The sequence below is a fragment of the Oncorhynchus tshawytscha genome, linkage group LG10 (assembly GCF_018296145.1).
Source record: "Oncorhynchus tshawytscha isolate Ot180627B linkage group LG10, Otsh_v2.0, whole genome shotgun sequence".
NCBI lineage: Eukaryota > Metazoa > Chordata > Actinopteri > Salmoniformes > Salmonidae > Oncorhynchus > Oncorhynchus tshawytscha.
The window spans coordinates 44,777,505-44,849,593 of NC_056438.1; the positions used below are offsets into that span (position 1 = coordinate 44,777,505).

The 72,089-nt window shown below is 43.6% G+C and overlaps 2 protein-coding genes across 4 annotated transcripts in view; one reads left to right on the plus strand and one right to left on the minus strand.

Moving 5' to 3' along the window:
• Nucleotides 1–2,976: 2,976 nt before the first annotated feature.
• LOC112260183 (unconventional myosin-VIIb) lies at nt 2,977–31,994 on the plus strand. The gene is made up of 48 exons (XM_024435092.2): nt 2,977–3,097; nt 3,490–3,527; nt 4,211–4,312; nt 4,695–4,847; nt 8,376–8,560; nt 8,779–8,900; nt 8,992–9,134; nt 9,500–9,613; nt 12,251–12,404; nt 12,654–12,730; nt 13,227–13,346; nt 13,633–13,775; nt 13,919–14,129; nt 14,219–14,354; nt 14,490–14,659; nt 14,815–14,958; nt 15,479–15,637; nt 15,796–15,888; nt 16,072–16,166; nt 16,403–16,487; nt 16,726–16,944; nt 17,036–17,245; nt 17,439–17,753; nt 18,014–18,169; nt 18,345–18,413; nt 18,513–18,637; nt 18,845–18,971; nt 19,127–19,246; nt 19,850–20,023; nt 20,782–21,009; nt 21,792–21,959; nt 22,203–22,320; nt 22,477–22,603; nt 23,481–23,653; nt 23,979–24,160; nt 25,048–25,160; nt 25,406–25,560; nt 26,829–26,982; nt 27,249–27,404; nt 27,628–27,733; nt 27,830–27,943; nt 28,069–28,180; nt 28,395–28,501; nt 28,802–28,987; nt 30,361–30,477; nt 30,866–30,949; nt 31,227–31,346; nt 31,572–31,994. Exons 2-48 carry the CDS (start codon nt 3,510–3,512, stop codon nt 31,668–31,670), a joined length of 6,558 nt encoding a protein of 2,185 aa, XP_024290860.1. The 5' UTR covers nt 2,977–3,097; nt 3,490–3,509; the 3' UTR covers nt 31,671–31,994.
• A 22,877-nt stretch (nt 31,995–54,871) lies between these two features.
• Nucleotides 54,872–72,089, minus strand: part of LOC112260182 (angiomotin-like 2a) — a 21,000-nt gene continuing 3,782 nt past the window's right edge. Inside the window, exons 1-10 of one of the 3 annotated variants that reach the window (XM_024435089.2) lie at nt 64,215–64,297; nt 62,259–63,062; nt 60,877–61,045; nt 58,989–59,133; nt 58,734–58,823; nt 57,533–58,004; nt 57,263–57,364; nt 56,932–57,092; nt 56,530–56,664; nt 54,872–56,153 (exon numbers count right to left, since the gene is read on the minus strand). In XM_024435089.2, the coding sequence (XP_024290857.1) occupies nt 56,062–56,153; nt 56,530–56,664; nt 56,932–57,092; nt 57,263–57,364; nt 57,533–58,004; nt 58,734–58,823; nt 58,989–59,133; nt 60,877–61,045; nt 62,259–62,998 (2,106 nt within the window). In that variant the 5' untranslated portion in view covers nt 62,999–63,062; nt 64,215–64,297 and the 3' untranslated portion in view covers nt 54,872–56,061. Of the gene's footprint in view, nt 56,154–56,529; nt 56,665–56,931; nt 57,093–57,262; nt 57,365–57,532; nt 58,005–58,733; nt 58,824–58,988; nt 59,134–60,876; nt 61,046–62,258; nt 63,063–63,760; nt 63,914–64,214; nt 64,298–72,089 lie in introns of those variants that run through there. The other 2 variants (XM_024435087.2, XM_024435088.2) reach the window with 2 other exon arrangements.

The following is a 72,089-nucleotide window of genomic DNA, read 5'->3' on the forward strand; positions in this document are numbered from 1 at the left end:
CTCAGGAATCATGAACCGACAGGGTTCCATGACATCATGGAGGAGGAGACTATAAATTTTAAGTTAATAAATGAAAGAGTGTATGTAGCAACTCCCATGTATACACCCAGGCCTATCTGTATCTTTCCTCCGCCCCATTGCTCACACGCACTCATTTACTGACCATATCCACTGTGTACCGCTCCTAGAAACTCCATGCAAAGATGACTATATAAACTGGAGAATCCTCCCTGGAGATAAGCACAATATGAGCCTGATAAGATTATTTGGATTGTAGCCACTGACTGTATATCAAGGTGAAGGTCAATGGCAACAGTGCACTGGATGAACCCATAGCCAAAATGAAAGTGGACTCGGATCTTAACGTTGCGGCTTAATATATTGGCGTCTTGCATTTCACAATTTCTTCTCAAATAAGTTGAAATATGAGAATTTAGGGGGGTTCTTCACACCTTGTTATTGGATTTGGAACATTGCCGAGCACATTTTTGTTGTTGTTGGGGGGTGACTTAAAGGGGAAATCAGCAGTCATCCATTTTTGGACTGATACATGAATAATATGTACCCATTGATTCTTGAAGAATATAACGTACAAATGCTCAGTTCGACCATCGTACACTGTATCTCCAAACATGGTTAAAACTATAATTTTGATATCATTGATTATCAGTTCTTGCATCCATAACTCTGTTTATGAATTTGAGAGTGGTTACATTTCTCCAGCCACAACACTCCGCTTTTTTTATTTAGAAAGTGAAAACAAATGGCATTGACAAAATGATTGGCACCGAGGAGCTAGTGCTTGGTCGCACAGCCTTTGGCTAAGATAACTGCCTACAAACATTTCTTGTAGCCAAAGAGCTTTCTCCATCTTTCTTTACCGGCAATTTGGCCCACTCTTTAGTGGCAAACTGCTCCATATCTTTTCAGACCTCTCCATCGTTTTTGATGGGATTCAAATCTGGACTCATCGCTGACAAATTTCTTCAATTTCAACTTATTTATTTTATTATTATTATATATTTTTTATTTTACCCCCCTTTTCTCCCAAATTTCGTAGTATCCAATTATTAGTAGTTACTATCTTGTCTCATCGCTACAACTCCCGTACGGGCTCGGGAGAGACGAAGGTCGAAAGTCATGCGTCCTCCGAAACACAACCCAACCAAGCCGTACTGCTTCTTAACACAGCGCGCATCCAACCCTGAAGCCAGCCGCACCAATGTGTCGGAGGAAACACCGTGCACCTGGCGACCTTGGTTAGCATGCACTGCGTCCGGCCCGCCACAGGAGTCGCTGGTGCGCGATGAGACAAGGATATCCCTACCGGCCAAACCCTCCCTAACCCGGACTACGCTAGGCCAATTGTGCATCGCCTCACGGACCTCCCAGTCGCGGCCGGCTGCGACAGAGCCTGGGCGCGAACCCAGAGTCTCTGGTGTCACAGCTAGCGCTGCGATGCAGTGCCCTAAGACCACTGCGCCACCTGGGAGGCCAATTTCAACTTATTTGACCATTTTTTTTAAATTATTTAAGAAATGTGCGATTGTGCCATATTAGAACGCAACTGTATACTTACATAGGTGAAAACACTGCATCAATTTGTGTATCAGGATTTCAGCGGTAAAAAGAAAAACAGCTGATCATAGTTTACTTACAGTAAACACATTAGCTTACCCTGACCCTTCTTCGGAGGTGGAAGAAGGAGAGGACCAAAGCGCAGCGTGGTTAGTGTTCATCTTTTTAATAAGAAACTGAACACTTCAAAAATACAAAACAACAAAGTGACAACCGAAACAGTTCTATCTGGTGCAGACACACAAAGACTGAAAATAACCACCCACAAAACACAAAGGAAAACAGGCTACCTAAATATGGTTCTCAATCAGGGACCACGATAGACAGCTACCTCTGATTGAGAACCATATCAGGCCAAACACAGACATAGAAAATATATAAAAGCTAACATAGACTGCCCACCCCAACTCACGCCCTGACCATACTAAATAAAGACAAAACAAAGGAATAAAGGGCAGAACGTGACATACAAAGCTATTTAAGGTCAGGGCAGTGACTAGAGGCACAGGGAGTTGTTCATTTCGTTTCCTAATTGAATTTCCTTCCAATAAGCAATCCAGGAAATTGACATACCTTTATGATCTCCTTATCAGAACTGGTTACATAAACTTGACTCATTTGTATGTAATATAACTCGTGTGGCGCCTCATCAGGTGTATATCACCTGTTTTGGTTTTTCTAATTCCACAAGGAAATCTGCCCTGCAATCTGGACCCCACTTGTTTCATATAATTTGTGTTCAGTGAAGAAACAATTATAATTTTACAATCATGGACAAAGGGTACCACAGATTGAGGGCACCACAGAGTTTAGATATCATTCTGGAGTAGTTTGCTGTTGCTCGGTGAGATGTGCTCTTTGAACGGGACACAGCGCTTATTGTAGGAAATAAATGTCTTATTGTTGTACAGCCAATGACTGTCCGTGTGTGTGTGGTGACGCACAAGCCTTATTATCTAGAGGGAATTCCTCAACTAATCGTTATCAGAGTGACACAGGCAGGTGTGGGGACCGATCTCCCTCCTAGTACTGTATTAGATGGCTAACTATCTCAGTGATTTACTGTGGCATTCGTGTTGTAATACCAGCGTCATCTGTCTTCAACCCATAGGTCCAAAGGGCACTCCCATAAGTGGCCCTAACTCACAAACTCTATCTAACATGTTCTGTAGTTGAAGTTGTCGCTTTTTAAATATATTATTATGGTGTTTCCACTATTAATGGTTAGAAGCAGGCCCAGAATTGAAGGGTGAATTGAACCAAACGCATTAGGAGAATGAGTGGGTAGGAGGTGACTTTGCTCCGGTCTTCTTGAGCTGTGAGTCTGCAGCATGACAGATCAAAGTCAAAGTGCCATAAAGGATATGTGTCAAGGGTGCCACCCACTTCCTTGTTCCTTGTGGTATCCAGGTGGGTTGGAGTGAACGTCAGCAAACAATCATTTGAGCTCCACAACAACTGCACAGGACTTACTAAAGGACTGGGATTTCAATGAGGACCATCACTTGAGTTGCTATAAGTAAGATGGCTGATATGTTTTTTTGTGTGTGGTGGTAACGATGTGCAGTCATTTCAGTCACCCTTATATAATCGTTTGGCTGAATGGTGTAGAGTAACGATGTGCAGTCATTTCAGTCATGCTTATTTATAGAGAAAGGTAGCAGAATTATTGACTTAAGTTCTGTATTGTTTGCCATGTATAGTATGTTGTTTGTATGGATGATTGTAGTCATTGCGCACCATTGTCACCATATAATCACCATTGGATCTTAAAAATGGAGTGACAGCGAAGTCTTTCATACAACATTGAGAAGACACACACTGAGATCACACCTTGTCCAGACTTATGTCGTCCACAGATATGTTTTAGAAAATGCATGACTTTTTGTCTTTCTTGTTTCTTGAATTTAGGGAAAAGGGGGGTTGTAATTATGGTGATGTTGAGAAAGGTAAGATCCTCAACATAATCTTTGTTGACTATTTGATCAATGTATCCCGGATGCCATCCTTTGATGCTAAAGGTTTTTGAAATGTAATGTAATCAACACTTCCATTGCCAATTGTGTCAGGATGTGATCATCTAGGGTTTGGAGTCAATGCCATTGCCATTCATTTCTGGAAATGGCTTGAAATGGGAAATCCTTAGTCTTTTCCCATATCTGTTTGCGCTGTACATATAACCAACTCCTATGGCTAATAGGAGTTGGCGAGACAGCACAAACAGTGATATTTAGCACACATAAAATCTTGATGCTCCACAAATGATTTATTGGCTCTCATACTCGTTTACATTTGAGTCATTTAGCAGACACTCTTACCCAGTGCAACTTACTGTTAGTTCACTCATCTTAAGATACAGTGGCTAGATGGGACAACAACCACCTATCTCAGTCAAAGTAAGTACATTTATCCTCAGTAAAGTAGCTATCAGCAGTCAGACCTAGCAAGAGGTGAACAAAGTCAAGTTCTCGCGTTAGTTCACGAAAGGCTCTTTTATTTATCTTTACTTTCACCAGTTTTGGTGGAGTTACAAAAGCGCACTACTTTCGTCAATTGAATTAAATGAAGGGTAAAAGCTGCATTCTTTCGATGTATGACCCTGACCGTGACCCACTGTGCTCCTTGCTTTCAGGGTGAGTGGGTATGGGTGGACCCTGGTATCGGGGTGCCCATCGGAGCCCGGGTCAAATTGACCGATACTGGACACCAGCTACTGGTGGATGATGAAGGAAAGGTGACCATGGCATTTCTTTATTACATGTGTTGTATTGAATTGTGTGTCTACTGTATTTGAATATACTGTTGGTCCCAAATGTAAATGCATGTAACCTTTATTTAACTAGGCAAGTCAGTTAAGAACAAAATTCTTATTTACAATGACGGCCTACCCCGGACGACGCTGGGCAAATGCAACAATATAATGCCAAATCCCCAGACTTAAATGGATGGTATAGAACCAAATCCTTAAGTTTTCAGACCCTCAGACCTCCAAAAAAGTTACGTTATATGTAACCAAAGATTTCGAACAAATCCTACATTGATGTCAATGGAAGATTTGTGCAAAGGTTCACATCGCACCGCCATATAACTTCCTGAATTGTCCTATGTCATTCCAGGAACACAAGCTCTCCCAGAAGGAGGAGGGCTCCATCAGAGTGATGCACCCCACCTCAGTGGAGGGGGTGGACGACATGATCCGCCTGGGGGACCTCAACGAGGCCGGGCTCCTCAGGAACCTGCTGGTCCGACACAGGCAGGGCATCATCTATGTGAGTCCCCTAATGGATTATGATGTACTACACCCACATGAAAAAAATACTATAGTGCATTACGGTATGAATATTATTGTATTCACTGACAGCAAAAACACCAAATCAAATCAAATGTTATTTGTAGCGAAATGCTTGTGCTTCTAGTTCCGACAATGCAGTAATAACCAACAAGTAATCTAACTAACAATTCCAAAACTACTGTCTTATACACACAAGTGTAGGGGGATGAAGAATATGTACATAAAGATATATGAATGAGTGATGGTACAGAGGCATAGGCAAGATACAGTAGATGGTATCGAGTACAGTATATACATATGAGATGAGTATGTAAACAAAGTGGCATAGTTAAAGTGGCTAGTGATACATGTATTACATAAAGATGCAGTAGATGATAGAGTACAGTATATACGTATACATATGAGATGAATAATGTAGGGTATGTAAACATTATATTAGGTAGCATTGTTTAAAGTGGCTAGTGATATATTTTACATTTCCCATCAGTTCCCCTTATTAAAGTGGCTGGAGTTGAGTCAGTGTGTTGGCAGCAGCCACTCAATGTTAGTGGTGGCTGTTTAACAGTCTGATGGCCTTGAGATAGAAGCTGTTTTTCAGTCTCTCGGTCCTAGCTTTGATGCACCTGTACTGACCTCGCCTTCTGGATGATAGCGGGGTGAACAGGCAGTGGCTCGGGTGGTTGTTGTCCTTGATGATCTTTATGGCCTTCCTGTAACATCGGGTGGTGTAGGTGTCCTGGAGGGCAGGTAGTTTGCCCCCGGTGATGCGTTGTGCAGACCTCACTACCCTCTGGAGAGCCTTACGGTTGAGGGCGGTGCAGTTGCCATACCAGGCGGTGATACAGCCCGCCAGGATGCTCTCGATTGTGCATCTGTAGAAGTTTGTGAGTGCTTTTGGTGACAAGCCGAATTTCTTCAGCCTCCTGAGGTTGAAGAGGCGCTGCTGCGCCTTCTTCACGATGCTGTCTGTGTGGGTGGACCAATTCAGTTTGTCTGTGATGTGTATGCTGAGGAACTTAAAACTTGCTACCCTCTCCACTACTGTTCCATCGATGTAGATAGGGGGTGTTCCCTCTGCTGTTTCCTGAAGTCCACAATCATCTCCTTAGTTTTGTTGACGTTGAGTGTGAGGTTATTTTCCTGACACCACACTCCGAGGGCCCTCACCTCCTCCCTGTAGGCCGTCTCGTCGTTGTTGGTAATCAAGCCTACCACTGTTGTGTCGTCCGAAAACTTGATGATTGAGTTGGAGGCGTGCATGGCCACGCAGTCGTGGGTGAACAGGGAGTACAGGAGAGGGCTCAGAACGCACCCTTGTGGGGCCCCAGTGTTGAGGATCAGCGGGGTGGAGATGTTGTTGCCTACCCTCACCACCTGGGGGCGGCCCGTCAGGAAGTCCAGTACCCAGTTGCACAGGCGGGGTCGAGACCCAGGGTCTCGAGCTTGATGACGAGCTTGGAGGGTACTATGGTGTTAAATGCCAAGCTGTAGTCGATGAACAGCATTCTCACATAGGTATTCCTCTTGTCCAGATCGGTTAGGGCAGTGTGCAGTGTGGTTGAGATTGCATCGTCTGTGGACCTATTTGGGCGGTAAGCAAATTGGAGTGGGTCTAGGGTGTCAGGTAGGGTGGAGGTGATATGGTCCTTGACTAGTCTCTCAAAGCACTTCATGATGACGGAAGTGAGTGCTACGGGGCGGTAGTCGTTTAGCTCAGTTACCTTAGCTTTCTTGGGAACAGGAACAATGGTGGCCCTCTTGAAGCATGTGGGAACAGCAGACTGGGATAGGGATTGATTGAATATGTCCGTAAACACACCAGCCAGCTGGTCTGCGCATGCTCTGAGGGTGCGGCTGGGGATGCCGTCTGGGCCTGCAGCCTTGCGAGGGTTAACACGTTTAAATGTTTTACTCACCTCGGCTGCAGTGAAGGAGAGGCCGCATGTTTTGGTTGCAGGCCGTGTCAGTGGCACTGTATTGACCTCAAAGCGGGCAAAAAAGTTATTTAGTCTGCCTGGGAGCAAGACATCCTGGTCCGTGACGGGGCTGGTTTTCTTTTTGTAGTCCGTGATTGACTGTAGACCCTGCCACATACCTCTTGTGTCTGAGCCGTTGAATTGAGATTCTACTTTGTCTCTATACTGACGCTTAGCTTGTTTGATTGCCTTGCGGAGGGAATAGCTACACTGTTTGTATTCGGTCATGTTTCCGGTCACCTTGCCTTGATTAAAAGCAGTGGTTCGGGCTTTCAGTTTCACGCGAATGCTGCCATCAATCCACGGTTTCTGGTTTGGGAATGTTTTAATCGTTGCTATGGGAATGACATCTTCAACGCACGGTCTAATGAACTCGCACACCGAATCAGCGTATTCGTCAATGTTGTTGTCTGACGCAATACGAAACATATCGCAGTCCACGTGATGGAAGCAGTCTTGGAGTGTGGAATCAGATTGGTCGGACCAGCGTTGGGCAGACCTCAGCGTGGGAGCTTCTTGTTTTAGTTTCTGTCTGTAGGCAGGGATCAACAAAATGGAGTCGTGGTCAGCTTTTCTGAAAGGAGGGCGGGGCGCAGGGCCTTATATGCGTCGCGGAAGTTAGAATAGCAATGATCCAAGGTTTTGCCAGCCCTGGTTGCGCAATTGATATGCTGATACAATTTACGGAGTCTTGTTTTCAGATTAGCCTTGTTAAAATCCCCAGCTACAATGAATGCAGCCTCAGGATGCGTGGATTCCAGTTTGCAAAGAGTCAAATAAAGTTTGTTCAGAGCCATCGATGTGTCTGCTTGGGGGGGAATATATACAGCTGTGATTATAATCGAAGAATATTGTTGAATATTGTAGTATACTGTAGTATTAACAGTTACCTATAGTATAATACTGTAGTAAAATAAAACCGTAGTATATACTATAGTAATTCATGTCGTATTTTTGTGGATTGTAGCATACTGTGAAAACGTGATCACATGTGAAGTGTTCCAAAAACACTATGTTTCACATGGTTTCATGTGAAATTTTGTGTGAAATCATGTGTTTTTTTATGTAAGGGTGTACAATTCAATGTGTGCTTGTGAGTGTCTCTATGTATGAGCATTCATGTATGATGTGCATGAGTTTGTTTGTGTTGTAATTGGTAGTAGGTGGTGACATGTGCATCAAATTGAGGGAAGTACTACATAAAAACTATTACATGACTGGTTGAAGTTATTACACTACTCATCAAAAACAAAAAAGTTGTTACTCACCAGTTAATGTAATAACCACCAGTTAATGTAATAACGTTACATTTAGCTGGTAAAGTTATTACGTTAACCAATCAACATTTTATTACGTTACCCAGCAAGTTATTACATTAACTGGTTTTACTACATAATTTAAAAAAAATGTATTACAAATAGAAAAGTTATTACATTAACTAGTGTTATAACATTAGCCGCTGTTACAGGGTGCTCCAAAACAAATGTGGGCGGCACAAGCTTAAATCGCTGTTATTGTGCTGTATCCAGACCTACACAGGCTCTGTGCTGGTGGCAGTCAACCCCTACCAAGAGCTTCCTCTCTACACAGCCGACCAAGTGAGGCTGTACCACGGGCGTAGGCTGGGTGAGCTGCCCCCACACGTCTTTGCCATCGCAGATACCTGCTACTTCAACATGCGCCGCCACAACCGAGACCAGTGCTGCATCATTAGGTGAGGCCAAAAGTACATCCATCCCAGATGGGCAACGTTCCGCCTTTGACACCCAAGGCATTCGGTTGGACAAAAGGAAACCAAGGCAGAAGCGTCACATTCCAATGTTGTGGAAGATGCTCTTTGGAGTGGTTCAGTTATACTTTTTATATTGACATTTACACTGGAATTAAACTGAAATCCAAGAATATGACACACTATCTCTTTCTTCCTGTTAGTGGAGAGTCAGGTGCAGGGAAGACAGAGAGCACCAAGCTGGTCCTTCAGTTCCTTGCTGCAGTAAGTGGACAGCACTCCTGGATAGAGCAGCAGATACTGGAGGCTAACCCTATACTGGAAGGTAGGATTTCTTTACTATTAAAATATCTCTCTCCCACATTATCACAACTGTTGCTACCCATGACCCACTTCATATTTCTGTGTTCCCCCAGCATTTGGGAATGCCAAAACAATTCGCAACGATAACTCCAGCCGCTTTGGGAAATACGTGGAAATCTTCTTCAACAAAGATGGCGCCATCGAAGGGGCTCGCATGGAACAGTACTTACTGGAGAAGTCTCGTGTCTGCCATCAGGTGTGGAAGCGCAGGCTGTAAAATCAGAACAATTGGTTAACCAGGATGTTTTGCTGTTGTCCTTATATTTGAATGAAATGTAGAAATATCATAGCTAATTGCCTCAAAGTGAATTGCCTTCAAAACTATCTCTCATAAACAACAGGTTTATCTTAATTTAAGTCTCATTGACATGCTTTGTTCGTACTTGGAAGAGGGCCAAATCCATTGCTGGATTGTCCAGTCACCAGGCAAAATGGTGTAATGTCAAGAGATGTTGTCTCTCATACTCGTTTACATTTTAGTCATTTAAGCAGACACTCTTCTCCAGAGCGAGTTACAGTTAGTTGTAACACTACTTGTTCCTTTGAACTAATTAACCCTAGGCCATGGAGGAGCGGAACTACCACATATTCTACTGCATGTTAGCGGGGATGACGGCAGAACAGAAGAAAACACTGTGTTTGGGAAATGCCGCCGAATTCAGCTACCTCAAGAGGGTAATAGCAACGCACTACTAAAACATCATCCCTTACAGGTTTTACCACTTACGTCTTCCTCATTAAGGACATTTTTACTGAGTACAACTAAGTTTTACTGACGTCCTCTTTACTGACGTCCTCTTTACAATGCTCCTAGGAAACTGTCCCAGAGCTGGAAAAACAAACTCCTGTATGATTTATGATTTGCTTTAGGATCACCATTTGAAGAGAGATTGGGTGATAGTAGCTATAACTTTGTAGAACGCTGTAGCCCCTAACAAATATGATTTACTTTAGGATCACCATTGAAGAGAGAGACGGGTCGATAGTAGGGCTGTTGTGGTGACCGTATTACCGCCACACCTGCAGTCACAGTCATGAAGGCAGTCAAATTCCACATTACCATTTAGTCACAGTAATTAGGCTTCTCCAAGCTCTGATGCTGCTGATGGTCATTAGTAGCCTACCAAACTTGCCAACTGCCTCGTACTCGGCACTCTATTGTCCCTCGAATCACTCTGGCATCAATTGAAATGTAATCGAAAATCTAATCAAACACTTCATGAGAGCCCATGAGCTAATGTTGCGCAACATTTCTATAGGCTATGCAATTGCATGAGAAAACAGAGTGATGGCCTCTATTAAAAAGAGGAGGATCCCATCAGTTCTCTATAGGCTAGGCCTACTATATTTATTTCTCAACTTTCCTAATATTAAGCACATTGCTTCTCTTTACAACAGGAGTTTGGCCTACCGTGAAAATGAAAATGAACCACATGAAAAGCATCCTCCATTCGCTATTTAAGTGCAGAGATGACATGTATTTTTCCCCCTGCCCCTGTTTCGAGACAGGTGCATGATAATGGTCCATTCTAAATCAAAACGAATTTCACACATATATTATTTAGTACATGTAAAGACAAGATTAGATCAAGATTAGTCTGATGGGGGACAATATTAGCCTATCACTTGTGAATGATATATTATCACTTGTGAATGATGCCCAGCTTAAGGCAAGAAACAATTACTTTAAAAAAAATGTTTTTCGAATCATGTAGCCTAGCCGGTAGACCTATACGTTTTGATAAGGTTTGTATCACAACTAAAGTGGTCAAAGAACATAACAAAATTAAGCACATTCATCCGCTTTTACAAGGGGTGTAGAGTCTAACTGTCATTCATAAGCAGCGTGTGAGTTTCAAGTTTGGGGAAGATCATTTTCACCATAAAAATGCAACTTTATAATATAAGCATTACATGCATAATTGCATGTGTGATCACTTTTGATAATGGTGTTTTCCAGCTGATGGAACATTCGCACTTATAACCTACGGCCGTGTGCACATTGCTGCACTTATCATGTGAAGAAATAGCCTAATAGTTTATGAACATTTTAAGCTAAACGTTCCGATCTGTGGCGTCTGCCTCATTGCATAAAAAAAGTTTTTTTTGATGCTAGCGGTTGTATTCATTTGGGATTTATCGCATCCCACAACTTTCTCAGACTATGTTTGGAATATTTATTTATTGCACAGAATAGAATAGGTCAATATTGTACTATGGGGGATAGTAGACATAGTGCTTTTGCTGTTCGTTAGGCCTACTAATCTTGTTGGCTGACAAAAAGTAAATGTGGACAGTTCTTCCAAAATCTTCAATATGCACCTTGGAATTGGATAAGGATGCGCGCAGTTGCGTCCCCATTGTGTCTGTCTTCGCTTGTAGTGAGCGTATGAGTGAGAGGTGCTTCGGAGCGGGCAGCATTCAGGTTGAAGGGCTTCAAAAGGCATGGATTTTTTTAGGGTGCATTAAGGCCACACAAAGGGGATGCCGCCAGACAATTCACGGCATTATCAAGTGCTTCTCAAGTTTTGAATGAGAGACTGACAAAGTGTGTACAGCCTGCACAAAAACAAAACAAAGCAGAGCTCATGCCTTTTCAAGCAACTTTTTTCTAATGGTCGTTAGAGTCGCATCATGCAGCCTTACAATGTATTATTAATCAAAACATATAGCCCTAAGTTTGTAGAACAACTAAAGTTACATTAATAACTGTAAATTAAGCACATAGGGGTACCTATTTCTTTGTTAACCGCTCAACACAGAGTGCATGTGCGCACTCCCTCAAATCGCTTGGAGAAAATATCCTTTCTATTTTATTCAGCTTTGTTCAATTGTATTCTTCATACTATCAAATAATATAAAATAATGCCACGGAATTCTATGCAAATCTTGTTCTCTAATTGAACTAGTGTAGCCCACAGCCATATGGCATAGCCAGATCAAGGCCTAACATAAGGACAACTCAGAGGATGCTATTCTGTTCTTCTGAAATAGACTACATTTTCTTCATATTATGTTTCTTTAGACCTGTCTAAATTGATTTATTGTGAAGGTGTAGGCTACATGGATTTATTAGACTCTTTAAAATGTAGATGTTTCAAAGTTCCGCATCAGTGGCTCGTGTGGAAGCCAGGAGACGCTAAATGTGTTTATGTTAATTGACGGTAATTACCGTGAGACCGATAGTTATTTGCTTGACAATCACCGGCTGCCGTGACCGCCACAGCCCTTGTCGATAGTAGCTGTAATTAAGTAGAGAGATGGGGCAATAGCTACAACCGACAGTATAACCTCTGACCCTGTGTTCTATAGGGTGACTGCATTGTCTGCGATGGACGTGACGATGCTAAGGACTACACCCGTATCCGCACGGCCCTGAAGATCCTCGCTTTCACTGAGACCCACTGCTGGGAGATCCTCAAGCTGCTTGCTGCACTCCTCCACCTGGGCAATGTCAGCTTCGAAGGTGGGGTCCTCTCTGGGTGTATGACTCAGTTAATGTCTGAGTGTATGATCTATGACTGGAGTTCTTAGGGAATATGACCTGCGCCTTGTAACCCCCCCCAATGTATTGAGACCTTGAAATACTCGATTGTTGAAAGGAAAGGGGGATGGATACCTAGTCAGTTGAACAACTGAAATGTTTATGTTGTAGATTATTTTTCTACGTGAAAGCTGTGATTGACCAAGTTTTCTATTGTTATTTACCTTGCAGCCACCATCTTGAATAACATGGAGAGCTCTGATGTCAGTTTGTCAGATCACTTCACCTTTGCTGCCAAATTGCTGGAGGTATGTATGTTTATTGGCATTTTCATTCTTTGCTGGTATGTTCTGTAATAACTGGGAAGTTCGAGCCCTGAATGCTGATTGGCTGAAAGCCAATGTAATTAGAGCAGTAAAAATACAAGTTTTGTCATACCCATGGTATATGGTCTGATATACCATCAGACCATATACCATGGGTGTGACAAAACTTGTATTTTTACTGCTCTAATTACATTGGTAACCAGTTTATAATAGCAATAAGGCACCTCGGGGGTTTGTGACATATGGCCAATATACCACGGCTAAGGGCTGTGTCCTAACACTCCACGTTGCGTCATGTATAAGAACAGCCCTTAGCCATGGTATATTGGCCATGTACCATACCCCCTCGTGCCTTATTGCTTAAATATACAGTAGTTTATTTACAGTAGCTTTATTTAACTAGGCAAGTCAGTTAAGAACAAATTCTTATTTACAATGACGGCCTACTATATACATAGTCTTTGTCTGTTTCCTACAGGTGCAGCCTGCGGCTCTGGCTGTGAGCCTGACCTACCGCTCCTTCATGACCAACAGAGAGCGAGTGTCCAAACCCCTCAACTCTGAACAGGCAGCCGACTCCAGGGACGCCTTCGTCAAGGTAATGAGGCCGCTCCTGTTTGAAGGTACCGAGGCAAGATAGACAATAGGCTGTAACAAGAGAGGAGGCATAAACATAAATATTCACAAAGGCACATAGGCCCGAATCCTAACTTGAGATCTGTGGGCGAATGGACGTAACTCAAGTTTTCGCACAAGTCTTCCATTGACATCAATGCATGATTTATTTGATTGTTGAGTTAAACATGCACATTTCAAGTTAGGGGTTGGCCCATATTCTACTCAAGTGTACAGAATGTGTGTCGTTTGTGTCATGATTTCGTCAGGCGATATATGGCAAACTCTTCATCTGGATCGTTGGGAGAATCAACAGTGCCATCCATAAGACTCCCACCAACGGTCCCAAATACGTCCGTAACTCCATCGGATTGCTGGACATCTTTGGTTTTGAGAACTTCGACTCAAACAGGTATGCCAGCCAATGTCAAATACTAATTCCCCTTGTCGTTTGTGTGGGGCAATATACTCCTTGTATGTCCTTCATCCTCTCTCCCTGATGGCATATAACCAACCAGACAATAACACAAACCTTTTCCCCATGCTTTTTCGCAGCTTTGAACAGCTATGCATCAACTTTGCCAATGAGCAGCTGCAGCAGTTTTTTGTGCGCCATGTGTTCAAGCTGGAGCAGGAGGAGTACACTAAGGAGGACATTGTTTGGAAGAACATCACCTTTAGCGACAACACGGACACCCTTGATCTCCTCGCTGTGAAGCCCCTCAACGTGTTGGCCCTGATCGATGAGGAGAGCCACTTTCCCAAGGTAAACAATCTCACGTTCCTCTAGTCAACCATGTTGCGGTGGCAGTTTGAATTGGCGAGGTTTGTGACAACCTTGAATGTTTCTTCCAGGGCACAGATGTCACCATGCTGAACAAGATGAACCGGGCTCATGCGAAGTGCAACAAGTACATTCCATCCAAGAACACCCACGACATGGAGTTTGGGATCCGCCATTTTGCTGGGGTTGTTCACTACGACTCAAACGGTAAACAGAAAAAAAAGGGATCACACCTATACAACATTAGTTGATTCTCTCAAACATAGGAGGATCATCAATTGGATATTGTCACGTTTTTTTGGGAGGGGGGGCACCATTTGATCCTGTCTGCTTTTCCTTCAGGATTCCTGGAGAAGAACAGAGATGCTCTTAACTCAGGCATCCTCAAGTTGATTGAAGCATCCACCAACACGCTGCTGCAACAGCTCTTTGAAAAGGAGCTCTCTGCAAATGTGGTGAAGAACCTTGCAAGCAACAACAGGATTGTTATGACACCCAAGAGCTCTCTACGGGTTTGTAGCTGTTGTTACTATTACGATTCTGACTCTCACGCCAACTCCCATTTAGCTATATCCACCAGTTTATTCACATAGCTTTCCTGCAGAGATAGTCACTGACAACGGTCCAAAAATCCATGCAGTTCATATTGTGATTTTTCTCCCCGCAGGTGGCCCAGACGGACGGCAGGAGGCAGGTGTCCACGCTGAGCGGTCAGTTCCGCCAGTCCCTGGACTCCCTCATGAATGCCCTGTCCAAATGCCAACCCCATTTCATCCTCTGCTTCAAACCCAACGACGATAAGAAGTCCATGGTGAATAAGGCAGCCATTTTGTAGCACTGGGCCAGATACAGGAAGACATGATTCATTGTTTTGTAGCACTGGGCCAGATACAGGAAGACATGATTCATTGTTTTGTAGCACTGGGACAGATACAGGAAGACATGATTCATTGTTTTGTAGCACTGGGACAGATACAGGATGAAATGATTCATTGTTTTGTAGCACTTGGCCAGATACAGAAAGAAATTATTCATTGTTTTGAAGCACTTGGCCAGATACAAGAAGACATGATTCATTGTTTTGTAGCACTTGGCCAGATACAGGAAGAGATGATTAATTGTTTTGTAGCACTGGGCCAGATACAGGAAGACATGATTCATTGTTTTAACGGTGCAATGTCACAATCGGTAGAGGTCAAACTCACACAAAACAGAAACAATATAGGCTGTTATACAGAATGAAAATGGCACAATTCCACGAAAGTCCAATTTGTCCATACTACAGTGCACTCCACTCTACTAGTCAAGCTAAGGAATGTCTCTGTCTTCAGGTTTTTGACAGAAACCTGTGCATACGTCAGCTGCGGTATTCTGGAATGATTGATACCATCAAAATCCGGAAACTGGGATTTCCGATCCGTCACACGTTCAAGCAGTTTCTGCAGCGGTACAGAGTGCTTCTGAATACAACCGTTTGTGACCCCAAAACTGTGAGACACATACCTTCATTATTTTGAATATGATGATGATGATGATGAAGATGACAACAATGATGATGATATTTGTTAGCACAAAAAGCTCCACGGTTACAATTGCTTTTAGTGGGGTGGTTATGGTTCCCAATATCCTCCTCCTTGTCCTAACTCAGGAGTCAGCCGTAGCCTGCTGCAATGCCATCTGCAAGGCCGTGATCACAGGGCAGGGTGGCTGGAAGATCGGCACGACTAAGATTTTTCTAAAGGTACAGTTATATCTACCACACTAGACAACCACAAACATTGGCACCTTGTAAGAGTAGTGATGGAATCCCAAATGTCAGTCACAAGAAGCAATTCAAAGATGCTGGAATGATGTCGGTAAACCCTCACCCCAAAAAGGTCATATTCACCCTCTATAACCGGTTTCTCACTTTCATCCCACTCAGGATGCCCATGACTCCCTACTAGAGCGGGAGCGAGAGCGAGAGCTCAATAGGAAAGCCCTCATCATCCAGAGGGTCGTGCTTGGCCAAAGAGACAGGTAAGGGATTAACACTGAGACACACCGCTTGGGCAGAACCCAGGATAGAGAATGACTGGCGACGTGTCATACCTGACACAGGTTTGGGATGTTGTGGGATGGCGTTATCTGTTATCCTCTAACACCCCAATCTAAAGCTTTACCCCAGAGTTACTTCAGTTGTTCCTATTGTAATACAGTAGTTGTTAACAGTCAGTAAATATTCCAGTTTGGTTTAAATGTATTCCTCTTTGTAGGAAGAGCTTTGTGAAGAAAAGGAGAGCTGCTGTGGTTATACAGAAGCGGTGGAGAGGTTATAGAGAGAAAAAGGAATACAGAAAAGTAAGTCACTGGCAGTCAAGGTCTACTAATATCATGTCAACATGAGCAGGGTAAGGAGTCAACTCAGATACACTTCTGAAGACAAACGGAGGTGATATTGATTCATTGCCGTAGCTTAGGAGTGCACAGTATTGTGCTGTGGAGATTTGCTCATATTAACTTTTTTTTTATAGACTTAGATCACATGTACCTGCTGCTTCTGGGATCATTTCTACTCCTCTCTGTCTCGTTCAATCAGCTCCAGCTTGGCTTTGAGCGTCTGCAGTCTACGATCCGTGGCCGTCTGGCCCGAGGGCGTTACCTGAAGGAGCTGGCGGCGGCCGTCACAATGCAGTCCCAGGTGCGCGGGTACCTAGCCAGGAAGAGTTATAAGAGCAAGAGAGAAGCTGTGACAGTCCTGCAGGCCCACACCAGAGGCATGCTGGCTAGGAAGACCACCAACAAGATGAAGACAGATGTGAGTGCTGTCATTTGAGAAAAGTGGGTTTGTGCACCTGTGTGTGCAATTGTGTGAGTTCAATATATATGTGTGTTTGTGTGTGTGTTAGGTCTTCCTATCTGCCCAGGAGCGGATGGCGAGGGAGCGGTCAGCTGCGGAGCTCCAGCAGAGGCTAGAGGACGTCCTCAGCCAATCACAGGAGGCTGCTGCCAAGCCGGAGCCAGTCAGTGAGCAGGAAATGGTGGAAACTATGTTTGGCTTCCTGCCCAACACAGTGGCAGTAGGAGGACGGGAGGGACCAGCTCCCGAGGGCTTTGAGGTTAGGCTCACAACCAATGGTGGATCTCCACAGTAAATCAACATAGGCTTCTTGCTAAATGATTAGAATAGAATGACCGAATCGTTTCTTCTCATTGAAGAAGCATTATACTATTTTACTATTCCATAATACTTAAAGAAAAGCAAAAAAAATGAACTGAGTATCCAACTGCACTCTCCCTACCCGTCCTCAGGACTTGGAGAGAACGCTGACCGTCCCAGAGGTGATTGAGGAGAGCCGAGAGGAGAGTCCAGCTCGAGAGGAAAGCCCAGCTCCAGTAGTAATACAAGTACCAGCACCAGCACTAGCTCGGACTGTACCAGCTCCAGAACCCGTACCAATCGCAGTACCAGAGGAGCAACCAGTGGTGGACTACAATGATGAGAATGAGGAGTTCTCCTTCACCAAGTTCAGTGCTCTGCACTTCCAGGGCTCTGCTACCTACAGTCACATCAAGCAGAGGCTGCGGCAGCCCTTGCTCTACCACGAGGACGAGGGAGACGCACTGGTGAGTACTCAATATCAGGCTTCAGTGTGCTAATCTCAGAGGAATCCAAAGCAAGTATGACATTTTTCTTCCTCAATGACATATTCCATATTTTAATCTCCTCTTTTCTCTTTGTGTACCCTACTTACTCCTCTCCTTATTCCCTTTCCTCTGCTTTTCTTCCTATTTTTTTATTTTATTTTTTGTTCCTCACCCCTTTTTTTCTCCCTTTCTTTTTTTCTTCCCTTCCCCACTTTCTCCTCTGCTCCTCTCCTCCCCAGGCCTGTCTGACAGTGTGGTGGATCATCCTGAGGTTCATGGGGGACATAGCTGAGCCAAAACTGATCAACCAGGAGCCCTCCGCCCCCACTCCCAGCCAGAATAACCTGGGCCAGAGGCAGAACAGGAGGCTCAGCAACCTGGTGGGCCTGGATCAGGTACTGTACATTAGGACTCAACCTCAAATTCAGTTCAATTTCGTTCAGTACGACTTTATTCATCCCTGATTGTCATTTTACATGCTTCCAAAGGTTGTTGTTACTGAGTTTGACACACTATAACAGTTTGCCAGACGTCTAAATATAATAGATGTCATATCCATTATTCCATCAGAAAATACTAAGGAAAAATAGAAAGAAACAAGGAACGGGGAATAGAAAAGCTTCGACCATTATAGAGGAGGTATGCTACATAAATATTATTTTGTACTAAGAACTCAAATTAAGAGGAATATCCATGATGCAACAACATAGGATAATAGGCTCTTCTCACCTCCTCCAGTCAGAGACTATGACGGAGGAGAAAGACATTCTGATTGGAGAGGGGCGCACATTGGATCGGCCAATATCCGACCTGGAAAAACTGCATATTATTGTTGGATACGCCCTATCCAGACGAGATATAAGGTACCAAACCGAATAACAACATGTGAACAATGTTACCCAGAAATGTTCCAGTTATCAATGTCTAGAAAGGTGATTTGCTTTAATACCAAGATTGTTCAATTCCGAACTGATAGTAGATTACAGTTGCAATGCAAATTAATTGGATCCATCTAAACTGGATCCATCTAAACTACTTGAGGCCTTGTCTGTCCTTGTTTGTCCGTGTAGGGATGAGATCTATTGTCAGATCATTAAACAGCTGGTGAACAATAAGAACCAGAATAGTTCTCTCAGAGGCTGGGTCCTCCTCTCTATCTGTTTGGGTATCTTCCCCCCAACAGAACTCCTTATGCAGGTCAGTCTAAAGTTGTCCTTTTTTATATTCTCTATGTCTTAAGGCGCTGTTTTATGCATAATCATCCATAATCATAATTTTATGCACAGTCAATCAATTACATACACTGTATTTATATTGTGTTCTATTCTATTCTGTTTGACTCTATTCCACAGTACCTGGAGAGCTTCCTGGGCAGAGGACCAAGTAGCTACGGTCCGTACTGTGCTGAGCGTCTGCGTCGCATCGTGGCCAATGGGGAGCGAGGTGAACCACCCTGTTGGATAGAGCTCCAGGTAAGACACAACATCCGAGACACGGAGATACTCATCTGGGTGCCATCTCCCTTCTGACACAATGCAACAGAATGGGGGGGTAGGCCTGTCAGGACTCAAATCCCGGGTCCTTTCGATTGTCAGTCCAACACTGTAGCCAAAGAAGCTTACCTCTCTTGACAATGTTGCTAGGTGTGGACTACTGCTGCTGTCAAGCAGTGTCAGCATTACAAGTCATGGACAGTATTGTTCTTGACTCGGGTTTGGTCCGACGACAAAGAAACAGAAACACACCAGCACACACCCACCCACACTACCATGAGAGGTAGCATCAGAGTTATCTGGGAGAAAGTTGCTGAACTACAGCTACATTAACCATTGTTAATGTCTGACCTGTAAAATCGATCCATTCTCTGTTTTTGCTCTGCCGACATACCTTTATGTAGGCGGATTCAGCATTGTGTGCAATTGGCAAATAAAGCAATCTTAGTCTTAATCTTATGACAGTGACTGTGTTGGTAAGGAGACATATACAGTATATATACAGAGCATTTATGGGTGCTGTTGTAGTACATCATGCTACAAGGACGACTTCTTACCACGACTCCATCTTCTCATGTGTAGGCCGTCAAGACCAAGAAGACCACACAAGTGTCTGTGGCCTTGATGGACGGCCTTAGTGTCAGCCTGCCGGTAGACTCAGCCTGTACCTCCGCCGAGGTGTGCCAAGCTCTGGCCAAGAAAGTCAACCTCAAGGACATCTACGGATTCTCTCTCTACATCGGCTTCTGTGAGAAGGTGCGAATCAAATCGTATTTGTCACATGCACATGCGCCGTATTATACAACCTTACAGTGGAATGCTTACTTAACAAGCCCTTAACCAACAATGCATTAAGAAGTTAATAATAATAATAATTAAACAGCAGCAGTAATTTAACAAGCGAGGCTATATACAGGGGGTACCGGTACAGAGTTAATGTGCGGGGGCACCGGTTAGTCAAGGTAATATGTACATGTAGGTAGAGTTAAAGTGACTATGCATAGATTATAAACCATTTTTAGGGGAGGAAACCCCCACGGGTTTTGGGAACACCTAGCCATGCAACTAAAAGAAGTACACATTAACGAAGAAGAGGCATAATGAATACAGCAGTGTCAATAGGTTCTCTTCTTCGTCACATGGCTAGGGGATACATTACTGTGGTATCCTGGTTCTGGGCATCGTGCCTTCTGAATTGAGACGTTTATTGTGTCAGTTGAATATTAAGAAGGAACATTTAAAAAGGATTTGGAAATTAGTCTTGACATTTATTAGCATATTCGCTAGCTTTCAGAACTTGCATTGACTAGCCCCGTAACATGTTTTGACTAGCCCTGTGACATGTTTTGACTAGCCCTGTGAAATGTTTTGACTAGCCCTGTGACATGTTTTGACTAGCCCTGTGACATATTTTGACTAGCCCTGTGACATGTTTTGACTAGCCCTGTGATATGTTTTGACTAGCCCTGTGACATGTTTTGACTAGCCCTGTCTTGTCACTGTGCTTTTTCCAGGTGTGGTCCCTGGGCAGTGGCGGGAGGCACGTGATGGACGCCATCTCGCAGTGCGAGCAGGAAGTGAGGCGGAAGGGCGAGGAGGAGCAGCACGCCCCCTGGAGACTCTACTTCCGCAAGGAGCTGTTCACGCCCTGGCACGATTCCTCGATCGATGCCGTCAGCACGGATCTCATCTACAGACAGGTCATCAGAGGCCTCAAGTCTGGGGAGTACCATTCTGAGAAGGTGAGCTGTTTTTTTGACAGTGCACACGTCTAAGAACCCACCCACCCAGACGATGTGGATATCATATCACAGATACGGCAATGGTGTAATTGTGAATGTGGCCTCCACGTCTCTCTCTCTCGAGGTAGATTGACTATGAACCAAGCATGGATCTTAGGAGTCACATTGTCACACTGGACTCTATGTGAAAAGTCATGAAAGAAAAACAATGACCTCTATTGTTGAAAAAAAATAAGGTATAAAGACCGTTTGAAGTGGATTATTTATTGTTTTACCCCCTTTTCGTGATATCCAATTGGTAGTTCCAGTCTTGTCCCATCGCTGCGACTCGGGAGAGTTGAAGGGCAAGTGCCATGCATCCTCGAAACACAACCCTGCCAAGCCGCACTGCTTGCTTAACCCGGGAAGCCAGCCGCAGCAATGTGTCGGAGGAAACACCGTCAAGCTGGCGACTGTTGTCAGCATGCAGGCGCCCGGCTCGCCACAAGGAGTCGCTAGAGCGCAATGGGTCAAAGAAATCCCTGGCCGGCCAAACCATCCCATATTCCAGACGACGCTGGGCCAATTGTGCACCGCCTCATGGGTCTCCTGGTCACGACCGGCTGTGACACAGCCTGGAATCGAACCCGGAACTGTAGTGACGCCTCAAGCACTGCGATGCGGTGCCTTAGACCGCTGCCCCACTAGGGACGCCTGAAGTGGAAATTCTATTAACTAAACAAGACTGTCTTTCTTTGTAATTGGACCTAAACAGATGTTTTGTTTTATTTTTTGTCATCCAGGAGGATGACTTTGTGCAGCTCGCAGCAATGTACTACTATGTGACGTTTGGGTCTGCCATCAGTGGAGAGAATGCCAAGAAGGTGGTGGAGGAATGCATCACCACTGAACTTATTGAGACCAAGTCACAAGGAAAATTGATTCAGCTGGTCAACGCAGCACACACACAGGTAAACTGCTAACTCACTGGTAAAATAAGTAATGGCCAGACAGTTTGTATTTTATAAAAAAATGTCCTGCAATGAAATTTTAATTAGTGTATGTTATCCCAATCAACCATGGTAAAGTTAAGTAATGTAAAGGGAAGTAAAATAAAAAGTTATGTTAAGTTACTGTTAAGTTATGTGGAGTAGAATAACGTTGATGCCAGACAAAAATGTATCAACAAATAATCATCCCAATCATTCTTACAGGGTCCTTACATAAACAGCAGAAGGAGCACAGATAGCGTGAAGGGGGACGTGGTTGACTACGCTCGTCAGAAATGGCCCATGTACTTCTCCAAGTTCTACGAGGTTACGCAAATGTCCGGTAAGTCTAACAGGAATACGTCTGCAACAATGGACCAGGTGAGGCTGGTTTCATTTCACACGATGAACCTTTTACAGTAGCTGGTTCACATCAGGCAAAATAGAAATGTTCTTTGTCAAAGAGGATTTTATTACTAAGCTATTTACACATCCACAGGACCTCCTCTACCCAAAAGCAATTTTATTGTGGCCATCAACTGGAATGGGATCTCCTTCCAGGATGAGAAAGAGAAGAAGCTCATTGAGCTGTCCTACCCGGAGGTGACTGGGGTGAACAAGTCAAGGTATGGACAAGGCCCTGTTCAAATATTTCAGAAATGCGTCCTTGTTTCTTTCCTTCCTTCCTTCTGTTAGGTTCAATTTTTTTGAGTAAACACTCTACGGACACTATGAAACCAAGTTTAATTCTTCCCAGAGGATCAATACAGCTGCATTAGACAATGACATATTCACACAAGCACTGATATTTAACTAGGCTGAGTGTCCTCCTACACATCTGAACAGCCAATGCATCTCTGTTGCTAGACAGAACCTTAGTGATATCTGTTCTTCCGCACTTCATCTGACCTGACCTCTGCCCCAAACTGCTCACTTCTTCCCCAACTCACGCCTGTTATGGTGACTGGTACCAGACTGTGTCGCTTCTCCTCCCAGAGGATCCCTCCCATAGGATCCCTGATGGCTAACAATAGCATATCCTGACATAATCTAAACGTTATACATGAATAAGTATATTTCATATTCTCCGAACCCAACACTCTCTTCTTTCAAGTGATCACTGATCTGAGTTGGTTGGATTTGTGGAAGCAATAGAGGGATAAACGTACTTTCACCTATACAATCACTTATAGATCTGTACTTACCTCAAGGAAACAAGAAAGGATGCATTTGTTAAGTTTTCAAACAGGGCCCAGAATACACAATCCAAACTAGTTTTCTACAGTGGCAGTTTATTGTTCAGTTGTCAAGTAGTGGTGGTCGTCACCGTTCACATACTCCCTCATACCGACACCCGAACCACCATGAAGTTATCACATATATTTCACATATGTTTCACATACACTTCACACATGTTTCACATACACTTCACATGTTTCACATACACTTCACATGTTTCACATACACTTCACATGTTTCATGTACGTTTCATATGTTCCTCAGTGATGATGGCAGGATCGACAGCGGTCAGTCAGTGAGCCTGGCCACACTGAGAGGGCAGTTCCTACTGCAGTCTGTGGATGCAGGAGAGATGGCTGACCTGATCCAGTGGTACCTGGAGGGCCTGAAGGAGCGCTCCGTCTACGCAGTGGCCCTGCAGGACGTCAACAAACAGGGTAGGAGTATGACGATGAATCACTTGATCACTCACCTCACAGCCTAGTGCTGTAAATTGTACTGTAAAACAATTTGTTTTATCCCTATCAGACAAAACAGTTAGTAGGTAGTCAGTGTTTAATAAAAAACAAGTATATCCAAAAAAGGACCAGTCATAGACAATAGGTGTTTTTTGGGCTGGGGATCGTGCATGACCATTATGGTTCGTCTTATGGACGTGGGTGAGTTACTGATGTCTACTTCTCTCTCTCTCTCTCTCTCTCTCTCTCTCTCTCTCTCTCTCTCTCTCACACGCGCTTTCTCTCTTGCTTTCTCACACGGCAGACGACCCCACGTTGCTGAGCTACAAGAGAGGGGACGTGCTGGTCATCGTGAAGGATGGAGAGTACTCCCCCGCCCGGGGATGGATCAAAGGCACTAACGAGCGCACCGGGAACACCGGCGCCATCTCCACGGACACTGTCCTGGTTCTGCCAACCCTTGAAAAGCCCAGCGATACCACACTGGTAAGAAGGTTCTAGACTCAAACAGAAGGTTCTAGACATAGTTCAAACACTTATTCCTATGGTTAGAAGAATAGGCCGTGGAACAGTCAACTGGTCCCAGATCTATTTGTGCGGTCTTTACAACACACATAGGAGTTGGCAAGACGACACAAACAGATCTGGGACCAGGATAAAATAAACAGTGCAAAGACAGTTGTACAAACACAGAAGAGGGTGATAAAAAAGAAAATGGGATGGGATGGGACTATATTGAGATACGAACATAGTGCCAACGGGGATGTGCAAGGGTGAATGATAAGATTCTCATATGTAAGGTAATAATGGCACATGGCTGCATTCCATTCCAGATAGTTGTCCTTTGAACTGCTGTCTGTCTGTAGAGATGAGATAGGGGAAGACAATATAATGGAACCTTGGTGAAGTACACCTACATGTATGTTTTTGTATATTTATTATATTGATTGTTGATCCCATGTTCCGTATCAGCATCTCCTGCACTGATGAAAGGCTACTCCAAACTCTGTGCTGTGTACAAGCCTGTGAATAGAACATGTCTGACCATTTGGTGGAAAGACTACTGTATTTGTTTCATTTCTACTTTTGCGTTTTACTAAGAAAAGGCTGGATGTTTTATTTAAGTAGTCTGTGTTCAGCAAGTGGAAATGTGTCCAATAAGCTATAAGAAGTTTGTGAAGGGATATTTTTTATTTTGTGTTTTAAGTTGTCATTTCAGTTTTACTTGGTGTTTTCAGTGTTACAAACAATACGCTTATGGTGAGGCAAGTCCACATCATGTCCAGTCCCCATTCTTAGGAGGACTGCGGCAGGGGAAGACTACCCTCTGCTGGTCGTACTAAAGTTGTGTTTTTGTTTGTTTGAACCATCAGAGTCTGCTGAATCTGAGCCCAGACCAGAAGAAGACAGTGACTCAGAACGCCCACAAAAGGGAAGAAGCAATCTCCCCCGTCTCACTGAAAGAGTTTGCCCTTGAGTACTTTAGGTAGAGAAAACCCTTCAATAAATCCACTCGAAATCCACTCTCACTTTTATTTCAATTACAGATGCAACCACTGACTCACCATTTCAAATGTAATAATTACCATGATGTTTTGTTTTTATGATTCCAATGTCACAGTAACCTGACCAATTATCTCACTACCACATTTTGCGTGGTTTGCAGTCTATTTTACAGTTACACTTTATTCTCAAGGCAGCAACTTAACTTTGTTTTCTTTGTTCCCCCAGGCAGCCTGGTAAAGAGGGTGGCCGTGGGGCGCAAGCCAGAGGGGCAGGCAGGGAGAAACTGTGGGCTGCCTCCAAAGAACCCATCAAACAGCCCCTACTGAAGAGTCTGGTGGGCAACACCGACCTTAGCCATCTGGCCTGCATCTCCTTCACTGATATCCTTTACTGAAATGCTTTATTTGCTAAAGGGGAAGTTCAGGATTTTGCAACATGATTGTTAGATGGTTCCTCACCCTGAAAGTAGTCTGTAGGCTTTGATAACTGAACCAGGGATTACAGTTTTTCTTTAAACAGCCACTACAAACTCAAGCTAACTTTAGCCACCACTAGCTACCAATCAATTGAAATGATAGGTTCTTGTGTTCATGTATTTTTTTTAAATGGCCAAATCACCTCTAAAGGCCCAGTGCAGTCAAAAATGTGGTTGTCCTATATTTTATATATATTTTCATATATGAAGTTGTAATAATACTGTGAAATTGTGAAAATTATGCAAGAGCTGTTTAAAAGGACCACCTGAAATGTCATCCTGTTTTTGGTGGGATGGAGTTTTGTGCTGCATGGTGACATCACCAGACGGTATAAATTAACAGACCAATAATAAAGAGAGTTTCAAACCTCTCTGCCAATAACAGCTAGTTTTCAGGGTTCATATCCCTCCTATTAGGCTAGTCCAATTAGACCCCTCACTCAAACCACTCCCAGACAACCCTAGCAAAATTCTTGCTTGAGAAATGGCTTTTTGCAAAAAAACTGTTTTTGTTTCTTTTTGCCTGTTTCGATTGAAAACAATCACAGTAAGGTACTTAATTGTTACCCAGAAAGGATTTGATATTGAGAAAAAAGCGTCTGCATTGGACCTTTAAATCTGCCATCCTTAATGGTAAAACTACCATGTCCCTTTGCGATATTACAACAACAAAGAAGTTGCTGCAAACCACACACACTGTTTCCCACTCGGAAATCATTGCACGTGCGATAGAGCAGTAGCAGATGTACTGCATTTTATTGATTTATTTTTCACCTTGATGCATGATTCTCCCCAGCTCTGCTTTTAGCTAGCTGTGGCTAAACCCATCTGGAATTTGTAGTGGCTGTTTAGAGAATACCGAACCACGGATTACAGTTTTTCCTGGCCATAGATTCTTTCAGGGTGAAAAACCCATCTAATTTCAAGTTGTAAAATCCTGAACTTCCCCTTTAATTTAGAGCCATTTGATGATGTTCATGTTGCTATTGAGGCTAACACTGGAGATATTTGAAGAAGACACTCGGGACTGATTATACCTGTGTTTATTAGAACTGAAGACCTCTAAAAGTGAATAAAAAGAATAATAATTCAATGAAGTAGCATTTACCGAATTACCCCACAAAAATGTCTCTCCAAGTGGAGTTTTCCTGTTGTCCTTAACCTTTCCCTCACCTATCCTAAAGTACATGGGAGATTACCCTATCAAACAGGTCCGCCAGCCCATAGAGCTGACTGACCAGATCTTTGGTCCGGCCACTCAGCATGTACCTTTACAGGACGAGGTCTACTGCCAGATCATGAGGCAGATGACCAGTAACAGCAGCAGGTATGTGTGGTAATGACCACCGATAAACTGTCATGTCAGCTATTGCACATGTATTACTAGGAAATAATCATGTATATGTATGTATGTATGTATGTATGTATGTATGTATGTATGGTGCTCGATTTCTTATTCTATGATAAAAATGCTCTCTATCTCTTGCTATCTTTCCCTTCTCTCTCTACTCTCATCCCTCTCTCTCTCACCCCACCATTATCTCCATCTTCCCCCTCTCACTCTCTCTGTCTCTCTCTTTCTCCTTCTCGCAGGATGAGTGTAGACTATGGTTGGCAGCTCATGTGGCTGTGCACCGGCCTTTTCTCCCCCAGCCAGTCCCTGCTGAGGTACACCCAGCGTTTCCTAGAGTCACGGCCCAGAGAGCCCCTGGCTGCAGACTGCCTCCAACGGCTACAAATGCTGCTCAGGTACGGCTCCAAAACACACTGCAATGAATTTGGGGGTGCGACTGGGACTCGAACCAATGCCCCTGCGAATTCAACACCTAAGCCAAGTTACCAAGAGGTCTCAATCTGAATCACTTGGACAAGGTTTCTGGTGTTGTGCTAACGATGCTACAATATCTGGTATTGAGGTATTACGTACTAAAATGAGTGGGGGGAAATTAACGCTACTGTCCTCTGGTTGTAGTATGGAGCCCAGGAAGCTGCCTCCCCATCAGGTGGAGGTGGATGCCATTCAACAGAACAGCAACCAAATCTTCCATAAAATCCACTTCCCCAATGACTCAACTGAGGTGAGCCACATAATTCCATTGTACTTGTTTAGTACAGTTATCTTATGTCTATCACAATATAATGTATCTTGTCTTATGTGTTACTCTTTAATTTAGCTCTTCGAGGTGACTTCAACAACTAGGATTCGTGACCTTGTTCGTAATATTGCCTACAAGCTCATTCTGGCCTCAGCTGACGGTTACGGTCTCTTCATGAAAACGCCAAACAAGGTTAATTTCAAGTCCTTATCACAACTTTTTGGAGAGAAAAAAAAACATTTTCAAGCCACAGCTTAAGTTTGTGTTGATAGTGCGAATGAGTGCACGTAAACATTTTCTTGCTTTGTTGCTTTCAGGTGATGAGCTTGGAGGATCAAAACTACTTCTTTGACAGTTTGAGGCAGACCACAGACCAACCTAAGAAAACAAAGAAAGTCAGAGAGGCAAGAAAAGGTGGTAAAACAGAGGGTAAGGCACATTATTGAATTGAACAGATACAATGAACATGTGGCCACCAAATTGTCAGTGCTTTAAGATGGTTGCGCAAAAAAACAGGCAAAAGCATAATATAATGTATGCAAAATATCAAAGTAGACCCTTACACCCACCAAGTTGTCAGTGGATTGAAACTGCTATGCTATGCTATGCTATGCTAGAAGGTCTGAGGGTCACTGTTTTTCAGGAGCTCCGGCCACCATGCCCTACCTGGTCATCTTCATGAGGAAGCTGTGGTTCAACGTGACCCCAGGAAGAGACCTGACCGCTGACCTTACTTTCCACTTCCCACAGGTCCAGCAGAAAACACACATACACATACGCACACACACACACACACACACACACACACACACACACACACACACACTAGCACATATGCACGCACACACGCACGCACGCACGCACGCACGCACGCACACACACACACACACACACACACACACACACACACACACACACACACACACACACACACACACACACACACACACACACACACACACACACACACACCATCCATCCATCCATCCATCCATCCATCCATCCACCCAGTTCTTCACCATCACTCATACACAAACCTCTCCCCCTCAGGAGTTGCCAAAGTACCTGCGTGGCTACCACAAGTGTACCAAGGAGGAGATGATCAGCCTGGCTGGCCTGCTGTTCAGGGTCAAAGTGGACACGGACAAATCCCAGTTTGTCATGATTCCCAGGATGCTGAAAGAGCTGGTGCCGGCTGATGAGATGAAAACCATGTCCCCAGAGGACTGGAAGAAGGTAGGAGGAGGAGGAGGGAGGAGGAGGAGTAGGAGGAGGAGGAGGGAGAAGAGGAGGGAGAAGAGGAGGAGGAAGATGACACAAATATGACTTTTACAGTTGAAGTCAGAAGTTTACATACACTTAGGTTGGAGTCATTAAAACTCATTTTGCAACCACTCCACAAATTTCTTGTTAACAAACTATAGTTTGGGGAATTCAGTTAGGACTTCTACTTTGTGCAAGTAAATTACAAGATACAAGTAAATTTTCCAACAATTGTTTACAGACAGATTATTTCACTTATATGTCACTGTATCACAATTACAGTGGGTCAGAACTTTTCATACACTAAGTTGACTGTGCCTTTAAACAGCTTGGAAAATTCCAGAAAATGATGTCATGGCTTTAGAAGCTTCTGATAGGGTAATTGACATCGTTTGAATCAATTGGAGGTGTACCTGTTAATGTATTTCAAGGCCTACCTTCAAACTCAGTGCCTCTTTGCAAACAACAACACAGAGTTACACATGGAATAAACAAGCATACAGTCAATAACACAATAGAAAAAAAAGAACATCTATATACAGTGTGTGCAAATGGCGTGAGGAGGTAAGGCAATAAAGAGGCCATAATAGCGAAGTAATTACAATTTAGAAAATTAACACTGGGGTGATAGATGAGCCGATGGTGATGTGCAAGTAGAAATACTGGTGTGCGAAAAGAGCAGAAAAGTAAATAAAAACAATATGGGGATGAGGTAGGTCGATAGGGTGGGCTATTTACAGATAGGCTATGTACAGCTGCAGCGATCGGTTAGCTGCTCAGATAGCTGATGTTTAAATCAATCCCAGAACAGACCTTGTGAAAATGCTGGAGGAAACAGTTACAAAATGATCTATATCCAATGTAAAACAAGACCTATATCGACATAACCTGAAAGGCCGCTCAGCAAGGAAGAAGCTGCTGCTCCAAAACCTCCATAAAAAAAGCCAGACTACGACTACGAAATGTTTGGAGTAAAAAGTATATTATTTTCTGTAGGAATGTAGAAAGTAAAAGTTGTCACAAAAAAAAAAGTACAGATACCCCCAAAAAACTACTTAAGTAGTTATTTGAAGTATTTTTATTAATGTACTTTACACCACTGCTATTACTTAAGCAGATGGCTCATTTCAATCATTTCAATAAAGGATTCTTTCTGCAATTAGAACTACCATCATGACCTCAAGTCTAGTTATTCAGCCAATACCCCAACAGTGTATCAATAGCATCACTATGACACATTTTGCCCAGATTTATATCATGCATATGGTAATGATTGAAAGCATATAGTAGTAAAGAAATACTGAAACTCGCATTTCTGAATCTGTTGTTTTCTTCTTCCCTTAAAGCACATCATCTCCTCCTACAACAAGCAGGCCGGGATCACCTTGGACGAGGCTAAAGTGGCCTTCCTAAAAGGCATCTGCCACTGGCCGACGTTCGGCTGTGCTTTCTTTGAAGTAAAGGTACGTTGGGAGATAGCTCAAGTCAAAGGTAGCTTAGTGGTTAAGATTGTTGGGCGTTGCTGGTTCAAATCCCTGAGCTGACTAGGTGAAAAATCTGTCGATGTGCACTTGAGCAAGTCACTTCACCCTTGTCAAATCAAAAAAAGTCAAATCAAATCAATCTTTATTTGTCACATGCGCCGAATACAACAAGTGTAGACTTTACGGTGAAATGCTTACTTAAAATATTTACCAAGTAGACTAAAATAAAAAGTAATAATTAAAAGTAACACAATAAGAATAACGAGGCTCTGGATAAGAGTGTCTGATGTAAATATGAAAATGATGCATGTTGACACACCAAACTTTTCATGCCAGTGTTGACTTTCTGTATGCTCTTGCTTCACAGCAAACCTCTGAACCGAGTTACCCGAGTATTGTCCAGATTGCAATCAGCAAGCAAGGAGTCAGCTTTATCGACCCCAAAACAAAGGTAAAAGCACAATAGTTGTATATGATTATTTCCATTTTATCACCATTATCAGATCATTTGACTTACATCTAGAGGGCATTTCCTGCCAGATGGTCATACACAGTAACTATGCTGACCTTTTCTTAAAACCACAAATCTGAGATGCTTACACGTGAACTCCATACGCTGCACCACAACACCAAGCTAGGATCCCACTTCTGCCACCATCAGCACTATAAAGTATTGACCTTCCCTGTTTTAACCAAACATGACCTTTTGATCTTACCCTAAACCTCAGGAGTTGCTGGTCATGCACCTGTTCAACCGCATCACCAACTGGTCCAGCGGGAGCACCTACTTCCACATGACCATTGGCAACCTGGTCAAAGGGAACTCTTTCCTTTGTGAGACCTCATTGGTAAGTGGCCATTACGTCTTCGCTCTCAAACGAGAGGCAGAATGAGAGATGTTACCTCCTATAAATCAGCACGTGTACATTTTGTGTGAATCCAAAGTGCTGATAGTGTTTGTTGAGGGCGTAACAAGTGACCTTCACAAACGATTGTAGTGACTTCACTAGAGAATGTGACTTACCTTTGCCTCAACGTGCATACCCCAACAACTGTGTTTGTCTCCTCTTCAGGGTTACAAAATGGATGACCTCCTATCATCTTATGTGAACATGTACGAGATGCAGAGGCAGTCTGTGCGACCCAGAAATAACTCCATGTTCCCTACCTAATGCCTGCTGGGAAATAGGGAGGACAAGGCAGATTAATTTATAAAACAGTAAACCAAGCATGAAGGGAAACCCAATGGATACAACTTGTAATTTGACGGAGGGATTACTTTTCATTTGGTCTAAACCCCTTTGCATAGCTTTGTAATGGTTGCCATATTGAATTGGCACTGTGCCTTGTCTTGTGTTGTGTGTAAAAGGGTTCTCATCACCATTTTGAATACCAGTATCCACAGTGTGGAACTAGAAAAAAATGACAAATCATGTGTATATACAAACAAGGCTTGCCTCACAGAACAAAATTAATAAAGCATTTTTGAATTATGAGATGGCAGCTCACGTTGTGTGTGTGCATAAATTGGACATTTTTCATTCTTGATTAAAACGTTTTGACTTTTTTATTGGCCCACCCACCAACTCTTCAGAGGACCAAAGCTACTTTGTGTTTTTGTTTTTACAGCTTTTGTGTTACATACACACATTTGACACACATGGTACTTTCATACACAGTAGTTACGTAACAAAAATATATTGTTTTTATATATATAGACATTACATTTAGGATAGATAGTACTCAGACATCTCCGGCATACACGATTATCTATAGTGTTTTCAGTAATAACTATTACCAATCAGGAGCTTTTTAATCCCAACCATCAGCTCCTCAATTGTTTTGCCAATGAAACTCTTAGACATATTCATGTTGACATGGAGGTCCAGATGAGGCGGAGGCCAAGTGGTTCATTTTAGGAAGATGTTGTTAAGAAGTGGCAGGAGATGTGGAATCCAGTGTGGAAATGCGAGATGGGCGGGTCCATTTTTAGCCTAGTGGGCCAGTCTAAATGGGGGGTTTTGAGCATTATTATCATTATTTGCCTAATAATGAAGGCCTTGAGGCAACAAAAAAAATGGGCAGGTGTGGGGGGCCTTAAGGGGAAGGAATGGGCCAGTGTGTTAGAATTGCCCGGGCTGATTTCTGGTCCCAGTCCACCCCTGTGTGGATTAAAGAGGGAAAGGGCTGACATCTTTATAAGATCCTGGGAAAGGTGGGGGCCAGGGAGGTCATCAGGTAGACAGATGGGAGACCATCATTTCTAGGCCAATTGTGGGTCATATTAGGTTGAAAGCATACTACGTTGAATAGCATAGGCAGCACCCATCTAGGAGGGGAGATTATGGCCAGGTGGAGACAATGGAACATGTCAGCAATATGGGAGGGAAAGGGAGAGTTTCCTGGTGAGTTTAACAGCATTCAGGAGGCAGATATGAAAGAGATGCTTAGTAAACCACCGGATATGTGATTTCTATATTTAAATGTTGTTTCCTTAGGGAGTTGGTGGGGGCAGAGTTCTAACACCATATTGTCAAGGTTTTTTTCCCTGCCACTGGTCCACTCTCCAGTTCAGTAGTGGGCGGTAAATAATTCACCATTGAAATTGACAATAAAATCCACAGAAGAAGAAGAACACAGACGTAGATTGGAGGTGAATTTGTTAGGATTTTTATCATTCCTTGTTGTTGTTTTTTTGTTTTGGCAAAAGTCCGTCCTCAGTCCTTTCTCCTCCGTGACCTGGTGGTCAAGGAGTGTGTTAATTTGTTAGTAGGCTAACAGACCACGGTCCTCCCCTCCTCGATAGCGAGGAAGTACAAGTGTATCCTATCTGAGTCCTACACAGAGTTCTGAAATCTGCCACACACCCTTTGAATCAGCTACTGTTTCTTGAAGGAGAAAAGCGTGCAAGCATTTTCAAAGAATATGCTACTTATCCTTTTATCTATAAAATGTCTTGCACAACTAGCTACATTTGTTTGGATCACTTTATACATTTATTTGCAAATGTAATTTGCCTGATGATGTGCGATTGGAAGCGCATTTTCTTTTTCAAAAGGAGGCCAGAGGACGGAGAAGAGAGGATGCAAGTTGATCAAATCTAATTGAGAAAAGGCCCATGTGGACTACGCTAGCCTGAAATATAGAAGCTAATTTGCTAACATTACACTCCTTGTACTCCATGTCATTGCTAAACATGACAAGGAGTGGCAAGGAATGGAGTCATAGCTAAACAGACTGGTACCCAGATTAAATATCAACTGAATACCTCTCTTGGTCCACTATCTGAAAATTACAGTCGTTGTGTGTGTTTTTCAATTAGCTTTTATCAGCAGCTGCCATTGAGATTTTTGGGGCACTAGAGAAAGCAGTAGAGGAGTACCAGGAGGAAAATGATCAGTTAACTATGTCATCTACTAATCCCGCTAGCTACAGTTCTACTCAATCAAAGTGTTTAAGAAATATTTTTAAGAATTACAAAAAAAATTGCAATAAATGTCTGCATCACGAACAGCATTTTGAAATGGCATGTCATGACACTAGGCACTAGGCCAGGGTACGTCTAAAACGGTGACATACTCGATAGGCCTCTGTTCCTCTCTACTTCCTTCCAGATACCCTGCAGCTCTCTCTTCCTGTCTCTGTAGAGGAGGTTTCCCCTGGACAGCCGCAGTGTGGGGCAAGAGGACCCAGAGCCCACACAGATTACAGGGGAGCCTCAGGACCAGCCAGGAGGAAGAGCAGCAGGGGCATTCCTTCACCCAGCCCGAGGAAAACCTTTTGATATCCACCTACAGTTTAAGCATTCCCTGTGACCCTCCAGATAACCACAACAATGCTTGCAGCCACAGCTTAGTCATAGGCAGTGACCCAGTAAACCCACCTGTCCACCAAAGACCCATGTCTGACTCTGTCACAGCGGCAAATCGTACCCCTGCCCCGTTTGTGGCAAGAACCTCAAAACCCAAAGGGGAGAACCTATTTGGCTGTGGTGACTGTGGAAAAAGCTTCATTCGCAAGGAAAACCTGAAAGCACATACACTGAGTGCACAGAACATTAGGAATACCTGCTTTTTTTCCATGACATCGACTGGCCAGGTGAACCCAGGTGGAAGCTATGATCCCTTATTGATGTCACCTGTTAAATCCACTTCAATCAGTGTCGTTGAAGGGGAGGAGACAGGTTGCAGAGTGGCGCAGCGGTCTAAGGCACTGCATCTCAGTGCTAGAGGCGTCACAGCAGACACCCTGGTTCGAATCAAGGCTGTATCACAACCGGCTGTGATTTGGAGTCTCATAGGGCGGTGCACAATTGGTCCAGCGTAGTCTGGGTTCGGCTGGTGTAGGCAGTCATTGTAAATAAGAATTTGTTCTTAGCTGGCTTGCCTAGTTAAAAAAAAAATTAAAGAAGGATTTTTAAGTCTTGATTCAATTGAGACATGGACTGTGTATGTGTGCCATTCAGCGGGTGAATGGGCAAGATTTAAAAGATTTACGTGCCTTCGAACGGGTTATGGTAGTAGGTACCAGGCGCACCGGTTTGAATGTATCAAGAACTGCAGTGCTGCTGTATTTTTCACGTTCAACAGTTTCCCGTGTGTATCAAGAATGGTCCACGACCCAAAGGACATTCAGCCAACTGGACACAACTGTGGGAAGCATTGGAGTCAACATGGGCCAGCATCCCTGTAGAACGCTTTCGACACCTTGTAGAGTCCAAGCTCAAACGAATTGAGGCTGTTCTGAGAGCAAAAGGGGGTGCAACTCAATATTAGCAAAGTGATCTAAACAGGTGAGAAAGCTGTGGTTACTGTGGAAAAAGCTTCAATCAGAAGGAAAACCTGACAACACATATACAAGTCGGAAGTTTACATACACTTAGGTTGGAGTCATTAAAACTTGTTTTTCAACCACTCCACAAATTTCTTGTTAACAAACTATAGTTTTGATAAGTCGGTTAGGACATCTACCTTGTGCATGACACAAGTCATTTTTCCAACAATTGTTTACAGACATATATTTCACTGTATCACAATTACAGTGGGTCAGAAGTTTTCATACATTAAGTTGACTGTGCCTTTAAACAGCTTGGAAAATTCCAGAAAATTATTTAATGGCTTTATAAGCTTCTGATAGGCTAATTGACATAATTTGAGTCAGTTGGACGTGTACCTGTGGATTTATTTCAAGGCCTACCTTCAAACTCAGTGCCTCTTTGCTTGACATCATGGGAAATCAAAAGAAAGATGCTGGAGGAAACAGGTACAAAAGTATCTATATCAGCAGTAAAACTAGTCCTATATCGACATAACCTGAAAGGCAGCTCAGCAAGGAAGAAGCCACTGCTCCAAATCTGCCATAAAAAAGCCAAACTACGGTTTGCAACTGCACATGGAGACAAAGATCGTACTTTTTGGAGAAATGTCCTCCGGTCTGATGAAACAAAATAGAACTATTTGGCCATAATAACCATCATTATGTTTGGAGAAAAAAGGGGGAGGCTTGCAAGCCGAAGATCACCATCCCAACCGTGAAGCACGGGGGTGGCTGCATCATGTTGTGGGGGTGCTTTCGCTGCAGGAGGGACTGGTGCACTTCACAAAATAGATGGCATCATGAGACAGGAAAATGATGTGGATATATTGAAGCAACATCTCAAGACATCAGTCAGGAAGTTAAAGCTTGGTCACAAATGGGTATTCCAAATGGACAATGACCCCAAGCACACTTCCAAAGTTGTGGCAAAATGGCTTAAGGATAACAAAGTCAAGGTATTGGAGTGGCCATCACAAAGCCCTGAACGAACTGAAATAAATAAATGACATATCTGCGGAAGAGTAACCAGCTAATAACATCCGCAAGGAAAGAGGATTGGACAGAAACAGAAACAATGCAGAAGATAAGAACAAAAGTATCTTTTATCTAAGATGGGAAGAAGAAGGCAGGATGTGACCAACGCTTTAAAGAAAGCACAGCAACCTTTTGGAGGACAGAGAGGAAATATGGAGGGAGGCTCATTCGGAGAGAAAGAGAGGTGGACCACAACTCCGTAAACATGTACTTACACTCAGCTGATCTCTCTTTTTCTGCGGAGATTGTTCACCAAAAATTTATTCAGTGCCAACAAGAGAGAAATGTGTCAAACGACTAAAGGGTAGACCCTCTACCAGGACAAAATGCCAGTTGTTCCGTGACTGTCAGATGGTTATGTGTGAAGTATACGTGACCTGGGCTGAATCTCAAATGGCACCCTATTCCCTATTTGCAATTTGGGTGATGCAGCCCTTCCCATCTTCCTCAGAGTTAGGGTGGTCATTCTGGTCCACAGCCAGACCTGCACAGAACATGTGTATTGAAATGCAAGAACGCGTTTATTATTGACTAGTAACATTTTGAGTTTCTCCTAACCACGGCGCTTCTGGGGTTTTTAGGCTGAGTATCTGTAAAGCACTTTGTTACAACTACTGATGTAAAAAAAGAGCTTTATAAAATACATTTTATTGGCATATTGAATTTGATGAACCAAGCTGGTCAGAGCCACTAGGAGGCAGTATTTCATTTTAGTATATCATTTTAGCATGTCAAGGGCAAAACCACTGGTGTACAATGGAGCATTCACACAATGTAGATTTCTCCCTTTTTACTTTTAATGCTCCCTGAAAACGTTACATTGTAAAGACTGGCGGTCATTGATTCTGGAACGCATACCCCATAATGCTTAGAGACATGACACATACTTTCCCACAAGCTTTAGCTTCACTCGCTCTTCACTGAGGGATGTTTGGACAATGTTTCGCTGTGTGGAGAGGGGAAATGATGTCAGTGAGAGGTGGGCCCCAGATGAGTGTGAAGGACGGGCGGTAAAAAATGGAATTTTGCACCCAAAATAAAACAACACTTGTGCTTGTGTTAACATTGTGGGTGTATAGTGGGGAAAATAAGTCAAGGAAAACTCCTTCTGGAGTTATTTAGGCCTATGTTTTTGCCATCCCCTGTCCTTGCTGAAGGATTCCAAATACGAAAGCTCAATTGTAAAATTCCTGTCAATTCATCGTCAACCGTGTCTGCCCAATGGCCATTTCCCCTAGTGATCATCAATAGACATTGATTAACGTGTCGTGTTTTTAGTTCCCTAATTAGGTCTACCCAAATTCTAAATTGGTTCACACTCACTAAATGGTACGATCACATTAGAACTAAGTGCTCATAAAAAAAAGCTTCAAACCTAATGAGGGAGTGAGCAAATGGGCAAATTAAAAAGGGGCTAGAGTTGCCACTAACAGCTTTTGGCTTTAGTAGGCAAATAGGTGGTGCCAGTTACCTCCCTCAAGCATTACCTAAGGTCCAAAATATGTTTTGGTTTGACGACAAGAAAAACAAATGTCGCGCGGCTAAGTCAATTCATTTCCCCTTCGGGTGTTTTAGAAATCCCAATAAACTGGAGCAGACCCGGGCTCTGAACGTTATTCCATGTGTCCATTAATCAATAGTGGAAATGTCTGCCCTTGGAAAAGGGAATCAATCTCACCACTGAAAGCGTCACAACAACATACTATGAGCTCAGCCCCAGTGGGGCGCTTTCATAGGGACTTAATTGGACACAATCCGAGTTTGGAAGATCAAAACTGGTTTGCGCAAACTTCAAACACAGATGACTGGAAATTACATTGCTTCACAGCATTCCTACCAGCATAGAGCAGAGAGCCCATCCCTCGACAAAGGCAGTAGACTGAAATGCTGAGTATTTCTTTGTGGTGTCTAATGTTTGGAATAAAAAATAAATGAATCATTAAGTATGTGTTCTTCTCTTGAATCACTTTCAAGGATTATACTTTTACAACACTTCTTGCCAAAGCCAAAGTGAGTTTGAAATGGAGTGCTATGCATAAGTGCATCTAATGACGCATACCATGTGTTGATAGGCTCAATATAAAGATCTCTAATCTCCACTGCCTGATTCACACGATCATGCCAACCCGAAACATACTGTGCTGGCTCTGGGATTTCCTTTTCACATTGTCACTTCTAGCACGGTTCCAGCAACTATGGTGGATGCCTAACCAGGCCAGCCTAGCACAGCTTGGCTTGGCTCGGCTTGGTTTGGCTGTAATGTGACTTCCAAAGCTCCTCCCACAACACCCACTGCTCTGATATCACTTTTTCCCATCAGTTTTCTAAGCCCATCAGTGTTCTACTACAACGCCTCTTCTAGCCTATTAGGCATACATTGTAAAACGTAAAGGGCCCAAGAAGCCACAAATGCTACAAAAACAAGTGTACATCAAATCATTTCCTGTGTATAACACATCAACTGATTTGATCCTCCAATCACAATTGACGGAGGACAAGGCAGAGCTTCCAAGTGGTTGAGCAACAACAAAAAAATGTATTCTCTCCTGACATGCTAGCCCCACTGCGGAATTTCACCTGTTACCCTGTCGACATTCCTATCCATCGTTTAAAGTCTGGGAAAGAGAACCTTGGTTGAAACATGTCGACCGCCTTGAAGAGAATCAGAAAGAATGTTGGCAGCTCCTCAAACTACTGTCAGTGAAAGGGGGAAGAAAAACACACTCAGTTCATAAATAAGATTGATAGCTGTGCGGCGTGCGCATACCTCCAGTTCCTGTGTTCCCATAGAGGCTTTTCCGCTCCTATTAAATCAGCCATATCTTGCCATCTGATTTCTGCTGGCTTATACAAGGGAGGGCCCTGCCAAGTTCATACTTGTTGAGGTGCCAACCTCTAACTATCAACCAACCTACAGTACCTCTGCCTGTTGGAATCGTGCCTGCCTTGGATGCTTGTATGTGAAAATCTGGGCACACCACTTTATTTAAACGTACATAATTGGGCAATATTTGGTTGAGACCTATAATTCATCCACTCAGAAAGACAGTCAAAAGTTAGGTTGAATTTCCAAAGTGTCATTACTATGCTTTCAGCCCTCTAAAAGCCCAACCAAATTCCAATGGCAAAACAAAGTCTGATTTTTGGTTTAGTTGTCACCCAAATGTCTATCACTGCACTTTCAACCGTTTAAAAGCACAGCAAAGTTGAAATGGGAATACAATGTCAGACATTTTGTTTATTTATACGAGACGAATGCGTTATCACTGTGCTTTATCTAATAGCGGAACCAAATAACCTGGATTGCAACCGAGATTACATTAAAAGTACAGTGCCTATAGAAAGTATCTTAATTACTTCACATTTGAATATGATACCAAGTGGAATTGAAATTGATTTAAATGTAATAAAAATAACAAAAAAAAACATTTTTCACCCCCCTCTCAATACCAGTGGCGGTTCGTGCCGTTTATGATGAGGGAGGACGATTTTCTTTTTTTCATGAACATGGCCTTATTTCTATTACAGCATATTGGATGGCTGTCATTCATATTTCATTCACCCAGCTCAACGTAACATCGATAGGTTTAGCCTACTATGAGGTTGCTGCAACCTAGCCTATGAATCGAAGTTTACAATCTAGGTGCACACAGGTCGAGAGAAAAAGCTGAGGTGACATACAGTGACACGTTCAATAACGCCTTGCACACTCTTGCCTGCATCTGGCTGACCTACAGTAGGGTGTAATCATAATCCCTTCGCTTGTGGCCTTCAATGCACAACAAATTAGCTGTATGTGACCAGGCGATTAAAATCTTTCCAAGCCAAACCATATCATAACTGCGACACACAGTCTACATCGTTGTCTCCATATTAGCTAAAGTAACGTCCTAGTCAGCATAGCTAATATAACTAATGTGTTAGTAAACCCGCTACAATCATGCAGTAACGTTACAGTGTATAGTCAGTAAGCAGTTACACCGGCGGGCCACGGTGGTAATAACTTAATAAAACCAAAAGCTTAACTTGACTTGGAAGAGTTCCAGTGTTGTGTTGGATAGTCATAGCCAGCTAGCTAACATAGCATCCCTATGTTTGAGCAGGGTGTTTGAGTGGGCTAAACAAGTTAGCTGCATTTGCTAGCTAAATAAGCGAAACCGAAGTGAAAAGCTCTTGCTTCTCCTTCATTTTTGAAGAAATTAATTTCAACTATTGTCTGTCTCTTTGAGTCAACTACTCATCACATGTTATGCACTGCAGTGCTAGCTAGCTGTAGCTTATGCTTTCAGTATTAGATTAATTCTCTGATCCTTTGATTGGGTGGGCAAAATGTCAGTTCATGCTGCAAGAGCTCTGATAGGTTGGAGGATGTCCTCCAGAAGTTGTCATAATTATTGTGTAAGTCTATGGAAGGGGGTGAGAACCAAGAGCATCCTAGGTTTTGTATTGAAGTCAATGTACCAAGAGGACTGAAGCTAGCTGTCCTCCAGCTACACCATGGTGTTACCCTACAGAGTGCTTCCGAGGCTACTGTAGACCTTCATTGCAAAACAATGTTTTTTAATCTATTATTTGGTGGCGTGAATATATTTATTATAGTTGTATCTAAAAAAGGATAACTTTTTAAATATTTTACTATGTTTATTTTTATGAAATTCACTGATGATGATGATGATGGTCTTCCCCTTCCTCCTCTGAGGAGCCTCCACTGGCCAATACTAGTTAGAAACACATTTGGCAGCGATTACAGCTGTGAGTCTTGGGTAAGTCTCATAAGAGCTTTGCACACCTGTATTGTTCAATATTTGCCCACTATTCTTTACAAAATTATTCCAGCTCTGTCAAGGTTTTGGGGGATCATGGCTAGACAGCCATTTTCAAGTCTTGTCATGGAGTCAAATCTGTAACTTTGCCACTCAGGAACATTCACTGTCTTCTTGGTTAGCAACTCCAGACTGTAGATTTGGCTTTGTGTGCTAGGTTTTTGTCCTGCTTAAAAGTGAATTTCTCTCAGCGTCTGGTGTAAAGCAGACTGAGCCATATTTTCTTCCAGGATGTCGCCTGTGCTTAGCTACATCCCTTTTCTTTTCATCCTGAAAAAGTCCCCAGTATTTGTCGATGTCAAGCATACCCATACCATGATGCAGCCACCACCATGATTGAAAATAAGGATGCAGTTACTCAGTGATGTGTTGGATTTGCACCAAACATAAGGCTTTGCATTTAGGCCACAAAGTGTTCATTCCTATGCAGTATTCCTATTTTTTTGTCAGTGTTACTTTAGTGGCTTGTTGCATTACATATGCAAGTTTTGTATATTTGTATTCTTATTTTTACTCTGTTATATAGGTCATTATTGTGGAGTCATTACAATGTTGTTGATCCATCCTCAGTTTTCTCCCGTCACAGCCATTGAATTTTGTAGCTGTTTTAAAATCACACATGGTCTCATCTCTAAGCAGTTGTCTTCCTTTCCTGCAGCTCAGTTCAGAAGGACGACTGCATCTTTGATGTGTCTGTGTGGATTAATAAATCATTCATAGCATAATTATTAACTTTAACATGCTTAAAGATATTTTTTACTTTTATTTAATTAGGCAAGTCAGTTAAGAACAAATTCTTATTTACAATGACAGCCTAGGAACAGTGGGTTAACTGCCTTGTTCAGGGGCAGAACAACAGATTTTGTACATTGTCAGCTCAGGGATTCGATCTAGCAACTTTCGGTTACTGGCCCAACACTCTAACCATTAGGCTATTTGTTATTGTTACCCATCTACCAATCACTGCCCTTCTTTATGAAGGAAAAATCTCCCTGGTCTTTGAAGTTGAATCTGTGCTTTAAATTCAATACTTGACTGTGGAAGAGGTAGTCATTCAAAAATCATGTCAACCGTATTTCACACAGAGTGAATCCATATACAGTGGGAAGACCAAGTATTTGATACACTGCCGATTTTGCAGGTTTTCCTACTTACAAAGCATGTAGAGATCTGTAATTTTATCATAGGTACACTTCAACTGTGAGAGACGGAATCTAAAACAAAAATCCAGAAAATCACATTGTATGATTTTTAAGTAATTAATTTGCATTTTATTGCATGACATAAGTATTTGATACATCAGAAAAGCAGAACTTAATATTTGGTACAGAAACCTTTGTTTGTAATTACAGAGATCATACCTTTCCTGTAGTTCTTGACCAGGTTTGCACACACTGCAGCAGGGATTTTGGCCCACTCTTCCATACAGACCTTCTCCCGATCCTTCAGGTTTCAGGGCTGTCGCTGGGCAATACGGACTTTCAGCTCCCACCAAAGATTTTCTATTGGGTTCAGGTCTGGAGACTGGCTAGGCCACTCCAGGACTTTGAGATGCTTCTCACGGAGCCACTCCTTAGTTGCCCTGGCTGTGTGTTTCGGGTCATTGTCATGCTGGAAGACCCAGCCACGACCCATCTTCAATGCTCTTACTGAGGGAAGGAGGTTGTTGGCCAAGATCTCGCGATACATGGCCCCATCCATCTCTCCTCAATACGGTGCAGTCATCCTGTCCCCTTTGCAGAAAAGCATCCCCAAAGAATGATGTTTCCACCTCCATGCTTCACGGTTGGGATGGTGTTTTTGGGGTTGTACTCATCCTTCTTCTTCCTCCAAACACGGCGAGTGGAGTTTAGACCAAAAAGCTCTATTTTGGTCTCATCAGACCACATGACCTTCTCACATTCCTCCTCTGGATCATCCAGATGGTCATTGGAAAACTTCAGACGGGCCTGGACATGCGCTGGCTTGAGCAGGGGGACCTTGCGTGCGCTGCAGGATTTTAATCCATGACGGCGTAGTGTGTTACTAATGGTTTTCTTTGAGACTGTGGTCTCAGCTCTCTTCAGGTCATTGACCAGGTCCTGCCGTGTAGTTCTGGGCTGATCCCTCACCTTCCTCATGATCATTGATGCCCCACGAGGTGAGATCTTGCATGGATTCCCAGACCGAGGGTGATTGACCGTCATCTTGAACTTCTTCCATTTTCTAATAATTGCTCCAACAGTTGTTGCCTTCTCACCAAGCTGCTTGCACATTGTCCTGTAGCCCATTCCAGCCTTGTGCAGGTCTACAGATGGAGATGGAGATGTGGATCCAACATATCAATTATTAATTTGCAGACACACTGGAATTAAAGCCAGACTAACTCAGTGGCGCTGTTCTAACTTCCCAAGCAGAAGATACATCTCCTTCAAATGTTGATATATGGTTGCATGAGGGTAGAACAACTGCCCCCTCACTTACAGAGAGTCACGGAAGTTCAAAGTTGACCATGGTACTGCCAGGCATTGTAAGCAGATAACAGGATCCCCCATTATAGCTAATGGACAAATGACAATCTTCGTGGTCAATCTTCATGTAAATAATTGCTTCTAACACACCAGAAGTAGATCCTTGAACCGATTATTTTTTAAATATCACAGAGAAGAGTTGCTAATGGCAGCCTGCAGTACCCTGGTCGACCTTCAACTTGAGTTAATCAATGAGAGGGGGCAGCAATAAGCTAGCCTGCAACGTCACCTCCTGGAGTAGCTCAAACTGCGCATCTTATGTCTCCATGAGACGCCATCTTAACCGACTTCATTTGACTTCAATGCGCTACTTCTTCACATACAGTAAGAATGAATAGTGTCACGTTATCGATGGCTTTGTCCATTCATATATACAGTCACTGGGTTGCGTTGACAACCAAACACAATTCAATATGACTAAATATCCTTACATTTCAAATCAACCAGATCTTGAAACCCTAAGCCTATCTATTACTTATTTGTACTTGAATCTGGGAATTAATTGAAACAATACCTGTTGAGGACCCTTTGGAATGATTTCGATAGCAACAGTGAATCTATTTTTGTTTTTAAGTACAGATTTCTCAACAATTGTTCTCACGATAGCACATTGGTAATATTTAGTGACAAATATCATTGTTAAGCTGGGCTTGGTTAAGACCCTGGATGGGTGGCCAAAGGGTAGCAGATAAACTCCCCAGTAGGAGGTGCTGTTTAGACTTAAATTTTATGATAGTAGATATAACATTGAAGATCTGACATTGTTTTAAAGGATCCCCCCCAGAGCAAGTTGCTGCCAATATTTCTACGTTTTTTCCCAAATTTGTCCTAGAGAGGAAATGCACGTTTAGGTTCCACCTCCAGAGAATGATGAAATCTACTTATACATATTCATGAATTGGGTGTAGGAAATTCCACATGGAGTTGATAAACATCAACAAATAGGGCTAGCACGCCTATCTTATCTAGCTAGCTAGCTATCTTGTCAACCTTATCTAGCTAGCTAATGTTATCTGCTGTTGCTGTTTTTTTAAACTACACTGTATTCAAAAGATTAGCCAGCTGGCTCTATGGCTGGTTCTACAGCTGAATTTGTCATCAAGTTTAGGCATCTTCCAGAAATTTCCGCCGTGAGTCTGCCATAGAAATAGTTAGAAAGAATTAAAGGAAGCTCCAGTAATGTGGATCACTATTGAAAGATAGCTGATATGCGTTTTTCTTAAAAGGAAGTAAAAAAGTACAAATTATCATATCGATTATGATAATTTTCCATTAAAAAATTAAGTGGATGTGCAAAGCCATACATTTGCAACCCCTATTGCGCCATGTCTCAGGCACCCAAGTGGGCACAAGGCTGTTTGTCTCATCTCAGTTGTGAAGAGGAAAAACGTTGCAGCTGTTTCTGATTCATAAACAATGTCATGCTGGTGGGTGGTAACATTCATACAAAATCATTTGTATGTCATATCACAGGAAAAGATACAGCATTAATACAGATTTGCACAAAGTGGGCAGTTCGGATTTGTCACCAAATATATCACACTTTGACAAAACACGATGACTGCATTCGGAAAGCATTCCGAACCCTTCACTTTTCCCACATTTTGTTACATTACAGTTCCAAAATGGATTCATTAAAAAAAAAATCTCATCAATCTACACAAAATACCCCATAATGACAAAGCAAAAAAGAATTTAAAAAAACAGAAATACCTTATTTACATAAGTATTCAGACACTTTGCTATGAGACTCGAAATAGAGCTCAGGTGCATCCTGTTCCCATTAATCATCCTTGAGATGTTTCTACAACTTGATTGGAGTCCACCTGTGGTTCATTCAATTGATTGGACATGATTTGGAAAGGCACACACCTGCCTATATAAGGTCCCACAGTTGACAGTGCATATCAGAGTAAAAACAAAGCCAAGAGTTTGAAGGAATTGTCCGTAGAGCTCCGAGACAGGATTGTGTTGAGGCACAGATCTGGGGAAGGGTACCAAAAAATGTCTGCAGCATTGAAGGTCCCCAAGAACACAGTGGCGTCCATCATTCAACCACCAAGACTTTTCCTAGAGCTGGACGCCCAGGCAAACTGAGTAATCGGGGGAGAAGGGCCTTGGTCAGAGAGGTGACTAAAAAACAATGGTCACTCTGACAGAGCTCCAGAGTTCTTCTGTGGAGATGGGATAACCTTCCAGAAAGATAACCATCTCTGCAGCACTCCACCAATCTGGCCTTGATGTTAGAGTGGCCAGACGGAAGCCACTCCTCAGCAAAAGGCACATGACAGCCCGCTTGGAGTTTGCCAAAAGGCACCTAACGGACTCTCAGACCATGAGAAAAACAAAATTCTCAAGATTGAACTCTTTGGCCTGAATGCCAAGCGTCACGTCTGGAGGAAACCAGGCACCGCTCATCACCTGGCCAATACCATCCATCCGGTGAAGCATGGTGGTGGCAGCATCATGCTGTGGGGATGTTTTTCAGAGGCAGGGACTGGGAGACTAGTCAAGATTCAGGGAAAGATGAACGGAGGAAAGTACAGAGAGATCCTTGATGAAAACTTGCTCCAGTGCGCTCAGGACCTCAGACTGGGGTAAAGGTTCACCTTCCAAGAGGACAATGACCCTAAGCTCATGACAATGCAGGAGTGGCTTCGGAAAGAGTCTCTGTTTGCCCTTGAGTGTCCCAGCCAGAGCCCGATCGAACATCTCTGAAGAGACTTGAAAATATCTATGCAGTGACGTTTCCCATCCTGACAGAGCTTGAGAGGATCTGCCAAGGACAATGGAAGAAACTCCCCAAATACAGGTATACCAAGCCTGTAGAGTCATACCCAAGAAGACTTGAGGCTGTAATCGCTGCCAAAGGTGCTTCAACAAAATACAGAGTAAAGTGTCTGAATAGTTATGTAAATGTGACATTTTTCTTTTGTTGTAACTTTGCTAACATTGAAAAAAATGTTTTTTTCCTTGTCATTATGAGGTATTTTGTGTAGATTGATAAGGGGATAAAACGATTTAATCCATTTTAGAATAAGGCTGTATCGTAACAAAATGTGGAGAAAGAGAAGGGGTTTGAATACTTTCCGAATGCAGTGTATTGACTTAAATCATGGTGGAACATCATGGTAAGCTCTGGCCACCATCTTTCAGCTCGAAAAGTGTATTTTACTGGCGTGGGCGTTTAAAGATACAAATTCAACATATTTTGTAAAAGGTTTGTCTGTTTGTCTGTAGAAATTTGGTTACCATGATCACATAATCGTGTGTTTTATATTTCACCCTAAAACACAAACTTTTTTTTCAAATCCAATGTATTTTCCACCTAGATTCCATGTCTATGTCTAGATTCCATGTCCAATACATTGATAGATGACATTGTTGATTCAATCAGTTTTTGACCAGTGGGTTCTGACTTGACTTGAAATTAGTGTCGACATGTCTGTATCTATGGGTCGGTTGCGCAACTATGGATCGGTCATGGATCAGATGGAACTGAATGAACAACTCAGGATACACAGAGGTCAACATGAAGTCATGGCGTTTGACATCCTTGCTCACTAGAGTTAGTCAAAACTATAGAACGGTCTGGCTTGTTTTCCACATGAATATCTGGGAGCTCATAATGACACCCTCTCACACACACACACACCCACAGGGCACATTGAGGCACGTAAGTGAACCTCTGGTACTACCATACCCCAGTACGTTCTCTGTCATTGTCCTGTACTCAGACACCTTATTATTGTGGTGTACAAATGAGCGCTATGAAAGCTGGGTCATAGTCAGTAGGGCAACCCTGTAGAAAAACATTTTGCAACGGAAAACAAAAATCGTAGTTCTTATTGGCAAGTTCAAGTAGTACCTTCCCGTTTCCCTCAGGTTCCGAACATTGTCAAATAAAATAAAAGGTTATTTGTCACGTACACTGTTCAAGGCAGGTATAAAAGGTGCAGTGAAATGCTTATGCGCTAGCTCCTTCAACAATGCAGTACATTAATCAATTACAATAATAACAGTCAAGTCAAAAATAACTAATAAATAAATAATAAGTAATAGAAGAGGTAGTATGCATTGTAATAATGACTGTTTTTACAATGTACTTACAACTATAAAGTGAGTAACGACTTGGTGTAATAAATAGTGTATACACCATAACTACAAAAGTATGTGGACACCCCTTCAAATTAGTGGATTCGGATATTTCAGCGGCACCCATTGCAGACAGGTGCATAAAATCGAGCACACAAACATTGGCCGTAGAGTGGCCTTACTGATGAGCTCAGTGACTTTCAATGTGGCACCTTGCCAACAAATTTGTTTGTCAAATGTCTGCCCTGCTAGAGCTGACCTGGTCAACTGTAAGTGCTGTTATTGTGAAGTGGAAACATCTACGAGCAATAACGGCTGAGCCATGAAGTGGTAGGCCACACAAGCTCACAAAACGGGACCGACTAGTGCTGAAGCGGATAGCGCATAAAAAAATAATCTGTTATCGGTTGCAACACTCACTACCGAGTTCCAAACTACCTCTGGAAGCAACGTCAGCACAAGAACTGTTCGTCGGGAACTTTATGAAATGGGTTTCCATGGCCAGGCAGCCACACACAAGCCGAAGATCACCATGCGCAATGCCAAGCGTCTTCTGGAGTGGTGTAAAGCTCCTCACCATTTGACTCTGGAGCAGTGGAAACGCGTTCTCTGGAGTGATGAATCACGCTTCACCATCTGGTTGTCCTACGGACAAATCTGGGTTTGGCGGATGCCAGGAGAATGCTACTTGTCCCAGTGCATAGTGCCAACTGTATAGATTAGTGTAGGAGGAATAATGTGTCTGGAGCTGTTTTTCATGGTTCAGGCTAGGCCCCTTAGTTCCAGTGAAGGGAATTCTTAACGCTACAGGATACAATGACATTCTAGAGACTATTCTGTGCTTCCAACTTTTTGGCAACAGTTTCGGGAAGGCCCTTTCCTGTTTCAGGAAATGGTTTGTCGAGATCTGTTTGGAAGGACTTGACTGGCCTGCACAGAGCCATGACCTCAACCCCATCGAACACCTTTGGGATGAATTGGAACGCCGACTGTGAGCCAGGCCTAATTGCCCAACCTCACTAATGCTCTTGTGGCTGAGTGGAAGCAAGTCCCTGCAGCAGTGTTCCAACATAGAGTGGAAAGCCTTCCCAGAAAAGTGGAGGCTGTTATAGCAGCAAAGGGGAGACCAACTCCATATTAATGCCCATGATTTTGGAATGAGATGTTCGACATGCAGGTGTTCACATACTTTTGGTCATGAGGTGTAATGGAACAGCAGTATTGACTGTGTGTGTGTGTGTGTGTGTGTGTGTGTGTGGGGGGGGGGGTAAGCGTTGGATGTGTGAGTAGTCAGTGCAAATAATCTCAAGTGCAGATAGTCTCTAAATTACAGGGAGACCTAGGTTTAGCTGTTCAGCAGTCTGATGGCCTGGTGGTAGAAGCTATCTCGGAGGCTATTGATCCGAGACATGATGCTCCAATACTGCTTGCCAGATGGCAGAGTGAACAGTCCATGGCTCAGGTGACTGGAGTACCTGACGATCTTTTGGAACTTCCTCAGACACCGCCGGGTGTAGATATCCTGGAGGGCAGGGAGCTCGCCCCCATTGATGTAATGGACGCAGCCGGTCACGTAGCCGGTCAAGATGCTTTTGATTGTGCAGCTGAAGAACTTCTTGAGGATCCATGGGACCATGCTGAATTTCTTCAGTCACCCGAGGTTGAATATGCATTGTTGCGTCTTCACCACAGTGGTGTGATTGGACCATGCCAGGTCTTCTGTGATGTGCACGCCAAGGAACTTGAAGTTTTTGACACTGTACACTGCAACGCCGTCGATGACAGTTGACCCCCCGTTTCCTGTAGTCCCCGATCAGCACCTTGGTTTTGCTGACGCTGATGGAGCAAAACCAATCCCTACTGAACACGACCCCAGTAGAGCCAATCCAGGCCAATGTGGAGCAATCTTCCCTTTCAAACAGAGTTGAATCCAATGCAACACCCTATCAAATGGCAGAAAGCATCTAAAAAGGTCTGTTTATATATACAGTATAAAAAACATTAAAGACACCTGCTCTTTCCATGACATAGACTGAACAGGTGAATCTAGGTGAAACCTATGATCCCTTATAGATGTCACTTGTTAAATCCTCTTAAATCAGTGTAGATGGAAAGGGAGAAGACCGGTTAAAGAAGGGTTTTAAAGCCTTGAAACAATTGAGATACGGATTGTGTGTTGTGTGCCATTCAAAGGGTGAATGAGAAGGACAAACTATTTAAGGGCCTTTGAACGGGGTATGGCAGTAGGTCCCAGGCGCACCGGTTTGTGTCAAGATTTGCAACGCTGCGTTTTCCCCACTCAACAGTTTCCCATGTGTATCAAGAAGGGTCCACCACCCAAAGGACATCCAGCCAACTTGACACAACTGTTGGAAGCGTTGGAGTCAACATGGGCCAGCATCCCTGTAGAATGCTTTCGACACCTTTTAGAGTCCAAGCCCCCAAAGAAATGAGTCAACATGGGCCAGCATTTTTCAAACAGAAATTTGTATGCTGTAGCACAAATTCCAAAAAGTTCTGGGACACTGTAAAGTCCATGGAGAATAAGAGCACCTCCTCCCAGCTGCCCACTGCACTGAGGCTAGGAAACACTGTCGCAACCAATAAATCCACGATAATTGAGAATTTCAATAAGCATTTTTTTTTGCGGCTGGCCGTGCTTTCCGCCTGGCTAACTACTACTCACATATTCAACCTCTCTTTCGTAACGTCTGAGATCCCTTCAGAGGGGGAGACACTCTAGACCCAAACTGTTACAGATCTACAGTTGAAGTCGGAAGTTTACATACACTTAGGTTGGAGTCATTAAAACTTGTTTATCAACCACTCCACAAATTTCTTGTTAACAAACTATAGTTTTGGCAAGTCGGTTAGGACATCTACTTTGTGCACGACACAAGTAATTTTTCCAACAATTCTATACAGACAGATTATTTCACTTATAATTCACTGTATCACAATTCCAGTGGGTCAGAAGTTTACGTACACTAAGTTGACTGTGCCTTTAAACAGCTTGGAAAATTCCAGAAAATGATGTCATGGCTTTATTGACATCGTTTGAATCAATTGGAGGTGTACCTGTTAATGTATTTCAAGGCCTACCTTCAAACCCAGTGCCTCTTTGCTTGACATCATGGGAAAATCAAAAGAAATCAGCCAAGACCTCAGAAAAAAAATTGTAGACCTCCACCAGTCTGGTTCATTCTTGGGAGAAATTTCCAAATGCCTGAAGGTACCACGTTCATCTGTACAAGCAATAGTACACAGGTATAAACACCATGGGACCACGCAGCCGTCATACTGCTCAGGAAGGAGACGCGTTCTGTCTCCTAGAGATGAACGTACTTTGGTGCAAAGTGCAAATCAATCCCAGAACAACAGCAAAGGACCTTGTGAAGATGCTGGAGGAAACAGGTATAAAAGTATCTTTTTCCACAGTAAAATGAGTCCTATATTGACATAACCTGAAAGGCCACTCTGCAAGGAGAAGCCAATGCTCCAAAACCGTCATAAAAAAGCCAGACTACGTTTTGTAACTGCACATGGGGACAAAGATCGTACTTTTTGGAGAAATGTCCTCTGGTCTGATGAAACAAAAATCAAACTGTTTGGCGTTTGGAGGAAAAAGGGGGAGGCTTGCAAGCCGAAGAACACCATCCCAACCGTGAAGCACGGGGGTGGCAGCATCATGTTGTGGGGGTGCAGGAGGGTGCTGCAGGAGGGACTGGTTCACTTCACAAAATAGATGGCGTCATGAGGAAAGAAATGTATGTGGATATACTGAAGCAAAATCTCAAGACATCAGTCAGGAAGTTAAAGCTTGGTCGCGAATGGGTCTTCCAAATGGACAATGACCCCAAGCATACTTCCAAAGTTGTGGCAAAATGGCTTAAGGACATCAAAGTCAAGGTATTAGAGTGGCCATCACAAAGCCCTGAACTCAATCCCATAGAACATTTGTGGGCAGAACTGAAAAAGCATGTGCGAGCAAGGAGGCCTACAAACCTGACTCAGTTACACCAGCTCTGTCAGGAGGAATGGACCAAAATTCACCAAACTTATTGTGGGAAGGTTGTGGAAGGCTAACCAAAACATTTGACCCAAGTTAAACAATTTAAAGGCAATGCTACCAAATACTAATTGAGTGTATGTAGACTTCTGACCCACTGGGGATGTGATGAAAGAAATAAAAGCTGAAAAAAAAAATCTCTCTTCTATTATTCTGACATTTCACATTCTTAAAATAAAGTAACTGACCTAAGACAGGGAATTTTTACTATGATTAAATGTCAGGAATTGTGAAAAACTGAGTTTAAATGTATTTGGCTAAGGTGTATGTAAACTTTCGACTTCAACTCTATATATATCCTACCCTGCCTTTCTAAGGTCTTCGAAAGCCAAGTTAACAAACAGATCACTGACCATTTCGAATCCCACCGTACTTTCTCCGCTATGCAATCTGGTTTCCGAGCTGGTGATGGGTGCATCTCAGCCACGCTCAAGGTCCTAAATGATATCATAACCGCCATCGATAAAAGACAATTCTGTGCATCCTTACTCATCGACCTGGCCAATGTTTTTGATTCTGTCAATCACTGCATTCTTATCGGCAGTCTCAACAGCCTTGGTTTCTCAAATGACTGCCTCGCCTGGTTCACAAACTACTTCACAGACAGAGTTCAGTGTGTCAAATCGGAGGGCCTGTTGTCCGGACCTCTGGCAGTCTCTTTGGGAGTGGCACAGGGTTCAATTCTCGGGCCGACTCTTTTCTGTGTATGATGACGCTCTTGCGGCTGGTGATTCTCTCATCCACCTCTATGCAGACGACACCATTCTGTATACTTCTGGCCCTTCTTTGGACACTGTGTTAATTAACTGACCTCCAGATGAGCTTCAATGCCAGACAGCTATCCTCCCGTGGCCTCCAACTGCTCTTAAATGCAAGTAAAACTAAATGCATGCTCTTCAACTGATCGCTGCCCGCACCTACCCGTCTGTCCAGCATCACTACTCTGGACGGTTCTGACTTAGAATATGTGGACAACTGCAAGTATCTAGGGGTCTGGTTAAACTGTAAACTCTCCTTCAAGACTCACATTAAGCATCTCCAATCCAAAATTAAATCTAGAATCGGCTTCCTATTTCGCAACAAAGCATCCATCACTCATGCTGCCAAACATACCCTCGTAAAACTGTCTATCCTACCGAACCTCGACTGCGGCGATGTCATTTACAAAATAGCCTCCAACACTCTACTCAGAAAATTGGATGCGGTCTATCACAGTGCCATCTGTTTTGTCACCAAAGCCCCATATACTACCCACCACTGCGACCTGTATGCTCTTGTTGGCTGGCCCTCGTTCATTTTCGGCGCCAAACCCACTTGCTCCAGGTCATCTAGTCTTTGCTAGGTTAAGGCCCACCTTATCTCAGCTCACTGGTCACCATAGCAGCACCCACCCATAGCACGCGCTCCAGCAGGTATATTTCACTGGTCACCCCCAAAGCCTTGGCCAGGTTGCAGTTGTAAATGTGAACTTGTTCTCAACTGGCCTACCTTGTTAAATAAAGGTGAAATAAAAAATAATTTAAAAATAATAAATCCCTGTGGAAGGCTTTCGACACCTTGTAGAGTCTATTCCCCAACTAATTGAGGCTGTTCTGACTGCAAAAGGGGGTGGTGCAACTCAATATTAGGAAGGATTTCGTCACGGTATCTCTGTGCATTCAAATTTACATTGATAAAATGCAATTGTGTTTCGCTGACCGTAGCTTGTGCCTGCCCATAGCATAACCCCACCACCCCCATGGGGCACTCTGTTCACAACATTGACATCAGCAAACCCGCTCGCCCACACAACGCCATACTGCCATCTGCCTGGTAAAGTTAAAACCGGGATTCATCCGTGAAGAGCACACTTCTTTAGAATGCCTGTGGCCATCGAAGGTGAGCATTTGCACACTGGCAGTTACAACGCCGAACTGCAGTCAGGTCAAGACCCTGGTGAGGACGAGCACGCAGATGAGCTTCCCTGAGACAGTTTCTGATAGATTGTGCAGAAATTCTTGGTTGTTCAAACCCACAGTTTCATCATCTGTCCGGGTGGCTGGTCCCAGATGATTATCCCACAGGGGAAGAAGCCGGATGTGGATGTCCTTGTTACATGTGGTCTGCGGTTGTGAGGCCGGTTGGACATACTGACAAATTCTCTAAAACGACGCTGGAGGCGGTTAATGGTAGAGAAATTAACATTAAATGATCTGGCAACAGCTCCTTCAAAACTTCAGTCATCTGTGGCAACATGCACATTTTAGAGGGACATTTTATTATCCCCAGCACAAGGTGCACCTGTGTAATGATCATGCTGTTTAATCATCTTCTTGATATGCCACATCTGTCAGGTGGATGGATTATGTTGGCAAAGGAGAAATGCTCACTAACAGGAATGTGAATACATTTTTGCACAACATGTGAGAGAAAAAAGCTTTTTGTGTACATGGACAATTTCTGGGATCTTTTATTTCAGCTCATGAAACATGGGACCAACAATTTACATGTTGCTTTTATATTTTTGTTCAGTGTATCGAATTGCCTTGAGAGGGAAAGATGCACATGCCAAATATATATATCCATATACCTGTATATATAGCAAACCTAACTCAAAACTATACGGTACATACTGTAAATATACACACAGGGGTGGTAAAGCATTCAAAGTTACTATAGGTGTTGTCTGAATTTCATTGTGCGTGGCAACTTCAACCAGGATCAGTTGCAATTTTTTGTTTGTTATTTATATTGTTCCATGTCCGTTTAAGAATGCTAACCATGTCAACTGTGCTCTTAAAAGGTGCAAAGGGATAACAACAGAGCTAGCCATTTGGGAAAATTGAGCACCAACGAGAGCCCTCAATCCCTCTCTTCCTCTGGAAAGAAGGAATGAACGTGTGAAGAGAAGATGAGAGGTAGATTGAGGGAAAGAGAAAAAAATAAATAGTTAAAAACTTGCCAAAAAGTTTTGCGTCGACATCAAAATTCTTCTCAGAAAGATCATGTTTTTTTCCAAGAAGAAAATGGCAACAAAGTAACAGGAGTTATATATTAGAATATTTTATTGCTTTATGAAATGTTGTTTGAATTCAAATTCACAACCTTCATATTGTTAGGAGTTCACAGAAATGTATTTGCTGGAGGTCAACGCTTTGTCTGTTGTTGGACAGCTGGACAGAACCATGATTGTCAGCACATAACTTACAACACACAAACCTCTTTGGCATCCTGTTCATAACACTACATATCCAAAATAATTATACAAACATCTGTATAAAATATATTAACCCGTTAGTTCAGAAAAAGGCTCACGGTAAACAAAAACCAAATGGTGTGGTTTACAGCTTAAATCCCTATGATGAATCTGACCAGCAGATTCACCACATCAGAAAATACACACAAAGAAACATTTGGAAAATAACAATAAAAGAACTTGGTGAAAAACAAAATATCATATTTAGAAATCTAAAGAAGAAAAAAAAAACAGACCATCACAACGTATATTTCTAAACCTGTAGAACCGGCTACTGAGGCTTAGGGAATATGGCTGGTGAAAATATGAACGTTAAGAGTTTTTGGCATTTTATTAAATTATGGAGATGAGGGAGTTTTGCTCAACTCTGAAGAATTCCATGGCACAGGAATGTGGCCAGATTCACTCGACATTTCTGCACAGGGAGGGAACGGGGGTTAAAAGTCCATAAAAAGATAACCTTGTCTGTAGAATTTATCTGGAAAAGCGTGAGGCTTTCAGTTAATATTTGGAAATGAGAAAAAACAGATCTAATTCATTAAAAAGAGAACATGAAGTTCCCGAACTCCATGGATCATTGTACACGACAGAACATGAGAAAGGTGTTGTGAATATGTGAAAAGCAGCAAATATAAATACGTTGGCATACACTGACAGGACAGTAGTATGTTGCCCGTTACAAAACAGCAATACTGTCCAAGTACCTAGAATGTTTCACATTTTGTCTCATAGACCCAGATGGCTAGCCTGCAGTCGCCTGGCTAAGAGAGAAAGAGATAGAGGAATAGCACAGTTCCCCTCTAAATGTGAAAGCACAAGTCCTTTTTCCATACGTTCCTCTCTCATTCTGCAACATTCTTGTCTTTTGTACATTTTTCTTCAGAACTCTGACCGTTGACGTAGTCGGTACTCTGCGCAGCTTCCCGAGAGCTCACACCCCCTCGAGTGAATCGCTTGTCGAAGATCAAAAGTCTGACTTCCTCAAATGAAGATTTCCACTGCCTCTGCCTCCAAGTCATCCAGGCCTCTCAATGTGTTCAAGGAGGAGGACTTCAGTTGTTGAGCAGCGTTGTCTGGAAAACAGTGAGAGGTCAAATGATTAGAGGAATGTGTGGGAAGAGTGGAAATGGTGGAAAAATATGCCACTATTACAGTACATCATCTTTAACCAAAGAAACATGCTGATTGTTCTACATTGGGATGAGCCATTCGGTTAAATCAGTGCAGTCAATAATCAGGGCTAAGTGTGACAACATAGCACATTCCGGCAGCCCACAGATGACCTCCGACCTACAAGGCCATCGCCGATTGGCTGGTTCTACGGGGGTATGGTTGGTAAATCAATGACTGCTCTGACACAGAGTGTGATGCAATTACAAAGAATGGTTTGGGTGTTTGGGTAACTGTGTGTGCGTGTGTGTGTGTATGTGTGTGTGACAGACTACTCACCAATGCTGAGTTTAGAACCAGTGGTTGTCTCCTTGACCTTAGCTCCATCCTCTGATCCACAGCTCTGGCTGGGGTGAGCTGGGGAGGAGCACCGGAGAGGAGAGACAGGAGTCTGGTCGTCTGACAGACTCTTACCTACAACACAGAGCATGTGAAATATCAACCACTGTCTGGCACACATTTAAATTATAAACATGTGCTCTAATTCTACCCTCAATCCACTTCAATGTCCATCAAAATGATCTTTGACAATAACTCCCTGGTTCATATTCCCATTAGACTGCATGTATGAAGCGAACAACAATGCCTCCTGAACAGAGCCCTGAGAGACCCCTGAAGTAATAGTTAAAAAGGTGTTAAAAAGTTTTTTTAGTCTCTGACAATATCGTGACTCGTCCTTACCTTTGCTTACGCTGGCGCACTTGGCCGTGCTAATTGAAGAAGTGGACATGGCGGTGCGCAGACAAAACCCACTCTTCTCGACCTGGTCCTGGTGCAAACGCTGGTGGAGTACCTTAATGACAGCATCTTTCTCCAGGATATGGGCGTAGAGAGCACGGATCCTACGTGCAGGAGAGAAATGGCGTCAGAGTAGACAAATGGTGGCTCTCTGAGCATTGCTATCTGATACAACGAAGTAGATCAGAAGTATTAAATGCATACAAAGTGTCATGACGGCAACAATGCTACAAATGGCGGATCATTTCTCGGAAAAAAAGTTCCATCTTCATACCGGTTTTCCATCTCCTGGTTTCGGTAGTCAGATACAGGCAGGTCCTCGTTGAAGCTGTTGTTTGAAGAGTGACAGGGGGAATGGTTGATGATGGTTGTGTCTCTGGAAGGGAGAAAATAGATTCCGTTAGGAACTGGATGCAGGTAAAAAAATGGGAAGTACAATAAACGTATTTAGCCCAGACGTTTTGAAAATGTTCTCTCTCGTATGTGCATACAGAACACAACCCTTAAACCATCGATCCCCTAACATTAAACCTCTGACCCTCACCTCTGAGCGGCGGCGGTGGCGGCCACGTCCATGGCGAACTGCCTCATGGTGCTCTCCTCCAAGTACTTCTGCTCCCAGCGCATCATGTCCGCCTCCAGGGCTAGGATACGCTCCTCTCTTTCCCTCAGACGCTCGTGCAGCGTGCCCACCGTCACGCCCGGCGGGTGAGACTGCCTCTGCTGCGCCCTCAGGCTCTTCAGCTCTTGCTCCAGGCGTGTCCTCAACCTCATCTCCAGGCCCTCGCGCTTCTCGCAGGTGGCCTGCAGCTGAGCCAGGGCGCTCTGCAGCCGCTCCACCTTCTCCACGTAGGCCCGCTTCCGCCGCAGTTCCTCTTCCAGCTGCCGGCCCCTGCACCGCTGGGCCTCTAGGGCCTCCTCGAGCTGCTCCGCCCTCAGGCCCTGCTCCTCTGCGAAGTTGCGGAGCCTCTGGAGTTCGCGCTCGGCACGCTCACGCTCAAACTGCTGCTCCTCGCCTGATGGGGGGAAAGAAAGAGGAGAAGAGAAGGGGGGAAAGAAAAGTCAGACACGGTAAAGCCACAAAGCTACAAACGGTACAACATTCACACACAGGATAAATTGACAGGATACATCAGGATACAACCGAGTCCTGGGTACTGGGACGGACACAGGGCATGAACCAGTCTAAGGCCACATGAAGATATTTCGAAGGTGAAAATGAGAGCTTGGTCAAAGTCTTAAGCCATCACACTACCATCGCTCTAACCCAGATAATACGTCCCAGAATTCAGCCATCACGGCCGACGGTCTTCATTTGCTCAAGCATTTGTGGAATGTCGAGGGTTAGAAAGAGGAGGGGAAGCTGCTATCCCTTTGACCCACTTAACAAGGAACATTCCTCCAATCAAGGCCATACACCTCCAACCCTCTCTCATCTGGCCCTGGGAAAGGCCCACTGCCTAAATAGACAACGTAAATCAAAACCAACAACCCCAGGAACCTGATGTTAGTTCAACAGTTCTCATTTATAGCTCCCCTTCCTTCCTCGTAGCTGGGTTGCGTTTACTGAGGCGTTCTCACCAAATAAGCGGAGGTTATGCAATGGAAATTCTTCCATACAGGATGTAGCTTAGCTACAGAGTGGCCCTGTGCTATGCTCCAATCCTGTGAGGAATGCGCAACATGGCTGAAGTGGGTCTAAGACTTGGAGTGGTAGGAAAGGAGATGGGATGGGTGACACTTACTTTGCTCGAGCAGTTTGGTCATGATGTGTTGGTTGTGGTCAGCAGCTTCCACTTCTTTGGTGGCCTGTGTTCTGGCATTTTCCAGGCTTTCTGTAACACAAATATTGAAAGTTAAGCATTATACACTAAAACTGATTTGGGAAAAAGTTTCTCTGCAACCAGTTCCACTCTTTATAAACCATTATAATCTTTAAAAAATGGCTCTGGACTAAAGTGCTAACCAACCTGAGATGTTCTGGTATTTGTAGTCCTTACCTCTAAGGTCCATGTTGAAGTCCTGCAGCCTCCTGATCTCAGCCACCAGTCTGCTCCTCAGGGTCTGCTCCAGGCTCTCCCTCTTACTGCTGCCCTGCATCAGAGCCTCATAGGCCTCTGAGATCCTCTGGATCTCCTGCTCCAACTGAATGGACAGAGAGAAGCAAGGAGGGGAAAGAAAAACATTCTTGGTCAGCCATCTTGTTTGTTTGTTTAATATCTTTATGCGTACGGGAGATGGGGGGGGGGGTGTTGGTTCAGACCTAGTACATCTGTATGTGCAGTACAGCACATAAACATGTGGGCACGTATATAAACATACATATGGGCATATATACATAAATATACCTGGGAGCACATTCCATACATGTGGGCACATAGCCTCATACTGTGTTTATACGGTACATACACTACATGCCTATAATCCAGAGGAATTTGAGCTAAAACCACTCCCCGTGTGTGAGTGGTTTATATCTGCATTCCTGGGAGCTAACAGCCATGGTTCTAGGTGTGGGTGGTTCACAATCACACGCAAAGACATACAGAGAGAGAGAGAGAGAGAGAGAGAGAGAGAGAGAGGTATGGGCGGGTTGTCATTGCGGGGAAGGTGTGCACGCCTGTGCTGTGGAAACAGAAACAGGCAGAGAAGTAAAGCAGTAGAAACGCCCACCATTACAGCAGCCACTAAGGCATGTTTACTCAGGGCTGCGGCCCGACGGTCAGGGGAAATTTTCCAACCCAGTAATTATCATTCTTTAAGGCTGAGGGAGCACAAGAAGTGGGGTGACGTAACTCCACAGGAGAGCAGCAAAGTCTTGCTACAGTATGCATTTACCATAAGATATAGGAAGATGGATATAACCTATTTTATTGCATCTACCAAGATAAATATGTGAAGTCTGTCAGCTAATGATGTTGCCACGATCTTGATTTATTAGAGGCAATAACATACTCAAGTAGTGATGGGGGGACGGGGGGGACAGTTACATATCGCAATATTATTTTTGCGCTAGTTGGCTGTACCTGCACCAAAACTCCAGTATTTTCCCTTTATAGCTTGATCTTGATCTTTTTAAATAGGGAGCCAATTTGTTTCCAGCACTTTTATTTCCCTGACTCATCAAAACGTATTTTCTCATGTTCTTTAGTCTCTTTGCAGCAGACGCATAGTTAGCAATACGTTTGGGAACATTGAATCGCAATAAAATCACAGTATCGAAACGGGGGGGGGTCAGTTTCAACACAAAAGTAGCCCTGCCACCTGCCGTGGCGAACAGAATATCTCTCTCTCTCTCTGGGCACTCTTGAGCATGTCATCTGTGCCAGGGCTTTACGACCCTATCGACTGCTGTCTGACATGCCCTGGATAGGTCCAACAACAAAAAATCTATGGCTAAAGGGCACATGCTCACAACCCCCTGGCTGCAGCACAATGCAGGGAGTGTGGACACAGTAGCAGACTCTGGCCTCCTATATGTTCTCTATTTGCAGCCAATGGTAGCAGCAGTTGTACAGATGGGGCAGTGTGCCTGAGGTGGCTCTACACAAGCTATCTGCTATTTTGGGTTTCCCTCCATTCCCTTCATTAAGCGACACATGTTGCAGACTACAGTCCTTTGCTATTCAGCGTGGGCATGCCTACTTCAGAAGTTCCACGTGCTGTGTGTAACTCAAAGTTGTGCATTCCATCATGCAATCGATTTCAATGGGAGATTTGCCCAAAGTTGAACATGATTTGTTTCTCCAATATAATATCGGTCCTTCATGCATATAGCAGTACAAACGTATCCAATGGCATGTCGCCATTTTAGAGAGGGACTGAAAGGAGAATATTCCCAACATATAGATACAATATAATTCTCTTCAATGAAAAATGTGTGATTCTCACCTTCTGGATGCGGCAGGCCTTCTCTCGGTGGCTCTCCAGCTCCTGCCTCAGCCTCTCGTTCTCCAGCATCAGCAGTTCCACCTGCTTGGGCTCCTCCACGACACCAGGGGGCCGACTGGTGAACATGCTGTAGCAGGTCTCCGTTTGCTGCTGAACTGGGGCCACATACCTGCGAAGAAGGACGTGTGTTGTTGAATTGAGTGTGACTGGCCACTACCGTCTCCCCATCAGTGTGACTAGCTAGCAATAGTACCTTAGCTCATAGAGCTGTGGTTACGTGAGCAACCTTTGCTCGTTAAAGTTTACCACAAGCTTCCCGCCGCTGATCTACGTATGTCCGTGCATGTGGGTGGAGTGAGATTTTTTTGAGTCGCTGACACCTTTTGGTAACATATTCTTGCCAGTCCCACTCCCATTCACAAGGGGGCGATTCAGTTTTTTGTTTTTGTCTTTTCATTTTGTGAAAGCAAGGAAGAGTCGCCATCCCCTGGCTAGTGGTAGATAGCTGGCAGCCTGGCTAACTGGCATTAGCCTGGCTAAAAAAGCTAGCCTTTTCAGCTTCCCACATCTCTATGTAAATAAATATGCCCCGGCAAGTATTCTTATAAAACAGTTTGATATGCTGCTTTTGTATTCATTCCCATATCGGCTAAAAATAGAATGTCATGTTTTGGTCACAGAGAAAAAAAGCACATGGCTAGCCAGTTGGCTACCGCAGGTTCTACCCTTTACAATAGCCTGTAATTACTAGTTTTTGGGTGGATTCTTGTCATTTGATTTACTGTTTGAACAGTCGCTGAAATTATATTTGGTTTTCAATGCATAATTGGCTACTTTGATGAATTGCCTATAGCCAATTAGGCATTGATATAGATACAAGAACCAAGAGTCAACACTGCCCCCACTGCTTGTGAGTTCTGCGCCGTGTATCATTTTCAGGTAGTAAAAAAGTATGTTGAATGCCGGCGCGTATTACAAGAAGCCGCCCCTTTTGTGATGAAAAACGACATTGCGACAATTCCAAAATTGGCATCCACAGATATCACAACTATCTTATATTATAATGAACACCTCAACTCCACCCTAGGCGGGTTGACATAATAGTGTTTCAGAAAGGCGATCGGAATTCCAACCTACGCATGTAATGATTCACAATGCATGCTAGGGAGGTAAGGAAGGCAGGACGCACAATGACAAGGCTTGGAATCCATTATGCGAGCGTCTATGGCCACAGAAATTAGCACGCTATTTAATGTGTGATCGCTGTTGATTCATGGCAAAGACATTGGGAACACACCAACAGTGGGAACACCTTTACATGATCTCACTGTATGGCCAACACCCACACACACAGTTGTGCTTTGCTGTAATGCCTTTAGTACCTGTGCTGCTCGGTCTGGATTGGCTGGGGAATGTCCCTGTACACACACTGGGGCTCTTGGGCGTGGATTGGCATATATCCTTGGGACATGATGGGAACAGATGAGTACTCTGGGTGTGGGCTACATTTGTCCTGGAGGCCTTGTGGGGGGGCGCAGTAACCCAGCTCCGGGTAGCTATGTGAGGAGCTCTTGACCGCCTCAGACTTCGCCATGGCACAATTCCTCTCCAGAGACAGCTGCAGGAGATGCTCACTCAGCGATCGCATATGCCCTCGCTTCAACTCAATCAGCTCCTCATCCGCCGCACGGTAGTTCCGTTCGCGCAGCTGCTTGTGGGCGCCTGTGGCGGGTGCCCAATGCTGAGCCAGGTACTGAGAGTGGGCTTTGGCCTGCTCGTAGGTGGGCAGCTCCTCGCCGTGGAGCTGGTAAAGCTGGTAGCTACTCTCCGAGTGCTGGTAGTCTCCCTGGTGTTCCTGGCCCTGGGGCTCCTGGCGGGCTGACAGTTGGAGGAATGAGGAGTCTTCCTGGTTGAGGCTCTCCAGAGAGGAGCGAGGACTTCCACCGGGGCCCTCTCCTGCTCCACTCCCAGGCCCTCCACCAGGGGACCCTCCGTTGCCTCCGCGCAGGGCCTGCTGCTGGATGGCCAGGAGGGTACGTGCGTCTGTGGGGTTGCCGTAGCGTAGTTGTTCCTGGATGAGGCGGTGCAGGACCGTGCCAGACGGCTCTTCTGTGGATGACATGATGGTTCTGTTGTTTGAAGCTAGTGATCAAGTTTAGACAGAATTTTTATAGATGGCTGTGAACCTGGAACAGGATTAAAAAAAATGAATCAATAAGCATACTTACAAGTAGTCCTACACCTAAAACAGTATAGTTGATCATTGCTAATGTACAACATTTACAAGATCATGCAAATGATTTGGGCTCCTCCAAAACACTACTGTAGAATACTGTAAAGACTGCAAAAAAAATAATATTCATGATTTGTTGAATATCCCATACATTACTCAAGGCCTTTGTCGTCCAGGTAGAGTGAAGCAAAAATCAAGTATGCTCTACTTTTGAGTGATGGCATTCCATGAATTTCCTAATGGAAATACATTTTCCCTCTTAATTGTATAAGTATGCCATCACTATTTCACTATCAGATGTGATTTTTACTTAAACATGTTCCATTTTACACGAGTTAAATTGTCAACATTATGGATCAAATGTTTGTTGGTCGTGAAAAGTAACATTCATACAAGCCACATAGCGACAGAAGGGAAACGTGGTTGCTCCGTGGTACTACTGCTGTTAAAATGTGCGTCGAAATTCCATTCTCACCCAGGAGTCAAGCGCATAATTCTACAAACAGTTTTCAGAACCAACGATGGAACAATTAAGTTGCATAATAAATTAGAAACCACAATACAATATGTTTTGTGTTAACGCGCGATAATCGACTGTTTACAATTCAAGCCTCGAATGTTACAAAGTAGCCGAAAACAAACAAATCTTACCAGTTCACGCTGTCATCCCAGCAAAAACGTTTTTTTTTTTTTAAAACGTTCAAACTTTAAAATAAGGTCAAAAGTAATGCACAATGTTTCGCTTAAACAGTTATCATCCTTCCACCGCGAGTTTGTGGTTTACTCTGGTCAGAACTTGCTCAACACTGAACCGGTTGTCGAGAGCTGAGCGATAATAAGTAACTGGGGACGGAGGGACTGAGGTCGGGAATGCCAGGAATGTGAGAGCGCGAGTTCCCTCGGGGATCAAAAGCGTAACCCACACGGTTCCAATATGAGAGAGGAGGCCAAACCGAATAGCTGTAATTCTCCTCACAACCATGAGGACAGCGATAGTGTTCCAGGTAATAAACTACAAATGGGAATTAATCACAGGGAAACCAGCAGGCAGAAGTTACATAGGCCTAACAGCATGTCAATAACATGTTATAAAGATGATAATAACCTGAATGTAGATAGTCCACGTTGACATTTTCCTTCCCTCTCTGAGTGTCTGTCTGCTATTGGCATTTTGCAGATACTGATTGAGCGGATAGGAATAGCCTATAGACTAACTCTATAGATCTGTTTTGACATTTCATTCAAGGGCAACTGTGCATGTGACCTTGTCCTGTCTCTGTTTGCTCTGGGGGGGAGAGACAATGATTGCGCATAGATTTTTTTTTTTTTTTGCCACTATCCAGTGTTTTCAGTCAATATGGCTCTAGGATTTAGCTAAAGAAAAAATGCCTATAGATTCAGGACTACTAAACTATAAACTATAATTATCTAGTGATGAAAGTAGCCATTGACTTGTATGGGAGATGAGCTTCTCAACAGGACGGGACAGAGTATATAGATCGGCAGCTGTCCATTGGAATCTGTGGCTTTTCCCTGTGACCAAAGACATAGAAAGTCGTTGAGCCCCACAAGCACTACATGATGCAGAGTGGTAGAGAATGTCAAACAGAAGCACCTGATTGAACTATGGGTTCAAATCTCAAATATGTAGGAGCATAAGGGCTGTGGAATGAGACATGAGGTTAGCATGCTTCATGAATTAACATAATTTGCCTCCATAGCCCAAGGAACTAAGAACACAATTTTAGTGGCATTCTGTGAGGCCACAAAGCTTCTAAACCTTTCAAAACACATAATGAAGGCAAAAAAGGCACAACAAACCACCATCTTGATGTTTTTTCTCTGGAAGTTTACAGCACACATTCCACACATGTTTTGGGTGGTGGTAAGCACAGGAGGTTGGTTTCACCTTAATTGGGGAGGACAGGCTCGTGGTAATGGAATGGTATCACATACATTAAACATGGTTTGATGCCATTCCATTTGGTCCGTTCCAGCCATTATTATGAGCCGTCCTCCCCTCAGCAGCCTCCACTGGTGGTAAGTATTCTTAAACATACTTTTTTTTTACGCAGCCAAGTTGTCTGAATGTCTAGGTGGCCATTTGCAAGGTATTAAAAGCGTGTTTGAGTTTCCCCTCAAATGTTGACAGTGGTGGATAGTGGAAGCACCCTTTAAAAGCGTGGCTTTTCATTTAACACCTCCCCACTACTCCCCCCCCACTGACCCTCACCCCCTTCATCTCCGCTGGTTAACTCGCAGCCTCTAGCCATTTGCCCCCATTGTGGCAGACTTCCTGTGAACTTCCAAAGGAATGCTGAGTGGAGTGGCCCTTTGAAATCATGGACATTGAAAGGAGCCATTCCTGGTGTTAGTGGACATTCAAAATCGCTGGCCATAAAAATTCCTGCTGTCTGCAGACTCAGGCGGGCTTCAGTAGACCAAAGGGTTATAGGTTATACTTTATACGATATGTGAGAACAGCACTGCAAGAAAGATGTCACATGGTTCTATTTAGTCCTTTTTCCTTATTCCCTCATGTTTGATTTATTTTCAATTCATTTACTTAGAAGTGCTTCAATATTTATTTATTCCTATCAGGTGCTGTGTTTTGGTTTACTTCTTATTTACTTATTTGAGTGACTTCCTTAGAATTGGTTAACCCCTTTTGAGTGTTTGTCTTGGTGTGTGAATGAGGGCATTTGATTAACCCGAGCGCCCGGGTAGGCATAGTTGGAACTGGACTGCCTCCCGGGTATGAGCCGTGTGCCCCGATCTGGCCGACGGCTAGGTTGGCTCAAAACAAATGTGATTTAGGTTAAGCACATGGAGTAATGAGTAGAATTCTGTGTTTTCACATTCAAAAGTGAATGCCTTATTTTATTTTTTTAATTATTTTTTTAAAACTCAATCTGCCTTCCTAATTAAAACTAGTTTGAAAATTCAAACATCTATTTGATGGAAAAGAGACGTATGTTTCCGAACAATGCACCATGCTGCCTTGTTGACAACATGACCAAGCGGCACAGATGGCTGTTTATTTGAGCAGGGCGTGCCTCCCTCACTGGCTTCACCCAGAATCCCCCCAATGGGAGAATGGGTGTGTTAATTAGAGACCTGAGCTAGCCCCCCCCACCCCACACACACACCACTGAGGAGTGTTGGGGTTAATGAGCACAAAGGCAGCTCTCAGTCAAAGTTTGTCAGATGCCTAAGAGAATGGTATGGAAAGTGGTGGTGCAGAGCTGGCAGGAGCAGTGGGACAGAGACACTAAGGGCAGGCGTCTATTCCAAGTATAGAGTAAAGTCAGGGAGGGGAGGGCGGCAGGAAGAGACAGAAGAGAGGAGGCCATCTTTAAAAGGCTAAGGGTGGGACACATCCGGTTGAATACGACGTTAAATGTGATAGGAAAGCATCCAACAGGAAGGTGTGATTACTGTGCCAGGAAACCGAGACAGTGGAGCATGTATTGGTACTGTGTGAGCAGTGGCAGAGGGAAAGAGAGAGACTGATAACCAGTATGAGGGAAAAGGGGATACAGGAATTGAGTTTATAGAGCATACTGAGTAGAACATCAGTAGAAACAGTCTCAAATATGTAATATTTCTTAATAAAAACATGGCTGGCAGGTGGGATTTAGTTTGTGCCTGTCTCTGGCCCACACTCCAGTACAGTAGGTGGCGGCAATGCACCATACCGTTGGATGCCAACCGCCGACAAACCCCACAGAAGAAGTTTGTCAGATTCTAGCCAGCAATAGGAGAGGACAGGTGTCACAGGCCGTGCTCAGCCACACCCCTACCACTACTGCCCTACCACGTCTGGGGGAAAGGGGAACCAGATGAGTGTGACCCTAATCGGGACCTGCTGGGGATGAATAGCCAAATGACGTGTGAGTGCGTACCAATGGTTTCCAGTATGATGACTTTACTGATGAAGCTTTCTCCACCCTCCCCAGAAGTGGCCTGCTATGAGGAGACTGCAGATGCCACAACTGCCTCATCGGAAACCCATGATGCCAATGACGAGGGGGCGAACGTTCTATGCCAAACGACTATGGACTGTAACGTGTATGTGGTGTGAGTGCCTGGGCCTGTGTGTTCTGTGTTGCTTTTATCCTGTAACCCCCCTTTTAATACTGAGAAAATACAATTATTAAAGAACCATAAACTGATTGTTTGCCTCCTGCCTCTTTGTGGTTTTGGGATTGAAAGAACGTTGTTTTTTTTGACAAAGACACAATACTTTGCTGTTACACCAAAACCAAACCGTTTTTCTTTGTTGTTGTTGTTTTTATGTCACAATATGACATCATTCCATTTAGTTTTTTTGGTCAAAGTGAACACAATATTACACTGAACAAAAGTTCCAGTTCATAAAAGGAAATCAGTCAATTTAAATAGGCCCTAATCTATGGATTTAAACATGACTGGGAATACAGTTATGCATCTGTTGGTCACAGATACCTTAAAAAAAGGTAGGGGAGTAGATTGTCATGCTGAAACATGAGGTGATGGCAGCAGATAAATGGCACAACAATTAGGCCTCAGGATCTCATCTCTGTGCATTCAAATTGCCATCGATAAAATACAACTGTGTTTGTTGTCTGTAGCTTATGCCGGCCCATACCATGACCCTACCGCCACTACGGGGCACTCTGTTCACAACGTTGACATCAGCAAACCGCTCGCCCACATGACGCCATACATGCTGTCTGCCATCTGCACAGTTGAAACCGGGAGCACATTTTCCCAGTGTGCCAGTGGCCATCGAAGTCGAGCATTTTCCCACTAAAGTCAGCTCCGACGCCGAACTGCAGTTAGGTCAAGACCCTGGTGAGGACGACGAGCATGCAGATGAGCTTTCCTGAGACGGTTTCTGACAGTTTGTGCAGAAATTCTTTGGTTGTGCCCCAACCCACTGTTCTATCAGCTATCCAGTGGCTGGTCTCTGACGTTCCTGCAGGTGAAGAAGCCGGATGTGGTCGGTCCTGGTCTGGCGTGGTTACGAGGCTGGTTGGACTTCCTGACAAATTCTCTAAAACAATGTTGGAGGCTGCTTATGGTAAAGAAATGAACATTCAATTCTCTGGCAACAGCTCTGGTGAACATTCCTGCAGTCAACATGCCAATTGTATGCTCCCTCAAAAGTTGAGACATCTGTGGCATTGTGTTGTGAGACAAAACTGCACATTTTAGAGTTGCCTTTTATTATCCCCAGCACAAGGTGTGATGATCATGCTGTTTAATCAGCTTCTTGATATGCCACACCTGTCAGGTGGATGGAAAATCTTATCAAAGGAGAAATGCTCACTAACAGGGATGTAAACAATTTTGTGCTCAACATTTGAGAGAAATAATAAATAATAATTTTTGTGCATATGGAACATTTCTGGGATCTTTTATTTAAGCTCATGAAACATAGGACCAGCACTTTTCATGTTGCGTTTATATTTTTGTTCAGTGTACATTATTCAAACTACCAGTTGTAGGACGGAATACATCCTGAAGAGGGACTGTGTTTTGGTCCGTGTTCAGCATGCTAGGATAAATTACTTTCAAAAAAAAAAAGAGAAACACAAAATGCAATGGATTTTGATTTGACACAAGACATTTTGGAAGGAAGGAGCTTTCACCGAACTGTGATAGGCCAAGCAGGTTGGCATTACTTCACTGAATGACTTCCTCTAAAAGAGAGTAGGAAGAGAGGCCATCTCACTGATGACTGGGTTTGTGCCTAGAGGCTCAGAGTGGAGTGGACAATGGAATGGGATTGAAACTGGACATGACAGAACCGGATAGAGTAGAATTCCAAAGGGGTGAGATACAATGGGATAGGATAGTGTGGGAAATAATTGGACTGAATGGAATACAGAGTATTACGATAAGGTGGGGTTGGATTTGGGTGGGATGGATTCCTTCTCTGGGCATTCACATTCAAACAGAGAGCAATAGATAGGGATATGATGGAATGTGTTGTGATGGCATTTTGTTCTGGTACGCCAATGACATTGGATATTCCCAAGTATTCATATTTCAATATAGAACGACTGACTTTGACTGTTTATGTGCATTTGAATGATTCTGGGAAATGGTCTCAGATAGGACTGGCTAGTGTTGTTTATTTGGTTCAAATTCCTAATTTATTAACTTCTGAGAAGAACTATCATGAGGAAACGCAGACATATTCCTGCTATTACTACAGCAAGTTATCGAGCAATCTCCTGCTTGCTCCATCCACTCCAGTTGAAGGTCAGAGAATTTCCATCTTCTGGCAGACACATATCAGACAATGACTCGTAGGACCGGAATCCCAGAAGTCACTAGGCCACACCGCTGTTGCAGGATTGTGTAAATACAACACGATTCTTGGCTGGCCTACATCTTGGAAACAACTTGAAGGCTTAAAGCAAATATCGAACCTGTTAAAAGAATTCAGGAACCTTTTGAAAGAATTGAACTAATGTGTGCTTGTGTATTGTTTTATGCTGCGTGTACTGTTTCTTAACACACGGTAAGCCAGCATTCCCCCTTATCGCCTGACTTTCTGTGTCAAACCGGACTGGTGACATTTTTTCCCTGTGCCTTGATATCTGAGACGCTCTTCTCTTGAACGCATTAGCTTACGCAGGATGAGGCTCAGTGCCGTTGGGAATGAATTGCAGCAAAGGAAAACGAAACAGTCCTAGGCCATTTCCCACTTTTCTATAGGAGCATTTGACTCTTCCTGCTTTGTACTTAAAGCTCTTACGCCACCATTCCTCTCCTCCATATTGAAAATACAGAGAATGTCATGACATCGCCATGGGGACTTGATGGTTGTTCCCCTTTGTCTGAGAACACTCTAAATAGTTGGCGTCTGCTCTCACACATATTAGTCACACGCCTCTGATCGCAAATAGTTGAGCGTCACCGTAATGATGTTCTCTGTTCCCCCTCTCTCTATCTATCGCTTTCACTCACAAACACATACATGTGGCCTGCCTTCACTGTTTTTAAGTAGCTCGGAAAACACCAAAGAACTTGACAAGTTCCTAAGTTCTTAAGATGACACTTTAAAAAAATTTTTTTTAAGTGTTGCTTAGTTCTAAAGAGGGGAGGAAACAAATCATTAAGACAGACATGACAACTCTGGTGAGAAAGAATGCTGTTTGAATGCTCATGAACTTTTCAACCAGGGTTTGCTTGTGGAGCAGGGATGGGCAACTTTGATGAATCTGAACTCATCATGAGCGGTTGAAGTGGCTCACGGTTCTGTGTACCCACATCCATATCCATACATGCAGTCAGAGCCAGCCCTAGCCTTTTGGGGTCCCTAAGTGAACTCACGAGCAAAACATTTTAGCGGCTCCCCTCTTGACAGGGGAGAGAAAAACGTTTACTGCAATTCTACACATTTTGCCATGGAGCGGATTTTTTGGTTGTTGCAGTTTTACGGCTAATGTCCTGCAATTCTACACAATTTGCCATAGGGTGGAGATGTTTGGCGTTATTAATATAATATCGGAGTGAGGGTGACTAACGATATCAATGGGGGGCCCGGTCGGTAATTGCACCATGATTACTACAAGTTTAGAAAGCTGGCGAGACTAGTTTACCTTTATACTGCTTTTTTTGTGCACATGAGGCTTTTCCTTTGCAGTCACTCATCCAAGTGAGAGACAAATGACACAGCAGTTCTGTGTCCAACGATGACATCTGTTCCTAAAACGGTCCTCCACCAGCCAGGGGGGGTGGGGGGATCACAGGAATGCCAATCATTCAGCCACGCTCGGCATGTGTGCCCACAGTACATAGCTATCTGCTGCCGCTGCTGCCTCTGCCATTGCTGACCCGGCACATAGCGGAAGAGCAGTCATGTTGGCCACCGGCAGCGTGGTGGAAAGAGAGAGCCCTTTATGACTGGAGCTGGGAACCGCTGAGGGACTTTCCGTCGACATACATGGCCTGGAGGGGAGTTTAGACGTGTTTGCGGATTCGTTGATCATTATTATGCTTAGAATTTGATTGGACGACGGATATCAAATGAAGTGAATGTAGTTTTGCCCCTAAGAAACATTGATGGTTGAAACATTGACTTGGACTGATGTAGGATGCAACCTCTAAGTCAGGCACACTGAGAGTTGGAGTCTCTATAAGTTGAAAGTGACTCATGACTCTCTTACATGTGAACATGATTCAGCCATGAAGCATGTCAATGGAGGTACCTCGTAGCTCAACACGTCAGCTGGTCTCACATGAGGCCCCGTGTATTGTTTGGTGCGCAAAAAGAGGGGCATTTTCTATTTCCGACAGAGACTATTTTTAAGACATTGGGGGGAAAAAAACATCTATTTTGGGATGAATCAAAATCGAAATGATGTACGACGTGCAGTGGAACAAACACATTCGAATAGTTCTGAAGATGAGGAGATGAACAGTGCTACTGTTCATTAACCACGATGGACGGAGCGGGCGAGTTAAAGTTGAACTCGGGTGGAAATTTGAACTCAATACTTCTGTTGTACACAGTTCATTGTGTTAAAATAGAACAAGTGTGCTCCTGATGCAGCCTGTTACAAAACTTAAGTTCCTGTCAATCACATTTTATTATCATGTTACCGTAGATCCCATAGAAAGGAGTACCTTTATTCATTATAAAGGAATTAGATGCAGTTGTCCTAGTCCACTGAAAACACTTGGATTCACTCTATTATTGAACAGCCAGTCAAGTTTTATCATACTATCTTTCATACTGTGGGAACTCTAAGCTCGCTCCAACTAGCTGCCACAATCTAATATACTATGTTATATTTCATCTAGGAATTCTGTGCAGCTACCTTCATAGAGCATCAATGTCTAGGGCCAGAAGTTTGGCCCTTAAATGGGGAGGAGTGTTGGCTGACCACCTGATCTGACCATGAATAAAACGTGGGCCCTAGTTACAGTAAAATGTGGGCCCTAGTTACAGTAAAATGTGGGCCCGAGTTAGAGGAAAACC

Bases quoted from the DNA above. Each gene is read 5' to 3' on its own strand.
- LOC112260183 (XM_024435092.2), top strand. The intron at 9,135-9,499 runs GTGTGGAAGCGC...AATTAACCCTAG, and splicing joins AGTCTCGTGTCTGCCATCAG to GCCATGGAGGAGCGGAACTA. The intron at 14,959-15,478 runs GTGAATAAGGCA...CTCTGTCTTCAG, and splicing joins ACGACGATAAGAAGTCCATG to GTTTTTGACAGAAACCTGTG.